Source organism: Anomaloglossus baeobatrachus, chromosome 2 (assembly GCF_048569485.1).
Source record: "Anomaloglossus baeobatrachus isolate aAnoBae1 chromosome 2, aAnoBae1.hap1, whole genome shotgun sequence".
In the NCBI taxonomy this organism is placed as follows: domain Eukaryota; kingdom Metazoa; phylum Chordata; class Amphibia; order Anura; family Aromobatidae; genus Anomaloglossus; species Anomaloglossus baeobatrachus.
In genome coordinates this window covers 735,130,962-735,203,050 of record NC_134354.1, presented here as the reverse complement: position 1 = coordinate 735,203,050, position 72,089 = coordinate 735,130,962, and positions in this window count along the sequence as shown.

Sequence of the window (72,089 nt, the reverse complement as noted above, 5' to 3'; positions counted from 1 at the left end):
TGTCCTTTTTTTTCTCCACTTTTTTCTCCACTTTTTCTACATTTTTTTCTCCACTTTTTCTCCACTTTTTCTCCACTTTTTCTCCACTTTTTCTACATTTTTTCTCCACTTTTTCTCCACTTTTTCTCCACTTTTTCTCCACTTTTTCTCCACTTTTTCTCCACTTTTCCTCCACTTTTTCTCCACTTTTCCTCCACTTTTTCTCCAGTTTTTCTCCACTTTTTCTACATTTTTTCTCCACTTTTTCTCCACTTTTTCTCCACTTTTTCTACATTTTTTCTCCACTTTTTCTCACTTTTTTTTGCCATGCATAGTGTAGCTCTACACCTACTGCACATGTTACTTTATGATTGACATCTCTTTCGTACCAGAGCTGTCTAAGCCTACTCTGACCCCATATTTGTCATTACAATATTGTCCTTGTACTGTATTATGACATTTGTATCATGTGTTTCATTTCTTGCTGTGTTGCAATTTTTTTGCTGCATCCCAATTGTACCTCTACATTGTTCGAGTTTATGTTATTGTTCTCTCAGTCTTATGTGATACTGATTATTGTCATTTTTCATGATTACATGCAGATAAGTCCAATCTGACGAAGGCTCAGGCCGAAGTGTCATTTGTAACTTGTTTTGGACAAAAACATATATGCTTATGGAAAAAATTTTTTCTTAATACGGACCAATAAAGAGTGATTTTGCATTACTATCCGTTGTGACTTACTGACTTAGTCTGGGAGATTTAGAGTGCCGAGGTTACTCACTAATTTTATCTATTATTACCTCTAAGCACCTATATACCAGTGAGCAGAGCTTCCTCTACAGTAGTTCTCCTGATTAGGCATGCCCTTACCTCATGAGCAGGGCATTGCAGCTTTGGTAGCAACCATTACAACATGGACTCTGCTGCTGTGGACCCGGGGAGAGTGAGTGCAGATTCATTGCACCCACACTCCTCACATGAAGGGTCCGCACTCCTAGAAAATGGGGGATACGTTCCCTGAGTGTCTCCCCCCCATATTCTAGACGGTTCAGAGTCGTCGTGGGACCCCTTTATTTTTTTTCTTACAATAAATTGGTGAAAGAGGAAATGTTTTGGGGACTGTTTTTTCAAATAAATTTCTTTTGTCGATTTTTTGTTTTTGTTAGTACTGACAGTTTATGATGTTGGGTATCTAATAGACGCCATGACATCACAAACTGCTGGGCTTGATCTCAGGTGACTTTACAGCTAGTATCAACCCGATTTATTACCCCGTTTGCCACTGCACCAGGGCACGGGATGAGCTGGGGTGAAGCGCCAGGATTGGCGCATCTAGTGGATGTGCCACGTCTGGGGTGCCTGCGGCCTGCTATTTTTAGGCTGTGAAGGCCCAATAACTATGGACCTTCCTGCCCTGAGAATACCAGACCACAGCTGTCCGCTTTACCTTGGCTGGTGATCCAATTTGGGGGGACCCTACTTTTATTGTGTAATTATTAATATTTATAAAATAATTATAAAAAAGAGCCTGAGGGGACCTCCACATTGGATCCCCAACCACGGTAAAGCTGCCAGCTGTGGTTTTCAGGCTACAGCCGTCTGCTTTACCCTAGCTGGCTATCAAAAATGGGGGGACCCAACGTCATTTTTTTTTTTAACTATTTTTTAAATAGAAAAAATTAATGGGCTTCCCTGTATTTTGATTGCCAACCAAGGTAACGACAGGCAGATGGGGGTGGCAACCCATAGCTGTCTGCTTTATCTGCGCTGAAAATCAAAAATACCGCGGAGCGCTACGTCATTTTTTTTAAAGATTTATTTTTACAGCACTGTGATGTCCAGCAATCAAAATACAGGGAAGTCCATTTTGTTTTTAGTTATTTAAATAAATAATTAAAAAAAATATATATGGGCTCCCGCTGCATTTTTTGTATTGCTAGCTAAGGGTAATCCAAGCAGCTACTGGCTGCTAACCCCCACTGCTTGGTGTTACCTTCACTGGCAATGGAAAATCCAGGGAAGCATTTTTTAATTTTTTGGCCAAAAAACTACAAAAAAAGGACGTGAGCTTCGCCATATTTTTGTATGCTAGCCAGGTATAGCAGGCAGGTGCTGGAAGAGTTGGATACAGCGCCAGAAGATGGCGCTTCTATGAAAGTGCCATTTTCTGAGGCGGCTGCAGACTGCAATTCGCAGCAGTGGGGCCCAGAAAGCTCAGGCCAACCTGTGCTGCGTATTCCAATTCCCAGCTGCCTAGATGTACCTGGCTGGACACAAAAATGGAGCGAAGCCTACGTCATTTGTTTTCTAATTATTTCATGAAATTCATGAAATAATAAAAAAAGGGCTTCCCTTTATTTTTGGTTCCCAGCCGGGTACAAATAGGCAACTGGGGGTTGGGGGCAGCCGTACATGCCTGCTGTACCTGGCTAGCATACAAAAATATGGCAAAGCCCACGTCATTTTTTTGGTGATGGGCTGGGGCACCTCATCCTCACTACAATCCTCACTAGTGTAGTAGTAGTAGTGACGATTGTAGTGAGGATGAGGTGCACCAGCCCATCACTTGATGAGCTGGGGCACCTCATGCTCTCTACAATCCTCACTAGTGTAGTAGTAGTGACGATTGTAGTGATGATGAGGTGCACCAGCCCATCACTTGATGGGCTGGGGCACCTCATCCTCACTACAATCCTCACTACAATCGGGAAGCAACGTGCAGCCTTCACTCCGTGAGTGATCAGTGCTGCTAGCGGTAACAGCGGTAACGCTGACAGACGCGTTACCATAGCAACGGTGCTCCCGGAGCCGCGGTTAGCGGTGATGTCACCGCTAACTGCGTTGCTATGGCAACGGTGATCTCCGTTAATGACCGGCTGTGTCAGCCGGTCCCTAACGGAACGGGGAGTCGACCGTGTGCTAGAGCGATACACAAATGTGCACCGTGTACCGGAGAGATGCACTCGCAGGTCCTACATGACGTGTCATAGTCATGTGACCAGTCTGTAGCCAATGAGATTATAGCCACGTGACTGGTCACATGGCTATTTTGACGTCACGATAGGTCCTGCTTCTCTGCTGGCAGTGCCGGTCACCGGGAGGATTCAGCGATCATCGGATGGAATAGCGGCAGGAGACAGAGTGCAGGAGGGATCGCGGGGACCGGTAAGTGTTATGGCAATGTTTATTAACTGTTTGTGTACATTTATCATGCATTTTTATGTGTTTGTGATTGCCTCCCATTATAGCCTATTGATTCGAGTTCGGTTCGTCGAACGTTCGACGAACCGAACTCGAACGGGACCCCCGTTCGGCGAACCGACCTCGAGCCGAACCGCGACCGGTTCGCTCATCTCTACTTAGGACCTGGGAGGGGAGGCTGCAGCCAGCAGGGGGAGTCAGGAGCCAACACAACAGTTAGAGAGTTCTCCACCAAGAGAGGAATGGAGAAGTCGCATCTTACAGGTGCTCGGGTGGGAAGGAGCAGAAGTTCACAACGATTGCTGTGGGGAGAGTGATCTCTGCTCTCCACAGAATCAACGCCACGCAGGGCGGCAGGACCCTAGGGAAGATCATATTCCACATTGGTTTTCTAGAATCTGCCTGAACGGGGAAAGTTTCAAGCTTCCCTGACCACAAAGCGTCCTGGAGCACAGCGCCACATAGGATCTGGGGCCTTGGATCACTTCAGACCTCACAGCTGACCCACGGCACCTGCATATAGGGACAAGAGCTCGACTCGTGAAACCCAGGGTCCCCTCGTAGCTTCAAGCCAGGGGATCCACAGCACATGCGTAACAAAAAGGGAACCCACCGAACACCACACCGGACTGATCTCTAAACGGGTTCGGGTTCGACGGAGCCCATCACAGCAAGTGACCGGTATTACCCAGGTGAGTGGCACAGCACTAAAAAAGATTAAATAATGTGATGCCCTGGCAAAACCAGGTAGTCACCAAAGTGCTCCATTCTCCTTGTCACCACCATAAACCCACACTCAGGTACAACACACAGCCATAAAAGCCTAGCCACCCCCTCGTGATAATAGGAGCCCCTGGAATACCTGGGGTCCTGAGGTGTCAGAGGCGGGAACACAACAGTTTTTAGAGAGTTTGGGTTAGAGAGTGGAACAGTGTTGACGGTGGAGTGGAGGAGGTGAAGGAGGACAGAGTTGACAGTTGAAGCTGACAGCAGTGGAGTCAGGGGTAGGGGCCCCTGGACTACCTAGCTAGGTGGCAGACAGTGAGCGGGGCCACAGGTGACGGAGATCCGGTCGCTGGAGACATAAAGTGGACCAGGGCAGGGTTGTAGCCCGCCGGTGCCGACAGCGGGAATCCGGTCCGGAGGCCGTGCACCGGCGAGGTGCCTGGACCCTAGGACGAGGAAGGTTGCATGCCTCTTGTTAATTCACCAGCAGAGGATGAGGTTTCAGGCCTTGCTCTCCCGAAACCCAGAGAGCGAAACGGAAGCCCAACATGGGGGATAGGGTGTCCGTCAGAACCCACAGAAATCCCAAGGGTCAGATGTCGCTGGCCATAGCTCCCAAATACATACAGAACCGGGAGTGGACTTCTCCGTTTCATGCAAAGTCGTCCAACAGGAGACCCAAACATAATGTGCAGGAGGAAGGGACACCTGTTCACTAACCGGGGTGTGGGACTCGAATACACCCTCCAACTGCAGCCGGTCACTGGCAACTTGGTTTACCACTGGACTTGAATGAAATTACTGAAATGTGAGTATTCCATTGACCCCCGGCCCAACCCGGTGCGCGCCCTCCAGTAGCCATGACTCCCGTGTACTGACACAGGGCCCCAGGACTACACCTCCCCTACCCGTGGAGGGGATTCCTGTGATACCAATGTGATATGACTGAAGAATGAGTGTGATTAGATAGGGATCCTAATCAAAAGATAGTGATCACCGGTATTATTCCAAAACTCAGTATCAGAGAGGTGTCCTCTGGTTGACCCAATTTCACCATGATGAGCAGGTCTTGATTATGAGGAAGGAACGCTTACAGTTGAACATATGCAGGAAACTCGTGGTTAATTAGAAACATGTGTAGGAAGCTAGCGATGTAAAATTCACAGCTCATTGCAACACATGCAGGAAATCAGTGGTAAGCCAGTGGTCAATTAGCAACAGGTGTAGGAAGCTACTGGTGCCCACAATAGCGTGTGGTCAGGTTACATGACCATGACTCAGCAATCACATGCTGGTCACCAATTGCAATACTCGGTGCACACGACATGCAACGTTTGATATAAAAATACAGGGCTCACTTAGTGAGATAGGGACATTTCCAGGACGCTCAAACTGGATGCACTGCGCCTGTTATTCAGAGGCCGGGTTGTCTTCCTTCTCACTAATCGAGTCCGTCCAATGAGAAAGGAAGTGCTACAACATACGGAAATGCATATTTCTGTTATTGTATAAGATTTTATGACTATAAAGTAGTGCTAATGCCTATGTACCATTGATTATTCATGTGCTATTAAAATAAATAATATCTTGCTATAAAGAATCTTAGTATTCGTGCCTGATTAGGATATCAGTGAGCGCTTCGTAAGTATGGGCTTTCAGCCCCTTTTTAGGAGAATTTAGCAAGACAATTCCATCTAGCTGCCCAATTCCACCAGCCCCGGGCGCCCCATAACCAGGCAGCGGCGGTGTCACCATCCCTCACCGCGACCCACGGGTGGCGTCACAGACAAAATCCCCTGTAAATACCCCTTTTACGACGGTTGTGAGGACAGACGGTCGTGCGAGCCCGGGTCCGGTCACCACTCGAGCCGCAGCAGTAACTCGGATCTGAGCAGCCCCGGAAGCGGCAGCGGCCTCCTGCTCCCACTCTGTGTCAGTGTCTGTGCTTCGCTGCAGACAGCTGTACACTCCCCCCACTCTGTGTTCGGCTGTGATTGGTAGTCTTCACTTACCTGTACAGTAGTGTAAAAAAGAAAGCGATCATTTAAAAAAAAATATGTAGACCTTACCTTTGACCTTTACCGTGGCTGGATATCAAAATAGAAAGGAAAAAAGACATTTTTGATATCCAGCCACGGTAAAGAAGACGGGGGGGGGCTGATATTATCTGGATGAGAAGCGCCATAATTATTATATTCATTTGGAGGATTTATACAGGCTTGCTCCTGAAATGGTGAGCATTTTTTTTTCCCTTTTGTGTGAACAATATCCTTGAATATAGTCCCCTCATCCTGGCATATAGTCACCTCATGCTGTTATATAGCTACCTCAACCTGGTATGTAGTCACCTCATCCTGGTATATAGTGCCCCATCCTTGATTATAGCCCCCTCATCCAGGTATATAATCGCCTCATCCTGGTATATAGTCACCTCATCCTAGTATATAGCCACTTCATCCTGGTATATAGCCACCTCATCCAGGTGTATTGCCACTTGATTCTGGTATATAGCCCCCATCATGCAATGTAGCCCCCCATCATGGTATACAGCCCCCCACCGCACTGCACACAGTAAAATAATAAATGTTTGTACTCAACTACACTGCACTCTCCTGGCTTCCTCCTGCGACGCTGGCATGCCAGCAATTGACCAGCTTGAGTAGCGCAATGCATGACGTCAGTGTCATGCGCAGCCACTTACAGCAGCGGCAGCTGTCAGCATATTCTCTGCTTCCCGTGCCCAGGATTGTGTGTGTGGGGAGCAGTGAATCTTCATGTCCTTAATCGGTGGCCAGCACATTGAACTACAAGGACCCGATGGGTCTCTGCATTGCGATGTATTTCAGCTGGATGCGTGCCCTTGAACACACATCTAGCTGAAGCAGGGGCATGGGTCGGTGGGCTCCCTGCACCCCTGGGCCCCGGTTGCAGTGGCAACCTCTGCAACCGTGGTTGTTACACCCATGCCTCTCTCTCCTGTAGCATACAAGCTCTTATGGTCCGCAGGGTCCTCTCTCTCTCTTGTAAAGTGTAAGCTCTGATCTTTCAGCAGGGTTCTTTCTGTCTCTCTCTTATAGTGTGTACGCTCTTATGGTCATTGGAGTTCCCTCTTTCTCTTTTTCATCAGTAAAGTATAAGCTGGCATGTTTAAGAAATGTACTGTCTAGCTCTCCTCTCCATGTTTACAGTGGGTATGGAAAGTATTCAGAACCCTTTACATTTTTCACTCTGTTTCATTGCAGCCATTTGGTAAATTCCAAAAAGCTCTTTTTTTCTCATTAATGTACACTCTGCACCCCATTCTGATAGAAAAAAAAGAAATGTAGACATTTTTGCAAAATTATTAAACAAGAAAAACTGAAATATCACATGGCCACAAGTATTCAGACCCTTTGCTCAGACACTCATATTTAAGTAACATGCTGTCCATTTCCTTGTGATCCTCCTTCAGATGGTTTATACTTCTTCATTGGAGTCCAGCTGTGTTTAATTAAACTGATTAAACTTTTGGATTTGGAAAGGCGCACATCTGTCTACATAAGACCTCACAGCTCACAGTGCATGTCAGACCAAATGAGAATCATGAGGTCAAAGGAACTGCCCAAGGAGCTCAGAGACAGAATTGTGGCAAGGCACAGATCTGGCCAAGGTTACAAAAGAATTTCTGCAGTACTCAAGGTTCCTAAGAGCATAGTGGCCTCCATATTCCTTAAATGGAAGATGTTTGGGACCACCAGAACTCTTTCAAGACCTGGCCGTCAAGCCAAGCTGAGCAATCGTGGGAGAAGAGTCTTGGTGAGAGAGTTAAAGAAAAACCCCAAGATCACTGTGGCTGAGCTCCACAAATGTAGTAGGGAGATGGGAGAAAGTTCCACAAGGTCAACTATCACTGCAGCCCTCCACCAGTTGGGCCTTGTCATGATTGACTCCTGGCTCAGCTGGAGCTGAGCCTTTTTTCTAGTTTCACTTCTGATGCAGGTCACGTTAGGGGTTAATCCTTTCTGCCTCGTTCTGGGGGTCAGGCTGCTTTATTGGGGCGCTGTTTCTCTTGGACTTCGCCAGTGATACTTCTGGCTCTGCTGTGTTCTGCTCTTGATTGACCTGTTGTCTGCCCTGCCCCCTCCTGACCTCTGTGTTCACCTGACCTGTTGGCCTCCTCTGTTGTCTGTTTCCATCGGTGTCTCTCCCGCTGTCTCCCTGTTCGTTCCTTGTCTGTTTGCCTTTGTTCTGTCTTGTCCTCCCACTCCCCCTCGCTTCTGGGCTCTGATTTCCCGGCTACTAACTATTTGCTTCCCTCTGGCTGTGCTTGGACTTTGCCCTTGTGTGCTTGCAGGACCTCATGTTGTGACGCGGCTTTCTGACGATTCTACTGCCATCTGGTGAGCTTGACTGGTATTGCCTCTGCTAGGGAATTCCCTACTCATACGTTTCCTCCACTTTTACGCCCCCTACTGGTTTACCAGCTAACTACCTTCTCAGATAGTTTCCTCTCAGTCCCACATTACTGCGCTGTACTGCTATTGTACATCTTAGAGTACAGCGTGACAGGCCTTTATGGGAAAGTGGCCCGTCAGAAGCCTCTCCTCAATGCAAGACATATGAAAGCCTGCATGGAGTTTGCAAGAAAACACATGAAGAACTCCCAGAATATGAGACCTAAGGCGGGCTTTGCACGTTGCGACATCGCAAGCCGATGCTGCGATGTTGCACGCAATAGTCTCCGCCCCCATCGCAGCAGCGATATCTTGTGATTCCTGGCGTAGCGAACATTATCGCTACGCCAGCTTCACATGCACTCACCTGTCCTGCGACGCCGCTCTGGCCGGCGACCCGCCTCCTTCCTAAAAGGGCAGGTCGTACAACGTCAGAGCGACGTCACATGGCAGGCGGCCAATCAAAGCGGAGGGGAGGAGATGAGCAGGATGTAAACATCCCGCCCACCTGTTCCTCGCTCCTGCGGCTTCATACACAGCGATGTGTGTGCTGCCGCAGGAACGAGGAACAACATCGTACCTGTCGCAGAAGCGTAATTTTGAAAAAGTCGGAGCTTACACCGATGATACAATAACGACGCTTTTGCGCTCGTTAATCGTATCATCTAGGATTTACACACTACGATGTCGAAAGTGACGCCGGATGTGCGTCACTTTCGATTTGACCCCACCGACATCGCACGTGCGATGTTGCAACGTGCAAAGCCGCCCTCAGATTCTCTGGTCTGATGAGACGAAGATAGAACTTTTTAGTGATAATTCTAAGCGGTATGTGTGGAGAAAAACAGACACTTCTCATCACCTACCCAATACAATCCCAACAGTGAAACGTGGTGGCAGCATCATGCTATGGGGGTGCTTTTCAGCTGCTGGGACAGATCGACTGGTTGCCATTGAAGGAAAAATGAATGCGGCCAAGTACAGAGATATTTGGAAAAAAAACTCTTCCAGAGTGCTCTGTACCTCAGACTTGGCCGAAGGTTCACCTTCCAACAAGACAATGACCCTAAGCACACAGCTAAAATAACAAAGGAGTTGCTTCAGAACAAATGTGACTATTCTTGACCATCTCAGCCACAGCCCTGACCTAAACCCAATTGAGCATCTCTGGAGAGATCTGAAAATGGCTGTCCACCAACATTCACCATCCAACCTGACGGAACTGGAGAGGATCTGCAAGGAAGAATGGCAGAGAACTCCCAATCCAGGTGTGAAAAACTTGTTGCATCATTCCCAAGAAGACTCATGGCTGTACTAGCTCAAAGGTAGGGTGCTTCTACTCAATACTGAGCAAAGGGTCTGAATACTTATGCCCATTCATGTGATATTTTAGTTTTTTATCAGGTTCCATTGTGGTTTATGTCATTTGGTAAGAAGAATAGTGCTTCATAGAGGACTATTATTATAGGCAAATTGACTGAAACTGCCGATCGGAACATATGATGGCAAAGTGAACAGAGCCTAAAGTGGGCTTTACACACTGCGACATTGCTAGCGATGTCCCTAGCGTTCGCACCCACCCCCGTCGTTTGTGTGGCACGGGCAAATCACTGTCCGTGGCGTACAAAATCACTAGTACCTGTCACACATGCTTACCTTCCTAGCGACATTGCTATGGGCGGTGAACAGCCTCCTTTCTAAGGGGGCGGTTCGTGCGGCGTCATAGCTACGTCACATGGCAGGCATCCAATAGAAGCGGAGGGGCGGAGAGCAGCTGCATGAAAGTCACGCCCAACTCATTGCCGGCAGGACGCAGGTACGCTGCTGTTCGTCATTCCCTAGGTGTCACATGTAGTGATGTGTGCTGCCTCAGGAACGACGGACCACCTGCGTCCTGCAACAGCAACGATTTTTTGGAAATGAATGACGTGTCAACGATCAGCGATAAGGTGAGTATTTTTGATCGTTAGCAGTCGCTCGTACGTGTCACACACAACAACGTCGCTAACTAGACTGGATGTGCGTCACGAATTCCATGACCCCAACAACATCTCGTTAGCGATGTCGTTGCATGTAAAGGGCCCTTAGGTGTGAAGATGCACTATCATAATGTAGTGCCATCTGGGGACGCATTGCTGGATGTTACTGGCGGCTTCTATGTCTGCTGTCATGGCTGAGCCTATGGAACCTTTCTGAATTGCATTAAGCTGAATTAATGCTGTCCAGTGAATTAAACAACGGGAGATAATTAATTATATAATAATCATTGTGGAAAAAATAATGGGAGCTCCCAATCAGTCCAGGTATTACAAAATGGAAGTTGCTTACTCATAAAACAGAAACTGTAAGTCAGAAATGATGTAAATCTCCGACGGAGCATGCAGCTGTATGGCGCTTATAAAATGTTGCCAAAAAACTCAGACAACTAGACCCGACTTTACAATGATGCATTCATATATATCCTACAATTGCAATTATGGTGAATACTTCATTTTGGAACTATTGTCTGTCTGTAGACATTACTGACGCTCATGAATAGTGTCACATTTAAAAGAAAATTAGCCACTGTTCAGTGGAGATGGCAGCAGCGCTGTGCGAATGACTAAGACATCGCGCAACAGGAATATCAGAACTTCAGACAGTGGTGTATGTAAACACTCTAGAACAAGCGTGTGATTAGCGAGTGATTTCAAAGGCTGGAGATGTATGCTTATCCAGGGCTATCGTATGGATGTACTTTACAGACACCAACAGATGTTTATGGCTGATTCACATAGAATATCAAGGAGGGGACACTACACTCACAGCTGTCAGCCCAGGCAAGAAGAAACTGCAAATTCTTCACTGTTATTTGAAAATTGTGTTGCATATTTTCCTTAAATTTAATAATGATTTCAATTTCTCATAATACTATTCTTTAAGTAGCCACACTTACTTTTAATTACCGTATTTTCCGGCAAATGAGACGACTGAGCGTATAAGACGACAACCAACTTTTCCAGTAAAAATATAGATTTTGGAATATATCGTGTATACTCAAGTGTAAGCCGACCAGAGTAACATGCCCATTGTATAGTAATGTCCACTACTGTAATGTCCCCTGCTGTAATGTCGTTTTTGTATAGTAATGTCCCCTGCTGTAATGTCCACATTGTATAGTAATGTCCCCTGCTGTAATGTCCCCATTGTATACTAGTATCCCCTGCTGTAATGTCCCGTGCAGTAATGAGCCCATTGTTTAATAATGTCCTCTTGCTGGTTCCCTTGTTCCCCCTATCATGCAGTTGTTACACACAATAAAAGATATTCTCACCTCTCCTCTATGCCCGCGGTGCCTCCAGCTATTTCTTGCAGTCTGCAGACACACTCCTTGATACTGTGAACGTAGCGGCCACTGCAGGATGTTGTCATGGCTTTACTACAGTTGAATGCTTTATGGCGCCACAAAGCATTCAACTGCAGTAAAGCGCTGACAGCCTCGGCGGCCTTGTGAATGCTTTGTGGCACTGTAAAGCATTCAAGAGTAGTAAAGCCATGATGACACGACATCCTACAGTTCCCACTCCGTGCACTGGACGCTATCACGGAGGGCTCTGTGTGCCTGTGTGCCTGCGGACTGCAAGAAACAGCTGGAGGTACAGCGGGAACAGAGGAGAGGTGAGAATATCTTTTATTTCGTGTAAATGATGGCACCGTGCACCGCCATATAAGACGACACCCGGTGTAAAAGGCGACCCCCGATTTTTGAGAAGATTTTCAGGGGTCAAAAAGACGGAAAATACGGTAATCATTGTATTATGAGTATTACAAATGTGTGTGATAAGATGTACTGCATCGCTGTGCTTTGGTGCACTTGGTGCTCAGCCCAGCGCAAGCCACTTGCAGTGTTAAATGGGTTGCACTGAGGGTAAGGGTATGTGCGCACGTTGCTTTTTACCTGCTTTTTACCTGCTTTTTTGCTGCTTTTTCTTCTGCGCTGTTTAATGCCAAAATGGATGTGTTCTTCTATTCAAGCAAAGTCTATGGGAATTTGGGTTTCTTGTTCACACTATGTTGTTCAAAATGCTGCCTTTTTGTGGCAGAACTTTGGTCAAAAGCTCAGCTTTGCAGTGCAAAACCCAAATGGCAAAAACAATTGACATGTTGCTTCTTTGAAAAGCTGAGTTTTTGACCAAAGTTCTGCCTCAAAAAGGCAGCATTTTGAACAACATAGTGTGAACAAGAAACCCAAATTCCCATAGACTTTGCTTGAATAGAAGAACACATCCATTTTGGCATTAAACAGCGCAGAAGAAAAAGCAGCAAAAAAGCAGGTAAAAAGCAAGTAAAAAGCAACGTGCGCACATACCCTCACAACAGCGTTATCAGATGTAGGGTGAAAATGGTAAAACTCCCTCCACCCTCTCTTGTAATAATTAATAATAATAATCTTATTCATTTATATAGCGCTATTAATTCCACAGGGCTTTACATACATTGGCAACACTGTCCCCATTGGGGCTCACAATCTAGAGTCCCTATTGGTATGTCTTTGGAGTGTGGGAGGATACTGGAGTACCCGGAGGAAACCCACGCAAACACGGGAAGAACATACAAACTCCTTGCAGATGGTGTCCTTGGTGGGATTTGAACCCAGGACCCCAGCGCTGCAAGGCTGCAGCGCTAACCACTGAGCCACTGTGTCACCCTGCAAGTGTTCTATTTATGGCTGGCTGCATGTGAGTGGAGACCAAAACTTCCATTGGGATTCAGGTCAAATCTGGGTCTCAAACTGAACTTTATCTAAAGGCTGACTGAACTTCCATGGCTTTCCTCATCTCTATAGCCCAGCAGAATCTCAAGGGCAACAACTGATCATTGGAAGTTATTGAACTTGAACTCAATCAGACAAGAATATAGGAGTAAAAGGTATGTTAACAAGGGCTAATATGTTGTGGAACTTTAGGTCTGGAAATCTGTGCTGCAAATAATGTGTAGTATAGTACTGGTATTGTGGAAATTATATGTTACATAATATCATTTATATGCTGTGACAAAAATCCACGTAAAAAATTAACCAGCACTATGGATATGAAATTTGCATTATGTAAATGTTTGCCGCATAATTTTAGCCACAGTGAATCAACAGCATTGCTGCTGTGAAACACACACACACAAAAATAGAATTTTGCAGCTTGGACATTATATTGTGGAAGATCCCTGAAGCTGCGTGCCCACGATCAGGGTTCACAGCGTTTTGGAAGCAGAGTGTTTTTGCTTAGTCCAAAATGCTGCATTGAACAGTACAAGTGTGCCGCCCCGGCGCAGACCGGGGTACTCAGATCCGGGGTGGTCGTGGCTCGAGGGGTCCAGACCCGGTCTCGGCAGACACTCAGATCCTTGAAAAGGGGATTATTTACAGGGGAGAAGTTCATGACGCCACCTGCAGGTTGCGGTAATGGGAACACCGCCGCTGCTGGAAGGAGTACCGGGGCAGATGGTGGGGAGCAGCAAGGTGTCAGTCCCTCCGCAGGTAGGGAAGGGCCCCAGCCTCTGGGGTTGTTGGTGGGATGTTTCGGAGCGCAGGGTGCAAGGGAGCCAAGTTACTCACTGTGGGTAGTCGTGGTGCAGGATGAGGATTATAAAGCAGACACTCACAATGGAGATAAACCAAAGTCTCTGTGCATCATAATCTCTATGGGGGGAGCCCGTCCAGGTGTCCTCTCCCACCGGTGTCACTGAGTAATCCGGAGCCACCTCCGTGCACTAGTTAGTTCTCTTTGTGGTCACTCGGCTTGAAGCTGTTGGGGCCCCATTCACTATGTATTTAGTGTACCTGTGTTCTTGATGGCTGGCACTTGGGATTTTAGTGGTCCGCGTTACTGGAAAGCCCTATCCCCCGTGGTGTGCTGTCGCCTTCAATCTCTCAGCTCTTAGGGAAGTTCATCAAAAGACTCTCCCTCCTAGGTTAATTATCAGGACGATGATCTGGTACCGGTCAGTTCCTTTTGGATGTCAGGTGCCGACAGTCCTCCTAGACTATGTCCGTCGCACCCTTCCAATGTCGCTGGCGCTGCCACCAGTCCCTGACTCCTCTGGTCCCGGACTACCATCTGCGACCAAGCCTTAGTCTAGCTCCCCGGGAGCTACTACTCCCCAGCACCTCACTCTTTGAGGGCTCTACTCAACTCCAACTCTAAACTGGAACTCACTTCCTTCTCTCCCACCAGTCTGCCTGACCCCTAGGTGGGTGGCCTTATTCCGCTTATCCAACCCACTGGTGTGTCTGACAGTACAGGATGTGAGGTGTGATTGGGATTTGTGCTGATGTGAGTGACACAGGCTTGTTAAGAACCTGGAACCATGGGAAGATGAGCCCTGTACCCTAGGGATTCAGTACCCTGTGGCACCCTGATTTACTCAGGGGCGCCACACAAGCACAGTGGATATGATTTATAGAAATAGCCTGCCCACTGTGCTTGTTTATTCCACAGTGTAAAGTGACATGTATTGTGGCTTCCGAACCGCAGCATGTCAATTTATTGCTGCAGAGCTGCAAGTGTTCTCTACAGGGAAAACAGAGAGAAAGACAGCAGTGGCCAGAACCCTGATTGTGGGCATGAGCACTTGCGGCCTCGCAGGAGAGGACATGTTGAGTCCAGGACACAGCATGTCCGGATTGTGGGCACGTAGCCTCTAAGTGATCATACACCAAAATGTTAACGGAAACTGCGTTGGCAATTCCACCATCTATTGAGTATAGTTTTGTGCCAACTTTGTCCTGATCTTAGGGAAAATAAGGGTCAAGCATGTTCGATATCAACATGCCTAATCCTTTTCTTCTTATTGATAAAAAGCCTTCATTAGAGGTGTCTGGCAGCAGCCTATTTTCCTCTCGCCATTGAGTAAAGATGCACGTTCGGCTGAACATTCAACCAACAGTTCCCTGAAGTGTATGCAGCAATTACTGCATATCAAGCTGACAGTTTGTTCTACTTGTGTAATCTGCTATTGAACTTTCAAGTGTCTGGTTGACAACTCACCTCACACTCAAGCTCTGTGCGGTTGCTTTCATGGACTTATATGATTAGACATTGACCCTAGCTATCATTATCTAATGTTTGGCATAGTATGAATTGTAGAGAGTTCCTCATCTCTCCTTATTTAAACCAAAGTCTTATCCGGTCATCATCTGCTTTATGTAAGAAAACACTTCATAATGTCAATTTTCTTTAGGTCTAAATATGATATAAATTAAGACATGGATAAAAGAACTGTTTGATTTGGTTCTGTTTATTGGCTTAATGGAAATCTGTGATAGAGACGCACATTCCTAACGTTCAGAAAAGCTTTAAAGCAATAAGAATGAAGATCTTATGTCATTTATAAACCCAGCCTAGGTAATATGTAATGGTTGAAAATCTAATGGTTTCGAGCTAAGAAGAGGTCAAGAGCATTAATTTTGACATTTACAAATATTCACTTTAAGTTATGGGAAGATAGTGGTATCAAGTAAAGGCATGTTCATATAATTTAATTGCCATTGAATGTGTAATATTGTGTAACATGAATAATTGTCAGAGATACAGGATTTATTTACAGTTATAATATTTAGTGCCAACATATTCTGTAGTGCGGAAAATAAATTATCACCATTCGCTACGCTTCCTGTACCCATTGCGGATGCCAGTGTAAGGGGGTAGTCGAGCCTTTTCCCTCTAGATGTTGACCATATTGTTGTTAGGTAATGTTGCATGAAAATATGTCTATATGGCAATAAGGTATGGATAGCAGCAGTGTTAGTCATGTTAGTTAGTGAAATAGTTGGTAGGGTATTGCTATATACCTATCTTGCATAGGTAGCCATGACTGTAAAATTAGTTTAGGGGCATTTAGCATTACTGAGGGAGTGAGTTAGGAGGCCCTGATCAGTGGACAATCCTCAAAGTTGGCCAAATGTGGCAAACGTTTTTTTTGCTTTGATTTCCCCCCTCCATGCACATTGCCCACCCCCTGCTGGTTTGCAGGAAAAGTCCCTGTTGTGTAGACTCTGTCACAGACTGTGGGAGGGGAAAGCAGTGAATATGCATGAGCGATAATGAGCGGACCCAAAAGTAGTGTTACAGCCGTGCGGAGACTGGTAAGCATGTCCTGCTTTACCCATTTTGCTTCCTTTTTAATTTTTTTTTACAGTGATTTTCTTTGCTAATCACTAGAGATGAGCGAACCGGTCGCGGTTCGGCTCGAGGTCGGTTCGCTGAACGGGGGTCCCGTTCGAGTTCGGTTCGTCGAACGTTCGACGAACCGAACTCGAGCCAATAGGCTATAATGGGAGGCAATCACAAACACATAAAAATGCATTATAAATGTACACAAACAGTTAATAAACATTGCCATAACACTTACCGGTCCTCGCGATCCCTTCTGCACTCTGTCTCCTGCCGCTATTCCATCCGATGATCGCTGAATCCTCCCGGTGACGGCACTTCCAGCAGAGATGCAGAACCTATCATGACGTCAAAATAGCCATGTGACCAGTCACGTGGCTATTATCTCATTGGCTACAGACTGGTCACATGACTATGACGCGTCATGTAGGACCTGCGAGTGCATCTCTCCGGTACACGGTGTACATATGTGTATCGCCGTGTACCGGCGACATGCTCTAGCACACGGTCAACTCCCCGTTCCGTTAGGGACCGGCTGACACAGCCGGTCATTAACGGAGATCACCGTTGCCATAGCAACGCAGTTAGCGGTGACGTCACCGCTAACCGCGGCTCCGAGAGCACCGTTGCTATGGTAACGCGTCTGTCAGCGTTACCGCTGTTACCGCTGACAGCCAGCACTGATCACTCACGGAGTGAAGGCTGCACGCTGCTTCCCGATTGTAGTGAGGATTGTAGTGAGGATGAGGTTCCCCAGCCCCAAGTGATGAGCTGGTGAACCTCATCCTCACTACAATCGTCACTACTACTACACTAGTGATGATTGTAGTGAGGATGAGGTTCCCCAGCCCCAAGTGATGAGCTGGTGAACCTCATCCTCACTACAATCGTCACTACTACTACACTAGTGAGGATTGTAGTGAGGATGAAGTTCACCAGCCCCAAGTGATGAGCTGGGGAACCTCATCCTCACTACAATCGTCACTACTACTACACTAGAAAGAAAGAAGACAGAAGAGCAGGATCGTGGAGGGCTGACAGGGGGTAATAAAGATGGAGTCTCTAATGTGTCTGTGTATTTATTTCTATTAAAGTATTTTTTCTCTGTGTGGTGTTTTTTTTTAACCCTTTATTGGAGATTCTTAATGGCCGGGTCAAACGTGCCTGACATTAAGAAACTCTGGCTTAATACTGGCTAGTAAAACAAAGCCAGTATTAACTCATGATTACCCAACAAGCCACCCGGCTCCAGGGCTGTTGGAAGAGTTGTAGTTCTGCAGCTGCTGTCTGCTCTTCTCCATACAGACAGACAGCAGCTGCAGAACTACAAGGCTCAGCATACTCCATCCAGGACTGTATGCAGAAGTTTTTTGCCCCCTGAAAAAATTATGTGGGCTTCGCCATATTTTTGTATGCTAGCCAGGTACAGCAGGCAGGTACGGCTGCCCCCAACCCCCAGTTGCCTATTTGTACCCGGCTGGGAACCAAAAATAAAGGGAAGCCCTTTTTTTATTATTTCATGAATTTCATGAAATAATTAGAAAACAAATGACGTAGGCTTCGCCCCATTTTTGTGTCCAGCCAGGTACAACTAGGCAGCTGGGGATTGGAATCCGCAGCACAGGTTGGCCTGAGCTTTCTGGGCCCCACTGCTGCGAATTGCAGTCTGCAGCCGCCTCAGAAAATGGCATTTTCATAGAAGCGCCATCTTCTGGCGCTGTATCCAACTCTTCCAGCACCTGCCTGCTATACCTGGCTAGCATACAAAAATATGGCGAAGCTCACGTCCTTTTTTTGTAGTTTTTTGGCAAAAAAAATAAAAAATGCTTCCCTGGATTTTCCATTGCCAGTGAAGGTAACACCAAGCAGTGGGGGTTAGCAGACAGTAGCTGCTTGGATTACCCTTAGCTAGCAATACAAAAAATGCAGAGGGAGCCCATATATATTTTTTTTAATTATTTATTTAAATAACTAAAAATAAAATGGGCTTCCCTGTATTTTGATTGCTGGACATCACAGTGCTGTAAAAATAAATCTTTAAAAAAATGACGTAGCGCTCCGCGGTATTTTTGATTCTCAGCGCAGATAAAGCAGACAGCTATGGGTTGCCACCCCCATCTGCCTGCCGTTACCTTGGTTGGCAATCAAAATACAGGGAAGCCCATTAATTTTTTCTATTAAAAAATAAAGGGGTCCCACGACGACTCTGGACCGTCTAGAATATGGGGGGGAGACACTCAGGGAACGTATCCCCCATTTTCTAGGAGTGCGGACCCTTCATGTGAGGAGTGTGGGTGCAATGAATCTGCACTCACTCTTCTCGGGTCCACAGCAGCAGAGTCCATGTCGTAATGGTTGCTACCAAAGCTGCATTGCCCTGCTCATGAGGTAAGGGCATGCCTAATCAGGAGAACTACTGTAGAGGAAGCTCTGCTCACTGGTATATAGGTGCTTAGAGGTAATAATAGATAAAATTAGTGAGTAACCTCGGCACTCTAAATCTCCCAGACTAAGTCAGTAAGTCACAACGGATAGTAATGCAAAATCACTCTTTATTGGTCCGTATTAAGAAAAAAAAAATTTTCATAAGCATATATGTTTTTGTCCAAAACAAATTACAAATGACGTTTCGGCCTGAGCCTTCGTCAGATTGGACTTATCTGCATGTAATCATGAAAAATGACAATAGTCAGTATCACATAAGAGTGAGAGAACAATAACATAAACTCGAACAATGTAGAGGTACAATTGGGATGAAGCAAAAAAATTGCAACACAGCAAGAAATGAAACACATGATACAAATGTCATAATACAGTACAAGGACAATATAGTAATGACAAATATGGGGTCAGAGTAAGCTTAGACAGCTCTGGTACGAAAGAGATGTCAATCATAAAGTAACATGTGCAGTAGGTGTAGAGCTACAGTATGCATGGCAGAGCTAATGGGTAGACCAACCATAGAAAAAGAACGGAGAAAAAATGGAGAAAAAATGGAGAAAAAAGTGGAGAAAAAGTGGAGAAAAAGTGGAGAAAAAGTGGAGAAAAAAATGGAGAAAAAGTGGAGAAAAAAATGGAGAAAAAGTGGAGAAAAAAGTGGAGAAAAAAATTGAGAAAAAGTGGAGAAAAAGATGGAGAAAAAGTGGAGAAAAAGTGGAGAAAAAGTGGAGAAAAAAAAATGGAGAAAAAGTGGAGAAAAAGTGGAGAAAAAGTGGAGAAAAAGTGGAGAAAAAGTGGAGAAAAAGTGGAGAAAAAAAATGGAGAAAAAGTGGAGAAAAAGTGGAGAAAAAATGGAGAAAAAGTGGAGAAAAAGTGGAGAAAAAATGGAGGAAAAAGTGGAGAAAAAAGTGGAGAAAAAGTGGAGAAAAAATTGAGAAAAAGTGGAGAAAAAGTGGAGAAAAAGTGGAGAAAAAAATGGAGAAAAAGTGGAGAAAAAATTGAGAAAAAGTGGAGAAAAAGTGGAGAAAAAAATGGAGAAAAAGTGGAGAAAAAGTGGAGAAAAAGTGGAGAAAAAATGGAGAAAAAAATGGAGAAAAAGTGGAGAAAAAGTGGAGAAAAAGTGGAGAAAAAATGGAGAAAAAGTGGAGAAAAAGTGGAGAAAAAATGGAGAAAAAGATGGAGAAAAAGTGGAGAAAAAGTGGAGAAAAAGTGGAGAAAAGTGGAGAAAAAGTGGAGAAAAAGTGGAGAAAAAGTGGAGAAAAAGTGGAGAAAAAAATGGAGAAAAAGTGGAGAAAAAGTGGAGAAAAAGTAGAGAAAAAATGTAGAAAAAAATGTAGAAAAAGTGGAGAAAAAGTGGAGAAAAAATGGAGAATAAGTGGAGAAAAAATGGAGAAAAAGTGGAGAAAAAGTGGAGAAAAAGTGGAGAAAAAGTGGAGAAAAAAGTGGAGAAAAAGTGGAGAAAAAAGTGGAGAAAAAAGTGGAGAAAAAGTGGAGAAAAAGTGGAGAAAAAGTGGAGAAAAAAATGGAGAAAAAGTGGAGAAAAAGTGGAGAAAAAGTGGAGAAAAAGTGGAGAAAAAATGGAGAAAAAGATGGAGAAAAAGTGGAGAAAAAGTGGAGAAAAAAATGGAGAAAAAGTGGAGAAAAAATGGAGAATAAGTGGAGAAAAAAATGGAGAAAAAGTGGAGAAAAAGTGGAAAAAAAGTGGAGAAAAAATGGAGAAAAAAATGGAGAAAAAGTGGAGAAAAAGTGGAGAAAAAGTGGAGAAAAAGTGGAGAAAAAATGGAGAAAAAGTGGAGAAAAAGTGGAGAAAAAATGGAGAAAAAATGGAGAAAAAAATGTAGAAAAAGTGGAGAAAAAGTGGAGAAAAAATGGAGAATAAGTGGAGAAAAAATGGAGAAAAAGTGGAGAAAAAGTGGAGAAAAAGTGGAGAAAAAAGTGGAGAAAAAGTGGAGAAAAAGTGGAGAAAAAAATGGAGAAAAAGTGGAGAAAAAGTGGAGAAAAAGTGGAGAAAAAGTGGAGAAAAAATGGAGAAAAAGATGGAGAAAAAGTGGAGAAAAAGTGGAGAAAAAAATGGAGAAAAAGTGGAGAAAAAATGGAGAATAAGTGGAGAAAAAATGGAGAATAAGTGGAGAAAAAATGGAGAAAAAGTGGAGAAAAAGTGGAGAAAAAGTGGAGAAAAAATGGAGAAAAAGATGGAGAAAAAGTGGAGAAAAAAATGGAGAAAAAGTGGAGAAAAAGTGGAGAAAAAGTGGAGAAAAAGTGGAGAAAAAATGGAGAAAAAAATGTAGAAAAAGTGGAGAAAAAGTGGAGCACCCTTTGGTGCCTTTCATGTGGCACTAAGGGGTGCTTAGCTTTGTATTTAGCCAAAAAAATGAAAAAAAAAATGACGTAGGGTTCCCCTAGTTTTGTAGCCAGCTAGGGTAAAGCAGACGGCTGCAGCCTGCAGACCACAGCTGGCAACCTCACCTTGGCTGGTAATCCAAAACTAAGGGCACCCCACGCTGTTATTTTAAATTAAATAAATAATTAAAAAAAAAACACGTAGGGGTCCCCCAAAATTGGATCACCAGCCAAGGTAAAGCAGACAGCTGGGGCCTGATATTCTCAGACTAGGGAGGTCCATGGTTATTGGACTCTCCCCAGCCTAAAAATAGCAGGCCGCAGCCGCCCCAGAAGTGGCGCATCTATTAGATGCGCCAATCCTGGTGCTTCGCCCCAGCTCATCCCGCGCCCTGGTGCGGTGGCAAACGGGGTAATATATGGGGTTAATACCAGATGTGTAATGTCACCTGGCATCAAGCCCTGGGGTTGGTGAGGTCAGGCATCTATCAGATACCCGACATCACCAACCCAGTCAGTAATAAAAAAAAATAGACGACAAACACATTTTTATTTGAAAAAACACTCCCCAAAACATTCCCTCTTTAACCAATTTATTAGAATGAAAAACAAATCCAGGTCTGGTGTAATCCAAGGGGTTGCCATGACGATCCACACTGTCCCAGTCAATGAAGAGCAGAATGTTCCCCATTGGCTGGGAGAGCAATGCAGTGACCTGAGCTAACATCAATGGGTCAGCCCAGGTCACTGCAGGGCATGACAAGTGCTGCTGTCAGCGAGGTACATTACCTGCGCTGATCTCCTGCACACTGACAGCCCCTGTCACTGAGTTCAATGACCGGCGCCTTCACACCAAGTATAGCGAGAGGCCTGTGACGTCACCGCTAGTCAGTCTCGGGTTGGAAGCGATAGAAGGTGATGTGACAAGCGGCGGCCATGGAGGACAGTGACAGCGCTGAGGTCGGGACTTCATCACCGCAGGTAAGCCGAGCGGGACCATGTGTGTGTGTGTGTGTGTGTGTGTGTGTGTGTGTGTGTGTGTGTATGTATGTGTACATGCCGCGGGCAGGAGGGGGCGGAGCGAGCTGAGCGGGGAAGTGTGGGCTTCCTGCACGTAACTAGGATAAACATCGGGTTACTAACCAAAGCGCTTTGGTTGGATACCCGATGTTTATCTTGGTTACCAGCTTCTGGCAGGCTGCCAGCGATGGCTCCTGCACACTGTAGCTGTAAAAAGCCCTGCTTTTTGCTGCTAGAACTGTTCTCGAAGGTATCTAGAACTATCGAGCTTTTGCAAAAAGCTCGAGTTCTAGTTCGATCTCGAACAGCCCCCAAAATCACTCGAGCCTAGAACTGGAGAACCTCGAACTGCGAACCGCGCTCAACTCTACTAATCACAGCCATGCCAATACTTGACATGGCTGTGATGGAGCCGGAAGTGGATAGTTTCTGCAATAGTGTAAACACAAAGAGTTACCGAACAAAGTTGAACTTTGCCGATTTTTTAAAAAAGTGTCCCGAACTGAACGAGCCAAGGCTCATGACAATTTTAGATTGGCAAACCTTTTTCAAACAAGTTCGCTCATCTCTATCTAGGAGGAATTGAAGGATTACCTTAAGAGTAACATACTGTGTAAAAATACATGTTAACAAGTTGATGTCAAGTAAAGAATTGCTGTTATTTAGTACAATGGAGTGCCATCTGATTCGTATGCAACAGATCCACAACCTTAAGTTATGTAGGAATGCCAGTGCACGCTACTGGGACTACACTTGGCAATGACTACTGCGCCCTCAGGTACCCCTCTTACATCAGTCTAATTTCCAAATATCATACATACAGTTTTGAGATTGGCACAAATTTAGGAGTTTTGCAAAGTTTGCTGCTTAACTTTATATAAGACAATGTTAACTCTAGATTGTAATGAAAAATGATCAGACGAATTCCAACGTTCGAATTTCTCTGTTCACCGGATATTTAATTTGCTGACAACTGATTCTCCAGGAACTTAATGTACGTTCCTATTTTTCCCAATCGCAAAGATCAAAAAATATAAGATAAGATGTAAAAAAAATCCTTACTCTCACCTTATCGTTCAGGCTCCTCAGCTTGTCATGGGCGGTCACCTGTCTGTTCCTCGTCACATCTTCTGATTACTGGTCCCCAGACCTCTCACTCTAGGTAGTGACTTCGGATAAGGCCCAGAAGAGTTCTGCGCATGACATTGTGTGGGCATTCCCAAAACTGTCTTGGCTCTATCGCCCAAGTGTGAGAGACCCAAGGATTTCTGCACTCACAGCGGGGCTCAGATCATGCAACGAAGAACTGAAGTGTGATGGTGAGAAGTAGATAAGCCGGAGAGATGAGCAGGAAGGTGAGTATAAGCATTTTTATTTTTTTAACCTCATGATGGCCTTTTATGATTCAGATAAATTGTGGCCAACTGGTGCCATTTTGCTAAATCCACATAGAATTACATTACCCCCCCCCCCCCAAAAATTCACATTTTAATAAATGTTGATTTTTGTAGAATTCAATATCACTCGAATATATTTATTCATCTCTATTGCCAAGTCATTCCATGCTATGAACCTTAACCTAATCTCTAAAGCCCCATTTTCAATTGATTTTTAGCTCTGCCACAAAATTACTTGATTACATCATTTCAGGTATTTTCTCATTAGTTTAGGAAAGTGAAAGTGTTAATGAGGACAAAGCAGCTTAATATCATTCTGTCTTACTGATTTAAGGGTCCCACCCATGATGGCACACCCCTTCTTTTCCTGCACGGAATAGTCAATGGCGACTGTCCTTTTTAAGTAATACGTTTAGCACAGTTCTTTAAGGCGCACAGTACCCGTTTGTTGTGGGCACGTAATCCTGTTCATGACGCCAAGTTGTAGCACCCATGGGACAAGGGGTTAAACTATTACTCATCGCCGGGCCAGTGATGTCGGGTCTGGGATGTCACGGGTGGCCTTGCCCGGCTTTGTGGCCCCGAGGTGTACAATAAAAGGGGAATTGGAGATGATGGGGACGGAGAGGAAGAGGTAGTAGTAGTAGTAGGTACACCACCAGGGAATTAGCCGCTGCTGCTGTCACTGTCCTCTGGGGTGGATGGTAGTAGCAGCAAAGATGGTTCTGCTCCCCACAGGTGGAGCGGGCCCCGGGGAGGATGATGGAGGGGAGTAATGGCTGTGGAAACATCGGTGATTAACCCCCTTCTTACCCGAGATGAATACTGCAGCTTAAAGGAAAAGGATTTTTTTACCCTATTTTGGAATTGGTGCTGGATCCAACCTCTCTTCTTTTTTGCTGAACCCCGGGCAAAGTGTCCACCTTGTCACAGCGCCGGCAGATCGGCTGCCCATTGGCATCGTACTGCTCAGAGACTTGTGGTGACAGATTTCTCCCACGTCGCCACCAGGGGAAGTCATCAGCACTGGAAGGCAGTTCTATGGTTGCAGGTTGCTGAGTCCCTTGCTTGGATTGCACCGCTTTGGTCAAAGTAGCCATACCTTTGATCACTTCCAGAGCCTGAAGCCGCAGTTCATTGATGAAGTCCTTTTCCAAGGTTTGTTCCATGGCTTCCCCCATTACCGATGTAGCTGGCACCAACTCCTCCAGCGGACATATCCTTTTGCAGGCACAGGGTTTCCTGCTGGTTTCCGGCAGCGGGGCTCTCCTTCATGCCCTTTCTGGGCTCCACCCACGCTTTTGGGCTCTTTTCGGGTCCCACCCATGATGGCACACCCCTTCTTTTCCTGCACGGAATAGTCAATGGCGACTGTCCTTTTTAAGTAATACGTTTAGCACAGTTCTGTAAGGCGCACAGTACCCATTTGTTGTGGGCACTAGAGATGAGCGAACCGGCCGTGGTTCGGCTCGAGTTCGGTTCGTCGAACGGGGGTCCCGTTCGAGTTCGGTTCGGCGAACGTTCGACGAACCGAACTCGAACCGCATAGGAAACAATGGCAGGCAATCACAAACACATAAAAACACCTAGAAAACACCCTCAAAGGTGTCCAAAAGGTGACAAACAACTCACAACACAACACAAACACATAGGAAAGTGACAAGGACATATACTCATGCGAAAACAAAAGAGCTGGACAAGGAAAAAGAGGAGGAGACACAGATATAGGCATGACACGCCCTTCTAAAATCATGTAAAACACCGCAAAGTGACTCCAAGCGGAGTTCTCCCTTTTTTCCAAAAATTGGGCCACACACACACCCACCCCTTCAGTGGCAGCACTTGTGCCCCAGTTGTACACTTCACAGCTAGATTTGCATCAAGCACATTCAAAAATACGCCATCCTTTTCCGTCCTCAGGATTGCACCGGGGTAGGTAGCAAAGTCTTTGCTGAACCATGACTTGTTCATCTTGGCTCCTTTTAAAAAACACAGCAAGCAAGGGTTACTCCAAGCGGAGTCTCCTTTTTTTCCAAAAATTGGGCCACACAGACACTCACCCCTTCAGTGGCAGCACTTGTGCCCCAGTTGTACACTTCACAGCTAGATTTGCATCAAGCACATTCAAAAATACGCCATACTTAACCGTCCCCAGGATGACACCGGGGTAGGTAGCAAAGTCTTTCCTGATCCCAGATCTGTTCATCTTGGATCATTTTTAAAAACAATGTAAGCAAGGGTTACTCCAAGCGGAGTGTCCCTTTTTTCCAAAAATTGGGCCACACAGACACTCACCCCTTCAGTGGCAGCACTTGTGCCCCAGTTGTACACTTCACAGGTAGATTTGCATCAAGCACATTCAAAAATACGCCATACTTAACCGTTTCCAGGATGACCCCGGGGTAGGTAGCAAAGTCTTTCCTGATCCCAGATCTGTTCATCTTGGATCATTTTTAAAAAATTTTAAAATGAGAGTCTAAGTCTGGTGTTTTACCTACTGAGCATGCTCAGCCTGATTGTGTCATTGCTGAGACTAAGTCCTCAGTTCAGGCTACTGAGCATGCTCCCACAATTAATCCTAACAGCCTCTTTGCACAGGCACTTGGACTACGTGCTGTGTCTAAGTTCTGGGATGTGCCTACTGAGCATGCTCAGGCAGATAGTCTGATTTCTGAGTCTGTTGTTCAGGCTACTGAGCATGCTCAGGCACTTAGTCCATCAGAGGCTAGATCCGGTAAGGTCCTCACTGAGCATGTCCGTGAGGTGGCAGGCCCTGATAGGGCAGAGGATGTCATGTGTCCTGATGATGTGGCCACTCCGGACTGGCTCGCAGAGGCCCGTCCCTATAATCTGGCACCTCACCATTGGTCGTCAGACGATGACTGGGGAAGTGTTTGGGGCGTGGCTGCCATGAGGTCATCAATGACGTGGCGGTTCCAGATAGGCCACTGGTGACATCGCTGATGATATGGAACTCTGCTATTGGACCTTGGTGGTTCCACCCTGGGTTTGGGGTGGATCTAGGTTATAAAAGGGGCTGGAGACAACATGGAGGTGCGCAGTCTTCACTCAGATTCACTTAGAATTCATGGTGGCATAAGCCTTGTTGGAAGCGGTAGGTAGGGCTAGGCGTACGGTACCTGTCACGCCAAGATTCGTGGCTCAGCACATGAGGGTCAGGCGCCGTGCTTCCTTGCTACCATTCCTGTTGTGCTAGAGCAGTCCAGTGGCGTTAACTGGACTGCGGCTGCTGCGTCACCTGTTCAGTTGTGCGTCCTACGCACATGGACAGCATACCTGTTGCGCCACCTGTCCGGTTGTGCCTCCTACGCGCATGGACAGCATACCCCAGGACCCCTGTGGAGTTAACAGGGTGTTCCAGGATTGAATGTGTGAACCTATTATCCTCCTTGGCTTCCCAGTCAATGCTACTGGTGTGATCCCTTGGCCTGACGTGTCCTCTACACGCGTGGCCATTCTCTTTGTGACCAGAAACGCTAATCGAAGGACTGCTCGGCCTGTTGTCTCTGACACACGTGGCCGACAGGGCGCTGTCGGAGCGGTCTTTTTGGTCAACGCTACCTGGTCACCATCCGGCCTGACGTGTTCCCTGCACACGTGGTCGATGTTGCGCCAATTCCACCGAAACGCTAACTGGGTTGTCGTCCGGTCTGACGTGTCACTACACACGTGACCAGTTCCCTGGATTATCTCAGAGCCATCCAGCTCTATAGTCTCCGCCTAACCCACAGGGTGCTAGCCGCTCCATTACCATCTGGAGCACGGTGGGCCCCGACTGGCAATTGGGATATATATCCCCTGGTCCTAATCTGCCGGTTCCCCCGTAACGTTAATATTCTTCCCTTTATGGGAGGCCTCATCAATCAACAGTTTTAAACACTTAAACAGTTACCATTTTTCAGTATCATCAAGCAATAACACATCAACATTTGCATATAACAACATCTATTCTTTCTTGGCTGCTGGTGGTGCCAGAGGGCTAGTCCAAGCCCCCTGGCTCTGAGCACTCAAGGGACATCCCCGGGCAAAGTGTCCACCTTGTCGCAGCACCGGCAGATCAGCTGCCCGTCGGCATCGGACCGGTCGGGGACTTGTGGTGGCGGGCTTCTCCCGCGCCGCCGCCAGGGAAGGTCATCAGCACTGGAAGGCAGTTCCATGGTTGCAAGTTTCTGAGTCCCTTGCTTGGATTGCACCGCTTTGGTCAAAATAACCATACCTTTAATCACTTCCAGAGCCTGAAGCCGCAGTTCATTGATGAAGTCCTTTTCCAAGGTTTGTTCCATGGCTTCCCCCATTACCAATGTAGCTGGCTCCAGCGGACATATCCTTGCAGGAACAGGGTTTCCGGCAGCGGGGCTCTCCTTCGTGCTCTTTCTGGGCTCCACCCACATTTTCGGGCTCTTTTCGGGTCCCACCCATGATGGCACACCCCTTCTTTTCCTGCACGGAATAGTCAATGGCGACTGTCCTTTTTAAGTAATACGTTTAGCACAGTTCTTTAAGGCGCACAGTACCCGTTTGTTGTGGGCACGTAATCCTGTTCATGACGCCAAGTTGTAGCACCCATGGGACAAGGGGTTAAACTACTACTCATCGCCGGGCCAGTGATGTCGGGTCTGGGATGTCACGGGTGGCCTTGCCCGGCTTTGTGGCCCCGAGGTGTACAATAAAAGGGGAATTGGAGATGATGGGGACGGAGAGGAAGAGGTAGTAGTAGTAGTAGTAGGTACACCACCAGGGAATTAGCCGCTGCTGCTGTCACTGTCCTCTGGGGCGGATGGTAGTAGCAGCAAAGATGGTTCTGCTCCCTACAGGTAGAGCGAGGCCCGGGGAGGATGATGGAGGGGAGTAATGGCCGTTGACGCAAAAGGCAATCCAAGGCTGAAAGTCTCTGCGGTTCCAGGTGGTTTACTCACAGTTCTTTAGATTGTCCGGAAGATACTGGTCACCGCCATGATGGGCTCCAGCCAATCCCAGTTAAGTCAGAGGTAGCCACCGGTATTTTGAAAGTGTCTAAGAGTTGCCCCTCCAGGAGTGAGGAACCCAGGCTGAGCGTCCCGCTCCAAGCCTCAGGCCCCGCGAAAAAAGTGAAGAAGAGACTGTTGTCGTGTCGCCAGAACTGTAGTCCCGGCTTGACTTGACTGACTATTGTGTAAAGGTTGCTTCGTGATGGCCACCCCCCCTATCTTCCTTAGTCCAGTCCCCTGTGGCAAAGCACCTAATTGTATGTAAAGTGTAAAAACCGGTGATTAACCCCCTCCTTACCAGAGATGAATACTGCAACTTAAAGGAGCTGCAGTACCCTGAGGCGACTGAAACCTCAGGGGTGCCACAGTTGCATGGTTGGTTCCTCAGTCTGCTGGGTTAGTACCTTTTTTCTCTGTCCAAAATGCTCATGGTTTCTATTGTGTTTCACCTGCCTTCTTGGTTAGCTTCTCTCAAGGTGTTTCTTATTTCCCCGTTGTGGTTTGCCCTATCACCTTTTTAGTTGGGTTAAAAATATGTTTACTGTACTTCCTTGCTTGCTATATCTCTAGGAGGACTTGTTTCAAGAAGTTCCAGCCCTTTAGCCTAAGGATTTCCCTTGTGGTAAACACCGCTTAAATGCTTGCCGCAAGTCGATTTGTCTTCCTTCCAAGCACATATTCCTTTCACCTTATATGAAAATTTTAAGTTTTCTGACTCTTGATTTTTGTTTTCTTCTTTTAACTTTCCTTTCCTCTTGTAAGTGTGACTCCCTCCCCTCTGATCCTTCAGGAGACACGAGAAACCCTTCGACAGCCTTTTAGGGAGTCATCTTCAAGGTGCTGTTAGTTGTACAGCTAGCGTCTTACTAGTTGTTACAGAGACCAGTTGGGTGCAGGTGCATCTTTTCCCTGTAGAAGTTCTTTTACCATGTGTGAGAGTTTGTATGTTCATAAGAAGCTCAGCTACCTATCAGATAATCAAGAACTTTAAAAAGAGAGGCACCAAAGAAAGTCAAGGACATCAAGGAAGTTGATATTAAAACTGGGAGATACGGGCACTAATGTGAGTGAATCGCATGAAACTCGGCTCCCTCTCTGCTGAAGTAAGCCGAGTGTCATGCGACTGTCATGTCACTGTGCTGCGATCGTGTGATCACAACACAGCCTTGGAGGAGGGGGGTAGGTGCTCTGGAGGAGAGGGAGGGAGTAATCTCTCCATATCCTCCACTGTCAGCTGATGCATAAATCGCATTGCACTTTCTCTCTTATCCATAGACTGTATGGGTGCAAGAGAAAACAAATCATATTCCACTGATGCTGCAAATTGTTTTCTCGGTCCAATTAGGGCTGAGAAAAAAATTGCTCATGGGAGCTGTCCCATGGGAATGTGATTTTTTATCGCATTCCACTCGCTCCGTTTTACTCCCCGTGTGTGCTGAGCCTTATAAAAGAAGCGGACTCACTCGTAATTTTTCCTAAGTACACTGCCATGAATAAAGAATGGGATCTAAACCTTCTCCAAGAGCAACTTCTCTCAGCATTCCAGGACCAATTTGGTGATAATGATAAACTATTTTTTTCCAGCATGATGGATCATCAGCTCAGAAGGCAAAAATTATAACTAAGAAGCTTGATGTACAGTTTGTATGAACTGTTTATAATTGGACTTCAAACATCATAGAAGCATCTAATTAAAAAAATCTAAAAACACAAAAGTAGCAAACATTGTGAAACCCAAAATTTGTATCACTCTCAAGACTTTCGATCATGATTGTATGCACACTAAAGGGCACTTTACACGCAGCGATATCGCTATCGACATCGCTAGCAAGCATACCCGCCCCCGTCAGTTGTGCGTCACGGGCAAATCACTGCCTGTGGTGCACAACATCGCTTACACCCGTTACACGGACTTACCTTCCCTGCGACGTCGCTCTGGCCAGCGATCCGCCTCCTTTCTAAGGGGGCGGTTTGTGCGGCATCACTGCGGCGTCACTAAGCGGGCGCCCAATAGAAGCGGAGGGGCGGAGATGAGCGGGACGAACATCCCACCCACCTCCTTCCTTCCTCATTGCGGGCGGCTGCAGGTAAGGTGATGTTCCTCATTCCTGCGGTGTCACACGTAGCGATGTGTGCTGCCGCAGGAACGACGAACAACATCGTACCTACAGCAGCAACGATAATCGGGAATGGAATGACGCGTCAACGATCAACGATTAGGTAAGTATTTTTGATCGTTAACAGTCGTTCGTGCGTTTCACACGCAATGACGTCACTAATGAGGCCGGATGTGCGTCACGAATTCCGTGACCCCAATGACATCTCGTTAGCGATGTCGTTGCATGTAAAGCGGCCTTAAGGTCAGCTTTGTTTTCTGCACATTTTTGGAATGAGTCAAAAATTGTGAAAACCAAATATATATTAGTCTCAAGACTTTTAGCCATTCTTACATGCACACTAAAGCCATTTTTGTCTTCCGTACATTTTTGGAATGAGTAAGCAAACTGAAGGAAACTGATGCTGATATGGGAGAAAGTACCAATTTTGTGCCAATATTGTGTTTTTGTTGGATTTTAACACAGGATCCCAATGCTCAAAACTGATGTTTACAATAAAAAGTCAGTTGAGGGAATCTTCTGAAATTTACTATGGGCAGATTGACTCAATTTGGGTGGGTTATGGCCTCGTTACACGCAACGACATATCTAAGATATGTCGTCGGGGTCAAGGAATTCGCGACGTCGTTGCGTGTAAAGGCCCCGTCACACGCGACGATATATCGTGCAATCGCACCCGCCCCCGTCGTTTGTGCGTCATGGGCAATTCGTTGCCCGTGGCGCACAATGTCGTTAACCCCCGTCACACGTACTTACCTCAGTAACGACGTCGCTGTGGACAGCGAACATCCTCTTCCTGAAGGGGGTTGGACGTTCGGCGTCACAGCGAAGTCACACAGTGACTGCCCAATAGAAGCGGAGGGGCGGAGATGAGCGGGACGTAACATCCTGCCCACCTCCTTCCTTCCGCATTGCCGGCGGGATGCAGGTAAGCTGTGTTCATCGTTCCCGGGGTGTCACACATAGCGATGTATGCTGCCTCAGGAACAATGAACAACTGGCGCGCAGAAGGAGGAACGACATTATGAAAATGAACGACATGTCAACGAGCAATGATAAGGTGAGTATTTTTGCTCGTTAACAGTCTTTCGGTGGTGTCACACACTACGACATTTCTAACAATGCCGGACGTCCCTCACAAATTCCGTGACCCCGACGACATATCGTTAGATATATCGTAGCGTGTGACGGGGCCTTTACAGCTACGAGCGAGTGTTAATGATCAAAAATACTCACCTTATCGTTGATCGTTGACACGTCGTTCATTTTCAAATTCTCGTTGGTCGTTGTGGACGTAGGTTGTTCGTTGTTCCTGAGGCAGCCCACAACGCTACGTGTGACACCCCAGGAAAGATGAACAACAGCTTACCTGCGTCCTCCAGCAACGAGGTGGGCGTAAGTTTCCTACGGCTGCTCTCCGCCCCTCTGCTTCTATTAGCCGCCTGCCATGTGACGTCGCTGTGACGCTGCACAAACTTCCCCCTTAGAAAGGAGGCTGTTCGCCAGCCACAGCGACGTCGCTAGTTAGGTAAGTCCGTGTGATGGGTCCTAACGATGTTGTGCGCCACAGGCAGCGATTTGCCCGTGACGCACAACCAACGGGGACTGGTGCTTTCACCAGCGACATCGCTAGCGATGTCGGTGCGTGTAAAGCCCCTTAAGGTAAAGGAATTTAATTCATATCAAATAAAGTAGTTGTGAATAGTGATGGGCGGACCCGGACTGTAAATATCCGGATCCGCATGGTTTCAAAGGTACACAGGTGTTTGAACAACATCCAGCACTTGAGAAATTAAACAAAATAAATGAAAAATAAAGAGATAAGAATGAAGCAAGCACTTAATACTTACCGAGGCTCTGTCATGGCTGCATTTGCTCCCGCAGCTTCTGCTTCACTTCCTGGGCCACTCATTAAGCTCATCCATATGCACTGCTTTCACCACCTATTGGCCGGCCTGGCGTCTGTGATTGGTTGCTTTGCTGGCCTTAACTGCAGCTGACTTCAGTTGGTGCTTGTTTGAGGGTCTTTCTGCTTTAAGTTTTGTTTTTTATCGGATTGACATCTGGTAGTTGTCTTTGTCATTACAGAATATGCCCCTTCTTTGCCTTAAAAAAAATTCCTGTGTTGCTTTCACAGTATGTTTTGGGTCATTGTCTATCTGTACAGTGAAGCGCCATCCAATCATCCTTACTGAATTTGGTTTATTCTAAGCAGAAAGTATATCCCTGTGCACTTCAGAATTTCAGTAATAAATGAAGTAATAGCTTAGGTCCCTGTCTCTGCCTAATTATTTACTGCTTCGCCATCCTTGCTCCAACTTTCCGGGAGTCAGCCCTAGTGGTGGGGGAGAGGGAATAACCCTCTGGCACTGTTCATCATCACCTAACTCCTGGAGACCTTTTGCAGTGCTCGGCCATACCCAGGCCTAAGCCAATTTTTCTTTCCCTTTCATTTTATTATTATGCCCCACAAAAAGCCTGGCACACATGCTTGGTCAGGCCTGATCAGCACTCGGACCGCTGTGCGCCAGCCCTGTCACATCAGAGACCAACCAGGGAGGCACAGTACTGACTTACAGAATAAAGTTAAAGGGACATCAGAGACCAGCCAGGGAGGACAGTACTGACCTACAGAATAAAGTTAAAGGGGTTGTCCCAGTACTGGAGATCACCTGCTTAATTTATATTAATTTAAAATATAAACAATAGATATTCACCTCCTGCAGTGGTGCCATTCCAGCGATTTTGGCGGTACTATATATGACGGGTAACATGAGGTGTGACTTCTACCGCCAATGAGTGGTCTCTGGTCGGTTTGCAGCCTTTGCTAATTTAGAATATTGATGATCTACAGCTCCTTAATATTCCATCAGATTGGACGTCAGCTCTGCAAGAAGTACAAGGATTTTGCCTAAGAGCAGTGCCATGAATAAAGAATGAGATCTATTGTGCAAGAGCAAATTCTCCCAGACCTCAAAGGAACAATTTAGTGGTGAACAATTCCTTTTGTAGTGTGATGGAGGAAAACGTCATGAGCAGGGCCGGATTAAGGTCGGTGGGGGCCCCTGGGCAGAAAATCTGGTGGGGGCCCCATAACGTTAACATTTTTAGCCATAACAGTAGAGTGCGAACTGTAGCATTTAGATAGAAATCCAATGAACATTTATTCTGTTCTGCCACATTCAGATTTACAGTACTACAATACAGACACAGTCCAGGATCACTCACAGCCGTCACTTATACACGGAAAGTAGAGTTAAGCCTGCTTTACACATTTCGATCTCGTATGCGATCACACACGCCCCCATCGTATGTGCGGAACAGGCAATTTGTTGCCTGTGTCGCACAAATGATTACCCCCATCACACGTACCTTCCAAACAACCTCGCTGTGGGCAGCGAACATCCACTTCCTGGAGTGGGAGGCACATTCGGCGTCACAGCAACGTCACACAGCGGCCGGCCAATAGAAGCGGAGGGGCGGAGATGAGCGGGCGTAAACATCCCGCCCACCTCCTTCCTTCCGCATTGCCGGCAGTATGCAGGTAAGCTGCAGTTCATCGTTCCCGGGGTATCACACGGAGCGATGTGTGCTGCCTCAAGAACGATGAACAACCAGACGTTCAATTTTTAGAAAATTAACGACGTGTCAGCGATCAACGTTTTAACGCACAATCAGGGTCGCACGTAGCTGTCACACACTACAATATCACTAACGATGCCGGATGTGCGTCACTTACGACGTGACACATCGTTAGATATATTATAGCGTGTAAAGCTTTACTCACATTTTTTACTGATCCCAATGTTAAGGCAGCCCGGGCCGGCTCCAGGTTTTTGTGGCCTCCGGGTGAAAGAGTCTCAGTGGACCCCATCCACACACAGACACGCACATACACATACAGGCAAACATATACATATTTGAAGACAAATTCAGAAAAATACATATAAACAGACAAATATATGCACAGTCACATACACTGACATACATGCAGACACAGACGCATTAGGGCTCGTGCGCACGTTGCGTAATTCCATGCATTTACACTGCGTATAGCACTGCAGTGTAAATGCATGCGTCCTGCGTCCCCTATACAAGCTATGTAGATTGTGCATGATACGTGCGCACGTAGCTTTTATGAACGCAGTGATTTGGGTGCTAAAATGTTGACCCAAATCCGTGCGTTCATAAAATGAGCATGTCAATTATTCCGTGCGCTATGGATGCAGCTCCCACTCTGTCTATGGTGGGGGAAGCAGCCATAGCGCATGAAATCGGATTTTCTGTACAGAAAAACTGCATCCATTATGCAGTGTTTCTGCAGCGATTTGACGTGCACATGTGCTGTCAAATCGCTGCAGAATATTCAGCAGTTACGTGCGCATGAGCCTTTACAGGTATTAATATGGGGAAATCGCCAGCAGCCTCACTCACCTCTCCCGCTTGTTTCCGTCCAGCTCCTTCAGGACATGTGGCTGTGTTTCACGATGGCTGTCACTAACAGACATGACTGCACACTGGCAGCACTGCTGTATATACATCACAGGAGGGGCTGGGGGCTACAATATATACATTACAGGAGGGGCAGGGGCATAGACGTTACTGGAGTGGCAAACAGCTCTGGTGGTGTACTCATTACTGCGATGGGTGACATAGCGCTCTGGGGGACCCATATAGTTCTGGGGGGGGCCGCACAGACTGCTCTAATTCATATATACACACACACAGTACTGCTTCTTTCACACACAGCTCTGACACACACACACTCACACTACAATGCACCCTCTACACACACACACACTACAATGCACCCTCTACACACACACAATGCACCCCACATCACCACACACTACAATGCACCCCCCCCCACACACACACTGCACCCCACATCACCTCCTACACACACACACACACACACACACACAATGCACCCCACATCACCTCACACACACACACAATGCACCCCACATCACCTCACACACACACACATCACCACACACACACACACAGAATACAATGCACTCCCCCATTACCCCTCCCCCCACATACAATACAATGCACCCCCCCCATTAACCCTCCCCCACACACAATACAATGCACCCCTCATTACCCTTCCCCACACAGAATACAATGCACCCTCCATTACCCTTCCCCACACACACGATACAATGCACCCTCCATTACCCCTCCCCCCACACACAATACAACCCTCATCACCCCCTACACACACAAATTACACTGCCCCATCACTACACACTCCTCCCTCCCTCGGAATACAGTACTCCTCCTCTGCCTGTCACAGAGCTGTGTTCCTTCACAAATGTTCACCGTTGTGTCCTCATCCCCTCCTCACTCATCCCCATTAATTACACCTGTCTCTTCAGCTCCTTCATGGAGCGCTCGCTTCCTCTTGTCCCCTGTGTGGCGCCTGCAGCACTGTGATGACGTCAGCAAGGTGCTGATCTCATCACGTTGCTGCACGTCGGGGGCGGGGCCGGGTCCCGGCGCGCTGTTCAAATGTATTTACATCTGAAAGATGCAAATACATTTGAATAGGAACAGAAAGAGGAAGCTGCGGTCATCGGCTCTGCTGCGCTCCTCTACACTGGGTGCATGCCGAGCACAGCACACAGCAGAGCCGACAGAGCACAGCGCGCTGCCTCCTTCTAGTGTGCCTGGCATGCACACAGTGTAGAGGAGCGCAGCGGGGACAGCAGATACAGCGGCGCACTACACCGTGCCCCTGCTTCTGGGGAGGGGGAGGGGGAGGGGGGGCAGCTGCCCGCCCCTCGCTGGGTACGGCCGCAGCACATAGCAGGGAGCATTAGCACACCTGACCCCGGAAGTACAAGCGGCCACTGGTACTTCCGGTGTCAATCAGCGTCCTGTGCCCGCAGTATGTTTTTGCGTCTTAAAGACGCAGATACAAATAAATAGCGGTGCTTCAACACCCCGTGCCTCCCCCCCCACCCCCCCGAAAACACAGCTGATTTATTAGACTGTCTTTACGGAGGGGGAGAGGGTGGGAAGAAAAAAAAAATGCTGACAGGTGCCAAGTATGGTGGGGGCCCCCTTAGAAGCTCTTTTGGTGGGGGCCCCTGGGCTGGAGCCCCGTCTGCCCCGCCTATAATCCGGCCCTGGTCATGAGTCAAAAGTGATCAAGAGGCTAGCTGAACAAAAAAATGGAAAAATGTAGAGTCTATGACCAGGAAACTCCTCAGAACTCAGAAAAGTGGTGGGACAAACAAAAAGCTCAGAAATGATGATAGACTCCAAACACTAGACCAGAATGAGTTGTCATCTGTCAAAATTTGACCCAAAAACAGATATCTAGCTGCCAGGGTGAAGGGGAGAAGTTTTGAAAAAATAAGGCTCAAGACTAAATATTGAGTCTTTGCATAAACCTAATGTGTTTGTGAATAAAAGTTTAAAAAGTTATGAAAAGTTTATTTAGAACTGTACTTCAGTAACCATGGAAATATTTCATATCTTAAAACTCTAAAATAGAAAATTACTCATTTATGTTGCATATGTAGCACCTACATTCTACATCAGTTCCTGTATCTAATTCTTAGTATGTTTTTTTGAGCGTGGGAAGAAACCCAAACAATACGGGAACACACAATCTCAAATCTAATTTAGTTTTAGAACAGATTTGAAACCAGGAACCAAGTGGTGCATCTGTTTTTTTTAACTTAACCCGTTACAACCTAGGACATATCTATACATCCCAGGTCAACTGCCTTTCTTTAATGCAGGCTCGCATTATTCCTTGCACATGTCTGTTGATCTGATCAACAGACATGTGCAGCTAACGGAAGAGGTTTTGCGCCGTTCCTCACCACCAACCGCGGCCCTGTAATGCCATCACGGGGCGCCAATGGGTTGCCATGACAGCATGGGGTCAGCTGATGTCCCCTATCATTACCATGACTCACTTCCTATGAATGCTTGCAGAGCGCCGGCACTCACAGGAGATCAGCATTTCTGCTGATCAGAGGGATACTGATGCTGAAGCTTGCTCTGTGCAGCATAAGCAATCAGACTGTGCAGACATAATGTCCCATAAGGATACTAGTAAAACTATTAAAAAAAGTTTTAAAAAATATGAAAAAATAAAAACTAAAAGTTTAAATCACCCCCTTTTGCCCCATTGAGAATAAAACAATAATAAAAAATACACAGTTTTTGTATTGCTGAGTTCAGACATGCTCGATCTACCAAAACATAAAATCAATTAATCTGATTGGTAGAGGGTGTAGTGAGAAAAAAAATGCCAGAATTAGATTTTTTTGATTGCCGCAACATTACATTAAATGCAATAACAGGCAATCAAAACATCACATCTACCTAAAAATGGTATAATTAAAAACATCAACTCAAGATGCAAAAAATAAGCCATTACTGAGCCCCAGATCCTAAAAAATCAGAACACTATGGGTCTTGGAAAATGGCGACAAAAGAGCATTTTTTTTTAACAAACCTCTGATTTTGTTTCACCACTTAGATAAAAGTAAAACTATACATGTTTGGTACCTACAAACTTGTACTGACCTGGAAAACAATAATGCCAGGTCAGTTTTACCATACAGTGAACATGGTAAATAAAAAAATGAAATAACAATTGTGCAATTGTTCTTTTTTTGCAATTTCACCGCACTTCAAACTTTTTTTTATTGTTTTCCAGTACAATATGGGGCAGAATGAATGGTGTTGTTCAAAAGTATAACTCGTCCCACAATAAACAATCCCTCATATGGCAATATTGACGAAAAAATAAAAACGTTATGGTTCTTGGAAGAAAGAGAGGAAAAAACAAAAAAGAAAAACGGGTGGTAAAGATGTTAATTTACATAAATCAAGTTCCAATTTTTTATACTACAAAAACAAAATGAAATGGTAAAAATAAAAAAGATAATTCAACTGAAATAATTCATGTATAGTTTATTTGAATTACTACTTTCCACAGCTAAGATCTAAAGGTTAAAAAAATCAGGAAGCGAGGCTGTGAAGTAAAGGTTTCAAAAAGAAACATTTAGATTCCTTAATACCACCATCAAGGGTCTTACGCTGAGAACGCCTTTGAAGTATGATGTTGTTGAAACTAAATTACTGTTAAGGGAAAAAATGCTATAAATCAAGCTGTCCACTTAGGAAGCGATCATCTCGTACAGCCATGCTTCCTGGCACTGCGAGGTGAGTGATTGGATGATGTCAACACCATCTATAATGAACTCTAATTTTCATGGTCTTTCATTTTCGACTGACAACAGTTGCACATAAAATCTCAAAAACACATTTATAAAAGTATTTGATGTTGCATACTTACCCTGAACCGGACCTTTAATTGAGAAAAGATATATTGGCTACTAGAAGGATTAAAAACTACTTATTAACATGTACAACTCTACACAAAGAATTATCCACCTATCGATTTTGATTTTTATCAGTTTTAATGTGACCATCAGGGTATTGTTATATCTTGATTTGAAAGTCGGTTCTCTGTTACAGCAGTTCTAATGCAATTTGACTGAGCACCATGGTAAGCATACAACATAGAAACAATAAGGAGACAGTTGTAGTGCTAAGACATGAGGAACAATGAATATGGCAATATAGACATGCATTACTGCTATGCAAAACATGTAAAAATTGAGATAGCTCACAAAAATGGCCAGTTTTATATGAGCCCAACAACCCACGTCAAGGCGACCTCTTTTTGTTGGGTCCCAGTCAAACTAATGTCTTTGAATTAAAAAACCTTCAATTTATGGGCGGATCTGAATCTGCAGATGGTGAATTAATATAGCCTAAGGCAGGTTCCTGTTGACCCATAAATTGTACTATTTTAAACCTAAGAGAGGAATTAGGTTGACAAGAACCCAACAAAAAGAGGTGGCCTTGACATTTGCTGTTGGGCTCACATAAAACTGGCCATTTTTGTGTGCTAAGTATATCAATTTTTACATGTTTTTCATAGCAGTAATGCATTTCAATACTCCTATATTCATTGTTCCTCATATCTAAGCATACAACATAGGTGCTCCACAATAATGCCACAACCATTCAATTTAGGAATTGCCTCATCTGTATATGTGATAACACCATGTTTAAAGGGGATTTTCTCAATACAAACTGTATCCTTTATTTCACTGATCTCTTAGACTTGGTGATGCTGTTGTACTTACCTTGAAAATCGATATCAGATTGGCTGTAAAATCCATTTTGAGTGTTTTCCTGCCTAACATTAAACTGGGTCACTAGGAATATGAAGGAGAACATTTTTTGATGCAAGTAAATTTATTGAAAGACTGCAAAAAGTGGACCTTGACTAGAACAACACCAACGTTTTGGCTTTTACGCCTTTTTCAAGGTTGTTGCGTCAAACAGGCAACCCTGTTCCACTTTCACACGCCCACTCTGACTTTATTCTGCAAAATGTGAAGAACCTTCTCAAAACTTTCTGAGACGGTCATCCCTTGTGACCCGCTCTATCTTGTATATTTTCATGATGCAACAACCTTGAAAAAGGCGTAAAAGCCGAAACGTTAGTGTTGCTTTGGTCAAGGTCCACTTTTTGCAGTCTGTCAATAAATTCCATTGCATTTTTCACTTACAAAGTTTTTCTCCCTTATTTACTCTGAGTCCTTGGGTTACATTTATATATCTAGTACTTAATTTGCCTACAGCATCAAGTATTAGCAGTTGAGCCTGATCTCACCCATACGCTAGGATTATGAAGGACATGTATATTGATCATTTATTATTTCATTGTATGTTGATAAATTATTATGTCCCATAAACCTTTCTCAAATAAAGGGTACAGTATAATAAATAGTAATAAAACTCCCAGGTGCACTGGAAGTGTCAGGGCACAGAATCAAATATACATTACATCTCAGACGCCACAGATTGTTTGATGTCTCATATTTCAAGTAGGCCATCCCTTAAGGAAGACCAATCAGCTGTTTTGCATCTTTTCTTACAATTGTGTTATTCCTCAGTTAGTTCTCCTGGGAATGTAAGAATGAAGTGACAACATTATGTTATTATCCAACCTGTCAATACGTTGTGTGTCCCAGCACTGACTGAATAATGTGTGAAGGGAAACACGCAGTTGACAAACGAAATTATATTACTAGTTGCTAATTTATTTATACTTTTAAGATTGAAGCAAATCACTTACATATGGAATCTTTAGGCCAAAGTGAACGCTGTTCTCTTGAAAGAATAATTCACTCCCCATTAGACAGCACCTCTTCTGCACTTAACATTCTGCAGCACCTGTTTTTCACTTGATGTTCTGCAGCACTTCTGCAGTCTATATTCTGCAGCACCTCTTCTGAACTTCACATTCTGCAGCACCTCTTCTGCAAACTACATTCTGCAGCACCTCTTCTGAACTCCACATTCTGCAGCACCTCTTCTGCAAACTACATTCTGCAGCACCTCTTCTGAACTCCACATTCTGCAGCACCTCTTCTGCAAACTACATTCTGCAGCTCCTCTTCTGAACTCCACATTCTGCAGCACCTCTTTTGCAACCCACATTCTGCAGCACCTCTTCTGAACTCCAAATTCTGCAGCACCTTTTGTAATCACATCATAAAAAGTAGATTCCCAGATTCTTTTAATGCTAACAGCGAGTCTGTAAGCATAAAAGTAACTGATCAAACTTAGCACAGCAGCTCGGTGAACTTTTGGAGAGGTCGGTTAGTTCACTGCACCTTCCTACATAATTTTTTTCCATTCATATCTGCCTTCCTATTCTTTTAATGACAACTCTGGCTTCATAGGAGCCAGACATGGTGTAAGATAGGTGGAAAACAAGTACCGTAGTTGGCAAGGTGCACCAAATTATTTGGACTTGCCAAGGTTACACCAAGTATTTGTGCTTAGTTTCAACTGTCATTTTGTGCTGACAAACTCCATTGAAGACTAATACATTCTGGGACGGTAAAGTGTTCTATGTTAGTTTTTGCGCCATGTATAAATATACAAGTTTATGTTGTTCAGCAAAGATCATATGTTCTACTTATGATTTATGGGAGATCATCCTTTTCAGTTACCCAGTTCGATACTCTTGCTCAGACTTTTGGCATTTGTCTTGATTTTCCACCCAAAATTTTTTCCTGGAACCAACTATCATCAGGGAAAACAAGCCTGTGACTTAGAGCCTGCTGATGTTTTTTTGGATAGTACTCGGACCAGTGTTATACTATGGGGCAGTGCAGATCTGCAATTGTTTTCTCATGTCAAAGCAATCACAGCATGATGCGAGTGGCTCTGCTAATCGGATCCCGCGCACTCATAAAAGTCTATGATAGAAATTGAAACATCAGACTGCACTCAGATGACATCCAAGTGCAGGCCAATATACACCTAGACAAACAAAGGATAAGATGGCAAAATTAAGATCCCCATCTTCTCCTCATCTGTGCTCATGCTCACAGCATAGTTTAAGCTGAGTGTCATTAGCATATCGCATCCAATTCTCTCACATGAAAAAATCATCACATGATTAACGACAGTGTGACCCCGGCCTTAGGCTGGGTTCAGAAGAGTGTATGACAAATTGTTTTTTGCATAGAAATGGACGATATTCATCCTTAGGCCGGACTCACACTTGCGAGTGCCTCGCGTGTAACTCGTGCGAGTCTCTCATTGAATTACCCGGCACGGCGCACACTCTGCTGCCAGGAGCGGGTCGGTTGCATGTATCTCTATGCAGCTGAGATGCTCCTGTTACACACGAGGCACTCGCAAGTGTGACTCCGACCTAATTGTAATCTGTGTTCCATTCAAAAGCCACCCATGTGTCATCCATGTGTATGTACGACATCTATAGACATTCATTTTTGTACATCGTCAGTTAAAAAATTACAAGAACAAACACAATTTCCTATGTTAAGATTTGCAAGGTAACAATAAAAACTATCCATGATCTATATGGGGTCCACTTTTTTTGTGCACCCATAGACTTGAGTAGATGAGTCTTATCTGAAAAATGCTGTAAAAATTTTCACATGACCACTTGGGCCTCAATTCATTAAAGTGTTTTTGCCAGAAATCTGATGTAAGATCCTTTGATAATTCCCAAAGTTTTTGCACAACTCGAGCGATTTTTGATGTTTTCACAAAAATGGACAGAAGTGCGATAGAAAGATGGCAAAATGGGAGTATTACATCACTGCTTGCCTAATTCATGAGAAGCTGTGATGTGCCTTATGCCACAAATCGTACTCCAGTCTCTTAATGAATCAGGCACTTCTGACTCCAGCACGCCTCTAATTTAGACCGGCGTGAACGATGCTGGAATTCATGAATTGGGGCCTTGGTAGAAAACATTGTCAGCTGAACAGCATATTTAATAACATTATCTGTGTGCTTATTAATTTTAACACGGACAGTACACATAGGTGTGCCGCCCCGAAGGCCTCATGTCATGGCGGTGGCTCCGAGTGGGGATGTGGCCGTTCCGGGCACGAGCAACAGGCTTTTTGTAATGCGGAATAAAAATATTTAAAAAGGGGAGAAAGAAAGAAAAATAGAAAAAAATAAAAAGTTTGTGACGCCAGTTGGGATCTTCGGCTGTGATATGGCCGGGCACTGCTGGTGGGCCCCAGGAGTTACCGTAGGTGGTGATGTGCAGTGCCAGAGGTTTGTCCTTTTTCCCCCCAACTAGGGCTGGCTCCTGGGGGATGTGTTGAGGTAGGGATAGCACAGCAGGGAGTAAATCAGCGAGAGACAGGACAGGGAGCTTTCACCTTTTACTGAAGCTCTGCATAACAGTCCCGGACACTCTTTATAGCCTTTACAATGATGGTGGTTTTCTCTTCCCCAATGGGAGTTTGGCTTCTTTGCTGTGTAGTATACTCTTCCTGCCATTATTTCCCTACCTGGGAATAGGTATCTTGGTATCCTTGAATTTCCAAGACAAGAACAATCTGGACTTTTGATCCCTTCTGGTGAGCAGGTGATTGGAATCCTGTAGGAAAACTCTCTACTCCTTCTAGAAGTTTCCAGACTCACATCTGACGCCCTGGCACCGCCAGGTGGTCACACAGACTAGGCCCCCGCACAACACCTTCCCGCACAGGGTTAAACCTTGCTAACCAAATCCTAGTCACCCCCCCCACAGGGTAGGAAAGGCACACCAGTAGGCGGGACCAGGCGGATGGAGAATGCCCACCTAGGGGTCTAGAGAACCTGGGGCAGAAAAACAGTGAGTGAAGTTCAGTTAAGTGCAGTTGACAGTTGAGAGAGAAGTTGGAGTGGAGTGGAGCAGAAGGAGAAAGCGCAGTCTAAGAGCAGAGGCGCCGGGGTTGGAGCCCGGTGTATTGGCTAGGTAGCAGATGGTGGTCTGTGTCTGTCAGAAGATGGGAAGATGGCAGCCGGAGATCCGAGGTGGACCGTGGCAGGGTTGGAGCACGCCGGTACCGACACCGGAGACCCGACCCAAAAACCATGCACAGAGGTGGTACTTGGACCCTGAAGTCAGGGCCGGAACCAACGGCCTAGCTAATTAACTAATTGAGGGCAGGATTACAGGTCCTGTCCCAACCAAAGTCCCAAAAGCAGACAACCACCCACAGAGAGGGATCGGGCATCCGCCAGGGCCCGGTAGAGCCCACGGGTCAGCGTCAGCGAGCACGGCTCCCAACAGAAGTACCAAGAGTGGACTCCCGTGTTCCACACCAGGAAGTCCACCATATCACAACACAGTGCAGAGGAAACTGACACAGACAATCACCCCGGGTGAGGGGCCAGAGTACACCCGGCCGCGGGGGCCGGCCACCAGCACCTTGGTTAACCATTTGACTTGTCTGATTTATTTAATTGTGAGTAAGCTGAGACTCCCTGGTCTGACCAGGCGCTCCGACTCCTTCCATAACCGTCCCCTGCACCAAGTCACTGGTCCCGGGGCAACCATCCCTACACATGGAGGGGTTAAAACCAGCTGCCATCCCATCGCCTCCGGGTGCCCCACAACAACAGCGGTGGTGCCACACTTCACCACACACCGTGGGTGGCGTCACAGACTGACTACGCCAAATCCCGTACAAATACGTTCCCTTTCATTTAGAGTGTCCGCATGACCCCCGGGTCCGGAGAATCCCTGGAGCCACACTGTGGATCCGAGCAGCCCGGCTGCTACTGACGTGGGGGTGGCACACACACATGCCACTGAGCCCTTATAAAAAAGGCTGTAGTCTCTCAGTTTTGACACTGACCTTGAAGGCACCAATGACCTAGAGACTGATACCCTGACAAGTGCAGCTAGCCCCTCCAGAGGTTTATAGAAATCACCTCAGGACAGGACCTCTCCTCAGTGCACTCCTCACTTCACCTCACACATAGACTAACTGCTGACTGAAATTTTACCTCACAACTCAGCTCTTCCCCTTTTTCCTTATAGGGTGCATCACTCAAGAGTTAGTTTTCTCTCTAGTGACAGCCTCACTAAGGGAGTGTATGAAAATGTGTGTTTTGTTGTGAGCAGCAGAGATAACCAAACTCTCACTAAGGCTTACAATACATGTTAGGCTGCTTTCACACCTCCGGTTTTAGCAGAGCCGGCCAATCCGGCTCTAAAACCTATGCAATGGATGCGGCGACAAAACCGCATCCTTTGCATAAGTTTTTTACATGCGGCCGGTTGTTGCCGCTTGCGGCACGCTACTGAGCATGCGCAGTGTAAAAAAACGCATGCGGTGGCCGGATGCAGTGTTTGCCGCAGGACGGCGCATGCGGCGTCCATAGGCATGCATTGCAAATCGCGCCGCATCCGGATGCGTTTATTTTTGCCGGACAAAAGAACGTGCCAGGCAACGTTCCATTCGGCCGCCGCATCTGCTAAATCTGCCGCATGTGGCAAAAACTGGACCGAACGCAAGCCCATGCGGCACAATCTGGCACTAATGAAAGTCTATGCAAAAAAACCCGCAACCGGCGGCAAAAAAAAAAACGGTTGCGGTTTTTCTGCAAAGCGCCGGATTGTGCCGCACAGGGAAATGATGTGTGAAAGCAGCCTTATACAAATGGCAATACACATGTAATTGTGTGATATTATTTGTGGCAACTAGGCACAGGGCGCCACATTTGTATAAGGCCTCATTCACACATCAGTATTTTTTATAAGTATTTCATCAGTATTGGCCAAAACCAGGAGCGTCTCCAAAACATAGAACAGGTGTCAGTCTATCAATTATATTTTTTCTCTGTAAGTTTCACTCCTGTTTTTAGCAAAGATGTGATCTCTGCCATGGTTATAGAGACCAATGGACCGTTAGGAGCTTACATATGAACGCATACACGTTGGCCATATAAATGTCTTTCAACCATCTCCAAACTCAACGACTGAAGCAACCAAAAGAGAAGGCCTCATTTTTTGTGTACCATCATCAAGTAAAATTTTAAGACGTTGTTTAGCTTGGTAATTTAGGAGAAAACACATAAAATAAAGTCAACATTTCCGACCTGTAGTTGTCTCCTTCCTTGTAATCTTGAGTTTTTATAGACTCACAGTGCTATTACTGTGCGGTATACGTCGTGTGTATGCAGTGTGCGAGCTTGTCAACTTCATTAATGCTCTTTGCCCTGGATACATCATTCAAGCATACAATTAAGTTTGGTAAGCTAGCTATTAACTACCTGACTGCGCAGATCTAAAAGGAAACATCTGCCTAATTTATGTGTATTTTCCACTGTGCTGATAGAAATAGACTGTTACATTCCACCAGTCAGCCCCTGAGCTTTACTTGAACGCAGGGTTACTGGTATCAAAGCTCATCAGAGTGAAGGGAGCCTTTGATTAATCTAGTCTTGCAATTAAATAGCAGGAAATTGTGCACAGGTTTACTGAGCGGCTGACTTAAATAAAGTCCAGGGGGTGCAAGCAGCACTGTAAAGAGATAATTGGACTCCTGACAGAACAAGGAAGCAAAAAATACCTGCAATCGCTTGGATAATTTGAATGTACAAAAGCACATATAAATAATATACACACTCTGTAAAAAATGGCAGATTTATGCCATGTAAAAAATAAGAATAATTTCAGAGGTTTTTTTCCACCTTTATTGTCTACTACCTCAAGACCCACCTCTTCCAACAAGCCTACAACCTACAATAGCCCTCAATCCAGTAGACCACTGCGCAACCAGCTCTGTCCTCACCTATTGTACCATCACCCATTCCCTGTAGACTGTGAGCCCTCGCGGGCAGGGTCCTCTCTCCTCCTGTACCAGTCTGTCTTGTACTGTTAATGATTGTTGTACGTATACCCTCTTTCACTTGTAAAGCGCCATGGAATAAATGGCGCTATAATAATAAATAATAATAATAATAATAATACTAAAATCTATAATGTATAATTCAATTAAAAAGTAAGCTGACATCTTTTCAGGTGGAAAAAGAACAATAAAGAACTAAAATAATGTACTTACATATAGTGGGTACAGAAAGTATTCAGACCCCTTTAAATTTTTCACTCTTTGCTTCATTGCAGCCATTTGGTAAATTAAAAAAAGTTCATTTTTTTCTCATTACTGTACACTCTGCACCCCATCTTGTCAGAAAAGAAACAGAAATGTAGAAAATGTAGCAAATTTATTAAACAAGGAAAACTGAAATATCACATGGTCATAAGTATTCAGACCCTTTGCTCAGTATTGAGTATAAGCACCCTCCCTTTTGAGCTAGTACAGCCAGTGCTTTTTTTGCAGCGGTACGCGCCGATACTGCGTTCCTGAAAATCTGAAGAGCGTCTCTGGCTCTGTCCACATGGCTAATTTGTAAACTATACAAATTAGTAATGTGGAGCAGAGGCACAAACCAGAGGCGTCTCTAGGCGGGAGCTGGTGAGGCGCTGGCGGGCTGCCTGATGCGGCGGTGTGGAAGTCTGCCGGGGTGGGAGCCGCAATTCTCTTATTGCAGCTCTCACGCTGACAGCAGCACTCATAGAATTTGCAGCGCGCGGCTCCTACTGCTCAATTATCCTTGTATCTGTCAGACGCGAGGACAATTGAAGAGGTGATCCCTGGCGCTGACTTCCGGGTCAGAGCGACGGCTGTCATGTGATCAGGTCAGCTGATCAGACTGCTGACCCGAAAGCCAGAGGCGGCAGAGAAACGCTGATAAGTGCGCCACTGTGGAGCTGAAGAAGACACGGAGGAGAAACATTATGGGGGAGAGGTATTTATGAAACAGTATAGGGGAGGGAACTATCTGTGGACACACTATTGGGGGGGACAGAGGGTGGGGAATGGGAAACATCTGTGAACACACTTTGGGGGGGACAGAGGGTGGGGAGGGGGCAATATCTATATTCACAGTAGGGGGGAAACTATCTGGGCAGAGTATGGTGGGAAGGAGGAAGTATCTTTGGACACAGTATGGGGAGAGAGAGGATGAGGTTTCATGCATGGGGAGAGAGAGGATGAGGTTTCATGCATGGGGACAGAGAGGATGAGGGGTGATGCATGGGGACATAGAGGATGAGGGGTGATGCATGGGGACAGAAGATGAGGGGTGATGCATGGGGGCAGAGAGGATGAGGGGTGATGCATAGGGACAGAGAGGATGAGGGGTGATGCATGGGGACAGAGAGGATGAGGGGTGATGAATGGGGACAGAAGAAGAGGGGTGATGCATGGGGACAGAGAGGATGAGGGGTGATGCATGGGGACAGAGAGGATGAGGGATGATGCATGTGGACAGAGAGGATGAGGGGTAATGCATGGCGACAGAGGCTGAGGGGTGATGCATGGGGACAGAGAGGATGAGGGGGTGATGCATGGGGACAGAGAGGATGAGGGGTGATGCATGGTGACAGAGAGGATGTGGAGCGAACTGGAAAGAAATGTTGAGGACACAGAATAAAGAGTGATATGGTATGAGGAGCAAGTGGGCAGGATGGGGAGTGAGGTGGAAAAGTATATGGACACACAGGAGGTAGTGAGGAGACAGTAATGAGAAGAATGTGAGGGACACAGAATAAAGACTGGGTAGTGGAGGGGGGTGGTATGGAGAGGGGGCAGAATGGGAGGACAGTGTGAGGTTATAGCAAGGAGGGGGAGTGTGATGAAGGCACAGTATAAAGACTAGGCAGTATAAGGGGACACTGTAAAGGGACTGTAAACAGTAGGCTCAGTTTGGAAAGAGAGGGAATATGGAGGTCATGTACCATAAGAGGGACAGTGTCGGTCATATTTTGTGCAGACAATACTGTGAGGGGCCACTAATTATTCTGGGGCACAGCGTAGGGCAGATATTTTTAAATAGAAGTATTATAATCATTCTGCTATTTTAGGGGCATCATGTCAGGATGTGCTGCAGAAGACCGTAGAAGATGAATATCTGCAGAGATGAGATGTGAATGTGAAAAGTCATCATTGCATCAGGACAAGGTGAAGAATAGAAAGAAATGACTCAGAGACTACATCATCTATAAGGTACCTGAATGTAAATGTTTATTTGTGATACTGACAATGTCAATCATTAGGCCTTGGTCCCACTTGCGCATTGCTTCTGATGTGAGCGCAATGGGACTCCCACTGATCAGCTGATTATGGTGCAGGTGGCCGGAAATGCTTATTTCTGGATCTGCTCCATCCTCTGATGGTGTCCGCGGCCGGGTACTGCACATCCACCTCATTGATTTTAATAGGAGACTGCTGCCACTATCAGAAGACGGAGCAGATCCAGAACGGAGGACTTCTGGCCACCTGCCACCACCGACACCTAGAGTAGGGAATTGGCGGGGTTGCCAGGTGCCGGACCCCGACTAGTCAGACATTGGTGACCTATACTAAGGAAAGGTCATTAATGTTAAAGTAGTGGACAATCTCTTTAATAAAGTCTTGTGCCGTCTGACAAGTTATGGGTTACTATGTTTTTATTTATGTTGTTAGGAGCATTAAAGGGGTTATCCAAATTTGTGATGAGCCTGCTGTCACTCCATGTGTCACTCTGTGACTGCAGCCTTCTGAATTCTCTCAGTGTGCACACTGCACGCTGTCAGGATTCTCTGGTGCCGGCGGTGAGTGAGAGTGGGAGGTTATGAAGCTGCAAGTATACGATTTACATAGATGTGGTCACGTGCTGAACAGACATGCTCAATGAAAATGAATTGACTGAGGCTGGACACATCAAATTAGAATGAGGCCACAAGTATACAAATCCCACACTTGTGCTCAGATGATCGTCCACTCTCTCCACTGGCACCAGCACCCCCGCTCCTCAATCTCGGCCGGTGGTGCCTGACAGCACCCCCCCTCCTGCTCCTCGCCTCTGAGATGGGTACTGACAAAAAAATTTGACAAAAAAGCACTGAGTACAGCCATGAGTCTTCTTGGGAATAGTGCAACAAGTTTTTCACACATGGATTTGGGGATCCTCTGCCATTCTTCCTTGCGGATCCTCTCCAGTTCCGTCAGGTTGGATGGTGAACGTTGGTGGACAGACATTTTCAGGTCTCTCCAGAGATGCTCAATTGGGTTTAGGTCAGGGCTCTGGCTGGGCCAGTCAAGAATGGTCACAGAGATGTTCTGAAGCCACTCGTTTGTTATTTTAGCTGTGTGCTTAGGGTCATTGTCCTGTTGGAAGGTGAACCTTCGCCCAAGTCTGAGGCCCAGGGAACTGTGGAAGAGGTTTTCTTCCAGGATACACCCCCATAGCATAATGTCACCACCACGTTTCACTGTTGGTATTGTATTGGGCAGATGATGAGCAGTGCCTGATTTTCTCCACGCATATCGCTTAGAATTATGTAGAGAATCAACCTGACAGTGCCAGTACAGCACTGGCTTTAGGTTATATACAAAATTCCTGGTGATTGATTCCCTTTAAGGATTATGGAGGCCACTGGTCTCTTAGGAACCTTGAGCACTGCAGAAATTCTTTAGTAACCTTGGTCAGATTTGTGACTTGCCACAATTCTGTCTCTGAGCTTCTTGGGCAGTTCTTTTGACCTCATGATTCTCATTTGGTCTGACATACACTCTGAGCTGTATGGTCTGAAATAGACAGGTGTGTGCCTTTCCAAATTAAGGTATGCACACCAGTGACTATGTAAGGGGAATACATGAAATAGCAGAAACTGCTGTGTGAAAACTGACTTGAAAAATCCAATAGCTGTATGTAAGAGTGAAAATGTGAAAAATGGAATCTGCATTATTTCCATGAAAATATGAATCAAGAGAAATTTAGCTACTGAATTGATCAATGCAATAGAGCCCCAACACTACGCCAAAGTATTTCTCTACGTTGCGGTCCCTAGCTTGTGTGTGTCCTCTCATGCAGTTAAAAAACTTACCGTGTATGGGAATACATGAAATAGCAGAAACTGCTTTTTTCAAGTCAGTATTCACACAGCAGTTTCTGCTATTTCATGTATTCCCCTTACATAGTCACTGGTGTGCATACCTTATCTCCCCATAGTGATGTTTTTTTAGGTTTTTGCACCCAGTTCAGACTTAGAATGGTTTTCCAAACGTTATTCCTTATTTGTTAGTAGTTTTTCGTTTGTGAACTCTCCCCAACCACACCTATTGCCAATCCATATCATACGCATAAATAGCCTGGGTCTCAGCTTCCCATACACGGTAAGTTTTTTAACTACATGAGAGGACACACACAAGCTAGGGACCCCAACGTAGAGAAATACTTTGGCGTAGTGTTGGGGCTCTGTTGCATTGATCAATTCAGTAGCTAAACTTCTCTTTATTCATATGTTCATGGCAGTAATGCAGATTCCATTTTTCATATTTTCATTCTTACATATAGCTATTGGATTTTTCAAGTCAGTATTCACACAGCAGTTTCTGCTATTTCATGTATTCCCCTTCCATAGTCACTGGTGTGCATACCTTATCTCCCCATAGTGATGTTTTTTAGGTTTTTGCACCCAGTTCAGACTTAGAATGGTGTTCCAAACGTTATTCCTTATTTCCTTTCCAAATGAAGTCCTATTAGTTTAATTAAACACAGCTCTACTCCAATGAAGGAGTAGAACCATCTCAAGGAGGATCACAAGGAAATAGACAGCATGTAACGTAAATATGAGTGTCTGAGCAAAGGGTCTGAATACTTATGACCAAGTGATATTTCAGTATTTCGTGTTTAATAAATTTGAAAAAAAATCTACATTTCTGTTTTTTTTCTGTTAAGATGGGGTGCAGAGTGTACATTGAGAAAAAAATAACTTTTTTGAATTTACCAAATGGCTGCAATGAACAAAGAGTGAAAAATGTAAAGGGGTCTGAATACTTTCCGTACCCACTGTAAATATGCACAGCTCTAAACTAATACTTTGCTGAAGTATCCTTTGATTTTATGACAGTATTCAGTGTTTTTGGGTAGGAGTCTATCAGCATGGCATCTAGACTTTGCCCACTTTTCCTTGCAGTGGCTCCACTTCTTTCAAATTATGAGGACATCTCTTGTGTACAGCACCCTCTTCAGATCACCCACAGATTTTAAACTAGATTCAAGGGTCTAAGCTCTGACTGGGCAATTCCAAAACTTTGGTCTTCTTCAGGCGAGTGTCACACGGAGTTTTGCACAAACACGAATACTGTCATGGCGGTATGGGGCTCTGTTCAGATTGCAGATTCTGACAATGCGCCTGATGGTTTCTCTAGTGTCTGGGATCAACACAGGCAGACTCGGGCATCAACCTGTTGTGTGCTGATTCATAGGCAGGCTAGCAAGAGTTCATCTCTGCTGGTCTGTTTGATCTTTTGATCACATGTTGTGGGAAGTCGAGATGAGCAAACCTTAGGCTCGAGTTTCGAGGTTTAGAGTTTGACTTAAAAAAAACAAGGTTTGGTGTTTGAGTGAGTGACGAGTACGAACCTCTCAACCAAGCACCGCTGTGCTTGGGTATGAGTGATGCCCAGCCCTGTATGAGCCACGTGCAGTGTTTGATCTGCTCACCCTTGGGGCAAAATCAGAGTGATAAGATGTAGTGTGCACACACAAATCCCCCCCAAAAAAATTCACAACCCAGCCCACTTTGCCCCAGAAGAGTTTTAACAGTTTCGAGAAAGGGTGGGGGGCTATTCAAATTTTTGGGAGGTTTGTGTGTGCACACTACATCTTATCACACTGATTTTACCCCAAGAGTGAGCCGATCAAGCACTGCATGTGGTTTGCACAGGGATGTGCATCACTCATACCCAAGCACAGCGATGCTTGCTTGAGAGGTTCGTACTTATCACTCACTCGAGAGTTGAACCTGAACCTTGCTTGTTTGAAGTCGAACTCCGAACCTCGAGCCTAAGGTTCACTCATCTCTGATAGGAAGGCCAATCACATCTGCTCCCCTCTTATTTATGTTGGTTGAATCCTTCCACCCATGCCAGCCATAGTTTGTTTTTTGTTGGTCTGTGAGGTGGTGTGTCCCAGACTTTCTGGAAATAGTTGTGCTTATTACTTTATGTGGTTGTTGAGTTTACCCCTGTTCTTTTGTAGCTTCCCTCTTGCTTTTGTGTTTCCTCCTGTATCTCTTATTGTCTTAACCTTTGTGTGTGTGTGTGTTGAGACAGAGTTTTGCTTTTCCTTTGTCTATCTTTATCTGTTGGTTTCATCACACTCCTGTCCCATCCCTCCCTACGGGGAGGGGTAATCGGATCAGGACTGGTCAGGAGCAGGGTCAGGAAGGAATCTCAGGCATCTCCACCTTCAGGAGTATCCCTGAGATTATGGATAGCATAAGGCCCCCTAGCTTGATGGACAGCTTAGCAGCCATTAATTTGTTCATATTGAGGTATACTTTGGGTCATTACAATGCTGAAGAATGAAATTCCACTTTGCCATCTAGCAGAGGCGTAAATGTTTTGTTTGAAAGTTAACTGATATTTGGAACAGTTAATAATTTCCTCCACCTTGACTAAAGTCCCAATTCCAGTTGCCAGAAAACTGTTCCAAAACAATGCTGCCACCACCATGCTTCACTGTGGGTATGGTATTCTTTTAGGGAAGCACAGTGTTGGTTTCATGTAAAACATACCTGAAACTATGTATAAAAAGTTCAACTTTGGTCTCATCAGATCATAACACGTTTTCTCACACGCTTTTGGCAGACTTAATGTAGCTTCTGGCAAAACATATCAGTACTTAGATGTTTTTCACTGTAAAAAAAGCTTCTGTCTTGCCAGCCTACCCCACAGGCTATATTGTTATAATTTAATTGCCTTCAGTTTAATCTCAAGTCATGGCGACTTGATGGATGAATGCTCTGTAGGACTATCGATCTCATGCAAGCCTAGATACATCGACCAGGGTTTTCACCATTATCTTGATAGTTTCAACCCACAACAAACAAGGGGTATACCCAGGACACTTTAACAATGGTGGACCCTGCCGCTAGAGAGAAGGGCAAGGTGACACCTACAGAACTCATCTCAGCCTATTTCCTGAGCTTCCTGGCATTCCTATATGGGGTGTTTCAACTCGTCGCTGAGCCAGATACCTAATCCCTTACTAGCCCTGCAAACACCCTGGTTACTGAGATGACCAGCAAGAGACATTAGTCCCACCGCTGTACTAATCAACATGGAAGGGAAAAAAAATCAGACGTGGAATCAACAAAAGGATAAGGTCCCACTTCATGGCTGCAGCTTACACCACTTCTAATAACAAAAGCTCCAACAGCTCCTTCCACCTCCAGGCCTAGATTGAGAATGGATTCAGAATAACCGACCTCCTCTTCTGGGAGTTGTGACCGTATATAGAGGATAGGAGTGGTCACAAACCGGATGCGCCTGAGGAGAGGTAATGAAGAGCTGCTGGCAAGGAAAAGTGACATTAACCCTTGCACCAAAAGAAAGGAAACACGTTTATTATAAAGAGTCTCGAAGCACTGTGAGATTCTGGGCCTGAACCTGTTGCAAATCTAATGCAGATGGACCACTGTGACAATATTGTCCATAAAGAAAAGAAAAAATAAACTGGATCCTCCTTTTTAATATAACTTATTTTATTCTTGGTAAACCATAAAATCAGATGTCACACAGAGTGACCGTTGATGTGTTTTGACTTGTATGAGTCTTAGTCATAACTAACATACAAAATATTGAGCACCATTTAAAAATATGTTAAACTCCTCCCTCCTGTGACGTCATGTTACTGATTAAATTACTAACATCTGTTAATGGAAATACTTATTGGAATATTAAAATCATTAAAAGGGACAAAGATAAATACAACCCCTGGCAAAAATTATGGAATCACCTGGCTCTGAGGATGTTCATTCAGATGTTTACTTTTGTTTAAAAAAAAAAGCAGATCACAGACATGGCACAAAACTAAAGTAATTTCAAGTGGCAACTTTATGGCTTTAAAAAACAATAAAAAAAATTATGAAAACATAATGTGCTAGCCAATAACAATTTCTTTACAAGACCAAACAGGAGGAAAAATTATGGAATCACTCAATTCTGAGGTAAAAATTATGAAATCCTGAAAATCAAACAAACAAAAGAACACTCCAGTACATCAATAGTATTATGTTGCACCACCTCTGGCTTTTATGACAGCTTGCAGTCTCTGGGGCATGGACTTAATGAGTGACAAACAGTAGTCTTCATCAATCTGGCTCCACCTTTCTGTGATTGCTGTTGCCAGATCAGCTTTGCAGGTTGGAGCCTTGTCATGGACCATTTTCTTCAACTTCCACCAAATATTTTCAATTGGATTTAGATCCAGAGTATTTGCAGGCCATGTCATTGACCTTAAGTGTCTTCTTTCAAGGAATGTTTTCACATTTTTTGCTCTATGGCTGGATGCATTATCATCTTGATAAATGATTTTATCATCCCCAAACATCCTTTCAATTGATGGAATAAGAAAAGTGTCTAAAATTTCAATGTAAACTTGGGCATTTATTGAAGATGTAATGACAGCCATCTCCCCAGTGCCTTTACCTGACATGCATCCCCATATCATCAATGACTGTGGAAATTTACATGTTCTCTTTAGGTAGTTATCTTTATAAATCTCATTAGAAGGATGCCAAACAAAATTTTCAGCATCATCACCTTGCCCAATGCAGATTCGTGATTCCTCACTGAATATGACTTTCATCCAGTCATCCACAGTCCACGATTGCTTTTCCTTAGCCCATTGTAACCTTGTTTTTTTCTGTTTAGGTGTTAATGATGGCTTTTGTTTAGCTTTTCTGTATGTAAATCCCATTTTCTCTAGGCGGTTTCTTACGGTTCGGTTACAGACATTGACTCCAGTTTCCTCCCATTCGTTCCCCAATTTGTTTTGTTGTGCATTTCCTGTTTTGGACACATATTGCTTTAAGTTTCCTGTCTTGACGCTTTGATGTCTTCCTTGCTCTACCAGTATGTTTGCCCTTAACAACCTTCACATGTTGTTTGTATTTGGTCCAGATTTTAGACACAGCTGACTGTGAACAACCAACATCTTTTGCAACATTGCGTGATGATTTATCCTCTTTTAAGAGTTTGATAATCCTCTTCTTTGTTTCAATTGACATCTCTTGTGCTGGTACAATGATTCATGTCAGTCCACTTGGTGCAACAACTCTCCAAGGTGTGATCACTCCTTTTTAGATGCAAACTAACGAGCAGATCTTATTTGATGCAGGTGTTAGTTTTGGGAATGAAAATTTACAGGGTGATTCCATAATTTTTTCCTCATAATTGAGTGATTACATAATTTTCCCTCCTGTTTGGTCTTGAAAAGTAACCATTACTGGGTAGCACATTATGTTTTCATGATTTTTTTAGTGTTTTAGAAAGTTGACATTTGAAATGACTTTAGTTTTGTGCCATGTCTGTGATGTGCTTTTTTTAAACAAACGTATACAACTGAATGAACATCCTCAGAGCCAGGTGAGTTCATAATTTTTGCCAGGGGTTGTACATTCAAATGACAATTCTCTATGGCACCTGTATAATACAAAAAAAATATACAGTTCTCTGGAAGTGCAGCCCACATATAAAGGGTTGCATTATCATGATACATATTATAATTTTAAATATATATACAGTGCTGGCCAAAAGTATTAGCACCCCTGCAATTCTGTCAGATAATACTCAGTTTATTCTTGAAAATGATTGCAATCACAAATTCTTTGGTATTATTATCTTTATTTAATTTGTCTTCAATGAAAAAAAATAAAAAAAATTGTCATAAAACCAAATTGGATATAATTCCACACCAAACATAAAAAAGGGGGTGGACAAAAATATTGACACTGTTTGAAAAATCATGTGATGCTTCTCTAATTTGTGTAATTAACAGCACCTGTAACTTACCTGTGGCAACTAACAGGTGTTGGCAATAACTAAATCACACTTGCAGTCAGTTGACGTGGATTAAAGTTGACTCAACCTCTGTCCTGTGTCCTTGTGTGTACCACATTGAGCATGGAGAAAAGAAAGAAGACCAAAGAAATGTCTGAGGACTTGAGAATCCAAATTGTGAGGAAGCATGAGCAATCTCAAGGCTACAAGTCCATTTCCAAAGACCTGAAAGTTCCTGTGTCTACGGTGCGCAGTGTCATCAAGAAGTTTAAAGCCCATGGCACTGTGGCTAACCTCCCTAGATGTGGAAGGAAAAGAAAAATTGACGAGAGATTTCAACGCAAGATTGTGCGGATGGTGGATAAAGAACCTCGACTAACATCCAAACAAGTTCAAGCTGCCCTACAGTCCGAGGGTACAACAGTGTCAACAAGTACTATCCGTCGGCTTCTGAATGAAAAGGGACTGTATGGTAGGATACTCAGGAAGACCCCACTTCTTGCCGCGAGACATAAAAAAGCCAGGCTGGAGTTTGCCAAAACTTACCTGAGAAAGCCTAAAACGTTTTGGAAGAATGTTCTCTGGTCAGATGAGACAAAAGTAGAGCTTTTTGGGAAAAGCCATCAACATAGAGTTTACAAGAAAAAAAAAGAGGCATTCAAAGAAAAGAACACGGTCCCTACAGTCAAACATGGCGGAGGTTCCCTGATGTTTTGGGGTTGCTTTGCTGTCTCTGGCACTGGACTGCTTGACCGTGTGCATAGCATTATGAAGTCTGAAAAATACCAACAAATTTTGCAGCATACTGTAGGGCCCAGTGTGAGAAAGCTGGGTCTCCCTCAGAGGTCATGGGTCTTCCAGCAGGACAATGACCCAAAACACACTTCAAAAAGCACTAGAAAATGGTTTGAGAGAAAGCACTGGAGACTAAAGTGTCCAGCAATGAGTCCAGACCTGAATCCCATAGAACACCTGTGGAGAGATCTCAAAATGGCAGTTTGGAGAAGGCACCCTTCAAATCTCAGGGACCTGGAGCAGTTTAACAAAGAAAAATGGTCTAAAATTCCTGCAGAGCATTGTAAGAAACTCATTGATGGTTACTGGAAGCGGTTGTTCGCAGTTATTTTGGCTAAAGGTTGGGCAACCAAGTATTAGGCTAAGGGTGCCAATACTTTTGTCTGGCCCATTTTTGGAGTTTTGTGTGAAATGATCAATTATTTGATTTTTGTTTCATTCTCTTTTGTGTTTTTCCATTGCAAGCAAAATAAATTAAGATAATAACACCAAAGAATTTGTGATTGCAATCATTTTCAAGAAGAAACTGGAGTATTATCTGACAGAATTGCAGGGGTGCCAATACTTTTGGCCAGCACTGTATATATATATATATATATATATATATATATATATATATATATATATATATATATATAATCAGAACTTGCAACTATTTCCTGGAATAATACGTTCCACAATTGAATGAGTTAGAAAATGTTCCTGTGCAGATATAATTTTATATATGTGCTCCTGCTGTGTACTGTGTAATGGCCATGTCTGATCATACAGTATCATGGTCTGATCATACCACAGCTCCAGGACAGGGGGAGGGGATTATAAGAGAGTATACTGACAGGACACCACAGAATCGCAGCTGTTACTTTCTGTGAGGTAAAACATTTCAAAATAGGTAGGTAGGTAGGTTTTACCTCACAAAAAGCAGCAGTTACAATCCCATTCTGTCCTGTCTGTAAAGTCTTTTTTTTTCCCCTGCCTAGAAGGTGTGTTATGTATTGACCATGTTCCTGCACTTTCAGACACGGCCATTACACAGTACATAGCAGGGGCACATTTATCAGTTTATATCAGAACAGGAACATTTTTCTAACACATCCAGTTGTGGAACTTATAATTCCAAGATCTATTGACTAAAATGTACTATGTTCTTGGGGAAACCCCCTTTAATTGTGTAGGTAACCACTCTAAAAGTTGTCATGACATGGCAGAGTGGGCTTATACACTTTGATCTTAACCATGAACTACATGTTCAATTTTGTAAACTTGTGCTTATCCACAGTTGATCAATATATAATATTTGGATGTAAAGACCATGCCTCTTTTGTACATTTACAACTTTATTAGCATTTCTTCTTTGCCACATAAGATGTAATTGTGGCGCTCCCCTGAGGCTTCAGTCGCCACAGGGTACTGCACCTCACCAGAACTGCAATATTCATCTCGGGAAAGGAGGAGGTCAGTGCTAGTAAACCACAATCCACAAACATACATAAGCTAGTTGCCCTCTCTTCGGGACTGCGTTAGGGTAGGGACATTTAGGATGGTCACCATATCGTCTGGGGCCTCCCACCCTCTAGCTCAGGAATCCGGGGGATTCGGGGGAGCAAGGCAACACACACATACTCAGACAAGAAAGTTAGAACCCGGGTAACAAGTGAGACGCAGGACGAACACGGTCATTGAGGGGAGAGCTGATAGCTCCCTCAGGACCGGTGCACACCTCAGGGTGCGGAGCCCAAGGCTGGTGGGTACTTCAGGTCCCACAAGCCGAATCCGCCGGGCAGAGGATTTCAAGTCTTCTGGCCCACACACAGATCCCAGGGCAAAGCAGCATATAGAGCCAGGAGTTGTGACCTATGGGCGGCACCAAGAATGGACTCGCGCTGCCTGCTATACGAAATGGGAAAAGAACCATTCCCAGGAAGTGGTTCCCCACATAGCTTCAAGCCGCAGAGACTCACACAATACAGCACAGGGAGGAAGGACTCACAGAGAAACACCACCAGTTCTGGCCTCCAAACTATCCGGGATCGGCAGGAGCCCATCACAGCGTAGTCTGGCAGCCCAAAGGCAGGAGCAATTCAGTGAGTAAAGAACTTAAACTGCAGCTGCTGTGTCATCTAATTCTTCCCGCGCCCTTCACTCCCATATTAGAGTGGACTACTACCCTCAACATCCTCCCTTGGGCCTGAGCTTTGCCTGTGGAGAGCTGTCCCATCTGAGCTGCGTTGTCATCTGCCCCAGAGAAAAGACTTCCCGCAGCAGCGGCTCCCATCCTAGCCGCACACCACAGGTGGCGTCACGAATAACCACTTTCCACCATCTTTATTGACACCGCTGGGGTCATGGAACCAGGCCAGGCCACTGCGACACCCCTCTCCTACATTGGCCCGGCGACAAGTAACCCCCCAAAGACCCCGTGGGCGCGTCATAATGACACGGAAAACATGTGAATCATTCATATGCTTTATTTGGAGATTAATGCTTTTTGCGACATCTGCCATAAATACACAGCAGATGTTCACACTACAAGGTATGGGCTTATGAGATTAGTCCACTCCTCACACTGTGGCTGACAACTGTGTTATACAGCCAGCAGTCAAGTGAAAATACTTTGATGAGAGCAAGCAGTTTAATCCCCTAGCCTAAAATAAGAGAGAGATTAGCTCACCAATACAGTTTTGCCATCACTATTTATAACATGGAAACATCAGCATGCCCTCTGCGTGAGACAGACAAAATAATTGATAAAAAGAAAAAATGCTAAAAGTTCTAAAAAAAATATTTGCTTTATCAGAGAGCCATTAAAATATATCTTGGCAGAACAGTAAAAACAAAATGCTGAAGTTGTAAGATGGCAGCTGGACACATCATGGAGGGAAGATCTATATCACAGAGGTGGTTATCCTCTGTGATGTAGGCCTGGAAGCTAACTCCAGTATGTGTAGTACTGAGAGGGTTAATAGGGCTGACAAGGGCCAAAGAGATAGGTGAGATTGGCTTTCCACATATCTCCACCCCAGGGTGTGGTATAGTAGACATGAGATAATTCAAACAGTCTCTTACAGAAATATGAATCACACCTGTAATGCCCCTGTAGCTTGGTCGTTACAGGGTATTGTATAATATCCTTCCGGGGCAGGAGAGGTCCCACAGGTAAGTACACACACATCACACCAGTAGAAAGGAGTTAATAATTCTTCAGCACCTAGCTTAGTTTTGCATAACACATTCTGTCTCCTAAATGAGTGGGAAGCAGGTGGCTTCACACAGACAGGTCCCAATGGCAACGTGTTGAATTCCTGAGAGGGAGGGGGCCTGAGCTGGGAGCAAGTGAAGAGAAGACAAGAAGTCTAGTTAGAACCGTCTGGGATGTGAAACAGCACAGAGCTCTGCAGGGACAGCTCCTGCAGAGGAGAACCAGCCAGAGCAGGGCTAGTAACACCCGGAGGAAGGGAACGGGGACAGGTACTGAGGATCGTGGAGAATGTACCAGGTAGCAGCCTGTTAGTGGGCGGGCTGCTACAGAAGAAAGAGAGAGAGAGGCGGCGAGTCCCCAAGAAGCTCCATGCCATGGGGAACGCAACAATACGCACATGAAAGGAAGACCCTCAGATTACCCTAAACAAAAAGGGGGGAGCCAGCACTGCCTGAGAATGGTATGCAAAAAAAACACAATTGTTAGTGTAAATTCACAATTATTCCAACTGTACTATAATACAAATAGAGATTTTTAGCAAATGATTGATCAAGAATTTGAGCCGCCCCTGCCAACTTCAAGGCAAATCTCTATAGAGGGGTCCTACTCTATATTTATATTTCCAATGTGCTAACTAATTAAATTAAAAGCAGAACCATATTAAAGCGCACATATACCTGATATATGTCAGAACAGCTCCCATGCTGCAAAGACAGGCTAAACTGCAAATAAAGGCAGTCCACGTCCCAGCACGTGTAGCTGTGTGCCGCACAGACTGGGACAATGTCAGAACTAGCCCCCACAGTGCCCACCCAGCAGCCATGAATGAAGGCGGAACAGGCCCAAGCATATGGTGCTTAAATAACAATGCCTGTGGAAAGGGCGTGGTAGCTGTGTGTGAACAGACACCAAATTATATATATGTAGATAGAAACAGAAGGAATATGCAAACCAAAGTCAGGCGTGCACAGCATGGTGGAGGTCAGCCACCAAACCAAAGTGCAACAAAGAGGGGGGCGCCAGCACTGCCTGAGAATGAGAGTACGCACATGAAAGAAAGACCCTCAGATTACCCTGCCAGACCCTGCCTCTGACCTATGGGGAGATAAGGTATGCACACCAGTGACTATGGAAGGGGAATACATGTAATAGCAGAAACTGCTGTGTGAATACTGACATGAAAAATTCAATAGCTATTTGTAAGAATGAAATGTGAAAAATGGAACCTGCATTACTGCCATGAATATATGAATAAAGAGAAATTTAGCTACTGAATTGATCAATGCAATAGAGCCCCAACACTACGCCAAAGTATTTCTCTACGTTGGGGTCCCTAGCTTGTGTGTGACCTCTCATGCAGTTAAAAAACTTACCGTGTATGGGAAGCTGAGACCCAGGCTATATATACGATGTGGATTGGCAATAGGTGTGTATGGGGAGGGTTCACAAACGAAAAACTGCTAACATTAAGGAATAACGTTTGGAACTCCATTCTATGTCTGAACTGGGTGCAAAAAACCTAAAAAACATCACTATGGGGAGATAAGGTATGCACACCAGTGACTATGGAAGGGGAATACATGTAATAGCAGAAACTGCTGTGTGAATACTGACATGAAAAATTCAATAGCTATTTGTAAGAATGAAATGTGAAAAATGGAACCTGCATTACTGCCATGAATATATGAATAAAGAGAAATTTAGCTACTGAATTGATCAATGCAATAGAGCCCCAACACTACGCCAAAGTATTTCTCTACGTTGGGGTCCCTAGCTTGTGTGTGACCTCTCATGCAGTTAAAAAACTTACCGTGTATGGGAAGCTGAGACCCAGGCTATATATACGATGTGGATTGGCAATAGGTGTGTATGGGGAGGGTTCACAAACGAAAAACTGCTAACATTAAGGAATAACGTTTGGAACTCCATTCTATGTCTGAACTGGGTGCAAAAAACCTAAAAAACATCACTATGGGGAGATAAGGTATGCACACCAGTGACTATGGAAGGGGAATACATGGAATAGCAGAAACTGCTGTGTGAATACTGACATGAAAAATTCAATAGCTATTTGTAAGAATGAAATGTGAAAAATGGAACCTGCATTACTGCCATGAATATATGAATAAAGAGAAATTTAGCTACTGAATTGATCAATGCAATAGAGCCCCAACACTACGCCAAAGTATTTCTCTACGTTGGGGTCCCTAGCTTGTGTGTGACCTCTCATGCAGTTAAAAAACTTACCGTGTATGGGAAGCTGAGACCCAGGCTATATATACGATGTGGATTGGCAATAGGTGTGTATGGGGAGGGTTCACAAACGAAAAACTGCTAACATTAAGGAATAACGTTTGGAACTCCATTCTATGTCTGAACTGGGTGCAAAAAACCTAAAAAACATCACTATGGGGAGATAAGGTATGCACACCAGTGACTATGGAAGGGGAATACATGTAATAGCAGAAACTGCTGTGTGAATACTGACATGAAAAATTCAATAGCTATTTGTAAGAATGAAATGTGAAAAATGGAACCTGCATTACTGCCATGAATATATGAATAAAGAGAAATTTAGCTACTGAATTGATCAATGCAATAGAGCCCCAACACTACGCCAAAGTATTTCTCTACGTTGGGGTCCCTAGCTTGTGTGTGACCTCTCATGCAGTTAAAAAACTTACCGTGTATGGGAAGCTGAGACCCAGGCTATATATACGATGTGGATTGGCAATAGGTGTGTATGGGGAGGGTTCACAAACGAAAAACTGCTAACATTAAGGAATAACGTTTGGAACTCCATTCTATGTCTGAACTGGGTGCAAAAAACCTAAAAAACATCACTATGGGGAGATAAGGTATGCACACCAGTGACTATGGAAGGGGAATACATGTAATAGCAGAAACTGCTGTGTGAATACTGACATGAAAAATTCAATAGCTATTTGTAAGAATGAAATGTGAAAAATGGAACCTGCATTACTGCCATGAATATATGAATAAAGAGAAATTTAGCTACTGAATTGATCAATGCAATAGAGCCCCAACACTACGCCAAAGTATTTCTCTACGTTGGGGTCCCTAGCTTGTGTGTGACCTCTCATGCAGTTAAAAAACTTACCGTGTATGGGAAGCTGAGACCCAGGCTATATATACGATGTGGATTGGCAATAGGTGTGTATGGGGAGGGTTCACAAACGAAAAACTGCTAACATTAAGGAATAACGTTTGGAACTCCATTCTATGTCTGAACTGGGTGCAAAAAACCTAAAAAACATCACTATGGGGAGATAAAGGATGCACACCAGTGACTATGGAAGGGGAATACATGTAATAGCAGAAACTGCTGTGTGAATACTGACATGAAAAATTCAATAGCTATTTGTAAGAATGAAATGTGAAAAATGGAACCTGCATTACTGCCATGAATATATGAATAAAGAGAAATTTAGCTACTGAATTGATCAATGCAATAGAGCCCCAACACTACGCCAAAGTATTTCTCTACGTTGGGGTCCCTAGCTTGTGTGTGACCTCTCATGCAGTTAAAAAACTTACCGTGTATGGGAAGCTGAGACCCAGGCTATATATACGATGTGGATTGGCAATAGGTGTGTATGGGGAGGGTTCACAAACGAAAAACTGCTAACATTAAGGAATAACGTTTGGAACTCCATTCTATGTCTGAACTGGGTGCAAAAAACCTAAAAAACATCACTATGGGGAGATAAGGTATGCACACCAGTGACTATGGAAGGGGAATACATGTAATAGCAGAAACTGCTGTGTGAATACTGACATGAAAAATTCAATAGCTATTTGTAAGAATGAAATGTGAAAAATGGAACCTGCATTACTGCCATGAATATATGAATAAAGAGAAATTTAGCTACTGAATTGATCAATGCAATAGAGCCCCAACACTACGCCAAAGTATTTCTCTACGTTGGGGTCCCTAGCTTGTGTGTGACCTCTCATGCAGTTAAAAAACTTACCGTGTATGGGAAGCTGAGACCCAGGCTATATATACGATGTGGATTGGCAATAGGTGTGTATGGGGAGGGTTCACAAACGAAAAACTGCTAACATTAAGGAATAACGTTTGGAACTCCATTCTATGTCTGAACTGGGTGCAAAAAACCTAAAAAACATCACTATGGGGAGATAAGGTATGCACACCAGTGACTATGGAAGGGGAATACATGTAATAGCAGAAACTGCTGTGTGAATACTGACATGAAAAATTCAATAGCTATTTGTAAGAATGAAATGTGAAAAATGGAACCTGCATTACTGCCATGAATATATGAATAAAGAGAAATTTAGCTACTGAATTGATCAATGCAATAGAGCCCCAACACTACGCCAAAGTATTTCTCTACGTTGGGGTCCCTAGCTTGTGTGTGACCTCTCATGCAGTTAAAAAACTTACCGTGTATGGGAAGCTGAGACCCAGGCTATATATACGATGTGGATTGGCAATAGGTGTGTATGGGGAGGGTTCACAAACGAAAAACTGCTAACATTAAGGAATAACGTTTGGAACTCCATTCTATGTCTGAACTGGGTGCAAAACCCTAAAAAACATCACTATGGGGAGATAAGGTATGCACACCAGTGACTATGGAAGGGGAATACATGTAATAGCAGAAACTGCTGTGTGAATACTGACATGAAAAATTCAATAGCTATTTGTAAGAATGAAATGTGAAAAATGGAACCTGCATTACTGCCATGAATATATGAATAAAGAGAAATTTAGCTACTGAATTGATCAATGCAATAGAGCCCCAACACTACGCCAAAGTATTTCTCTACGTTGGGGTCCCTAGCTTGTGTGTGACCTCTCATGCAGTTAAAAAACTTACCGTGTATGGGAAGCTGAGACCCAGGCTATATATACGATGTGGATTGGCAATAGGTGTGTATGGGGAGGGTTCACAAACGAAAAACTGCTAACATTAAGGAATAACGTTTGGAACTCCATTCTATGTCTGAACTGGGTGCAAAAAACCTAAAAAACATCACTATGGGGAGATAAGGTATGCACACCAGTGACTATGGAAGGGGAATACATGTAATAGCAGAAACTGCTGTGTGAATACTGACATGAAAAATTCAATAGCTATTTGTAAGAATGAAATGTGAAAAATGGAACCTGCATTACTGCCATGAATATATGAATAAAGAGAAATTTAGCTACTGAATTGATCAATGCAATAGAGCCCCAACACTACGCCAAAGTATTTCTCTACGTTGGGGTCCCTAGCTTGTGTGTGACCTCTCATGCAGTTAAAAAACTTACCGTGTATGGGAAGCTGAGACCCAGGCTATATATACGATGTGGATTGGCAATAGGTGTGTATGGGGAGGGTTCACAAACGAAAAACTGCTAACATTAAGGAATAACGTTTGGAACTCCATTCTATGTCTGAACTGGGTGCAAAAAACCTAAAAAACATCACTATGGGGAGATAAGGTATGCACACCAGTGACTATGGAAGGGGAATACATGTAATAGCAGAAACTGCTGTGTGAATACTGACATGAAAAATTCAATAGCTATTTGTAAGAATGAAATGTGAAAAATGGAACCTGCATTACTGCCATGAATATATGAATAAAGAGAAATTTAGCTACTGAATTGATCAATGCAATAGAGCCCCAACACTACGCCAAAGTATTTCTCTACGTTGGGGTCCCTAGCTTGTGTGTGACCTCTCATGCAGTTAAAAAACTTACCGTGTATGGGAAGCTGAGACCCAGGCTATATATACGATGTGGATTGGCAATAGGTGTGTATGGGGAGGGTTCACAAACGAAAAACTGCTAACATTAAGGAATAACGTTTGGAACTCCATTCTATGTCTGAACTGGGTGCAAAAAACCTAAAAAACATCACTATGGGGAGATAAGGTATGCACACCAGTGACTATGGAAGGGGAATACATGTAATAGCAGAAACTGCTGTGTGAATACTGACATGAAAAATTCAATAGCTATTTGTAAGAATGAAATGTGAAAAATGGAACCTGCATTACTGCCATGAATATATGAATAAAGAGAAATTTAGCTACTGAATTGATCAATGCAATAGAGCCCCAACACTACGCCAAAGTATTTCTCTACGTTGGGGTCCCTAGCTTGTGTGTGACCTCTCATGCAGTTAAAAAACTTACCGTGTATGGGAAGCTGAGACCCAGGCTATATATACGATGTGGATTGGCAATAGGTGTGTATGGGGAGGGTTCACAAACGAAAAACTGCTAACATTAAGGAATAACGTTTGGAACTCCATTCTATGTCTGAACTGGGTGCAAAAAACCTAAAAAACATCACTATGGGGAGATAAGGTATGCACACCAGTGACTATGGAAGGGGAATACATGTAATAGCAGAAACTGCTGTGTGAATACTGACATGAAAAATTCAATAGCTATTTGTAAGAATGAAATGTGAAAAATGGAACCTGCATTACTGCCATGAATATATGAATAAAGAGAAATTTAGCTACTGAATTGATCAATGCAATAGAGCCCCAACACTACGCCAAAGTATTTCTCTACGTTGGGGTCCCTAGCTTGTGTGTGACCTCTCATGCAGTTAAAAAACTTACCGTGTATGGGAAGCTGAGACCCAGGCTATATATACGATGTGGATTGGCAATAGGTGTGTATGGGGAGGGTTCACAAACGAAAAACTGCTAACATTAAGGAATAACGTTTGGAACTCCATTCTATGTCTGAACTGGGTGCAAAAAACCTAAAAAACATCACTATGGGGAGATAAGGTATGCACACCAGTGACTATGGAAGGGGAATACATGTAATAGCAGAAACTGCTGTGTGAATACTGACATGAAAAATTCAATAGCTATTTGTAAGAATGAAATGTGAAAAATGGAACCTGCATTACTGCCATGAATATATGAATAAAGAGAAATTTAGCTACTGAATTGATCAATGCAATAGAGCCCCAACACTACGCCAAAGTATTTCTCTACGTTGGGGTCCCTAGCTTGTGTGTGACCTCTCATGCAGTTAAAAAACTTACCGTGTATGGGAAGCTGAGACCCAGGCTATATATACGATGTGGATTGGCTATAGGTGTGTATGGGGAGGGTTCACAAACGAAAAACTGCTAACATTAAGGAATAACGTTTGGAACTCCATTCTATGTCTGAACTGGGTGCAAAAAACCTAAAAAACATCACTATGGGGAGATAAGGTATGCACACCAGTGACTATGGAAGGGGAATACATGTAATAGCAGAAACTGCTGTGTGAATACTGACATGAAAAATTCAATAGCTATTTGTAAGAATGAAATGTGAAAAATGGAACCTGCATTACTGCCATGAATATATGAATAAAGAGAAATTTAGCTACTGAATTGATCAATGCAATAGAGCCCCAACACTACGCCAAAGTATTTCTCTACGTTGGGGTCCCTAGCTTGTGTGTGACCTCTCATGCAGTTAAAAAAACTTACCGTGTATGGGAAGCTGAGACCCAGGCTATATATACGATGTGGATTGGCAATAGGTGTGTATGGGGAGGGTTGTCAACCCTCCCCATACACACCTATTGCCAATCCACATCGTATATATAGCCTGGGTCTCAGCTTCCCATACACGGTAAGTTTTTTTTAACTGCATGAGAGGTCACACACAAGCTAGGGACGCCAACGTAGAGAAATACTTTGGCGTAGTGTTGGGGCTCTATTGCATTGATCAATTCAGTAGCTAAATTTCTCTTTATTCATATATTCATGGCAGTAATGCAGGTTCCATTTTTCACATTTCATTCTTACAAATAGCTATTGAATTTTTCATGTCAGTATTCACACAGCAGTTTCTGCTATTACATGTATTCCCCTTCCATAGTCACTGGTGTGCATACCTTATCTCCCCATAGTGATGTTTTTTAGGTTTTTTGCACCCAGTTCAGACATAGAATGGAGTTCCAAACGTTATTCCTTAATGTTAGCAGTTTTTCGTTTGTGAACCCTCCCCATACACACCTATTGCCAATCCACATCGTATATATAGCCTGGGTCTCAGCTTCCCTTACACGGTAAGTTTTTTAACTGCATGAGAGGTCACACACAAGCTAGGGACCCCAACGTAGAGAAATACTTTGGCGTAGTGTTGGGGCTCTATTGCATTGATCAATTCAGTAGCTAAATTTCTCTTTATTCATATATTCATGGCAGTAATGCAGGTTCCATTTTTCTCATTTCATTCTTACAAATAGCTATTGAATTTTTCATGTCAGTATTCACACAGCAGTTTCTGCTATTACATGTATTCCCCTTCCATAGTCACTGGTGTGCATACCTTATCTCCCCATAGTGATGTTTTTTAGGTTTTTTGCACCCAGTTCAGACATAGAATGGAGTTCCAAACGTTATTCCTTAATGTTAGCAGTTTTTCGTTTGTGAACCCTCCCCATACACACCTATTGCCAATCCACATCGTATATATAGCCTGGGTCTCAGCTTCCCATACACGGTAAGTTTTTTAACTGCATGAGAGGTCACACACAAGCTAGGGACCCCAACGTAGAGAAATACTTTGGCGTAGTGTTGGGGCTCTATTGCATTGATCAATTCAGTAGCTAAATTTCTCTTTATTCATATATTCATGGCAGTAATGCAGGTTCCATTTTTCACATTTCATTCTTACAAATAGCTATTGAATTTTTCATGTCAGTATTCACACAGCAGTTTCTGCTATTACATGTATTCCCCTTCCATAGTCACTGGTGTGCATACCTTATCTCCCCATAGTGATGTTTTTTAGGTTTTTTGCACCCAGTTCAGACATAGAATGGAGTTCCAAACGTTATTCCTTAATGTTAGCAGTTTTTCGTTTGTGAACCCTCCCCATACACACCTATTGCCAATCCACATCGTATATATAGCCTGGGTCTCAGCTTCCCATACACGGTAAGTTTTTTAACTGCATGAGAGGTCACACACAAGCTAGGGACCCCAACGTAGAGAAATACTTTGGCGTAGTGTTGGGGCTCTATTGCATTGATCAATTCAGTAGCTAAATTTCTCTTTATTCATATATTCATGGCAATCCACCCCGAAACACCGTGTCTGCAAATTGGGATTCTGATCTGGCTTATATATCCTGAGTCATATTGCAAAGGATTGTCAAAAATCCACTTGTGACTTTTAGGATCGCTACTTCCAATAGGTGGCGCTGTGCTAGAGTTTGTCTCCTTTACTGGAGAGACAATTTGAATATTTCCCAGAGGGGCATTGCAGCTATAAGTCCCCTTACCTGGCAGCCAGACTGGCTTGCAAAGTCTCCTTAAGGAGAATAGTGTTCCCCCGTGGAATTTTAGGGGCATTGCAGCTATAAGTCCCCTTACCTGGCAGCCAGACTGGCTTGCAAAGTCTCCTTAAGGAGAATAGTGTTCCCCCGTATATTCATGGCAGTAATGCAGGTTCCATTTTTCACATTTCATTCTTACAAATAGCTATTGAATTTTTCATGTCAGTATTCACACAGCAGTTTCTGCTATTACATGTATTCCCCTTCCATAGTCACTGGTGTGCATACCTTATCTCCCCATAGTGATGTTTTTTAGGTTTTTTGCACCCAGTTCAGACATAGAATGGAGTTCCAAACGTTATTCCTTAATGTTAGCAGTTTTTCGTTTGTGAACCCTCCCCATACACACCTATTGCCAATCCACATCGTATATATAGCCTGGGTCTCAGCTTCCCATACACGGTAAGTTTTTTAACTGCATGAGAGGTCACACACAAGCTAGGGACCCCAACGTAGAGAAATACTTTGGCGTAGTGTTGGGGCTCTATTGCATTGATCAATTCAGTAGCTAAATTTCTCTTTATTCATATATTCATGGCAGTAATGCAGGTTCCATTTTTCACATTTCATTCTTACAAATAGCTATTGAATTTTTCATGTCAGTATTCACACAGCAGTTTCTGCTATTACATGTATTCCCCTTCCATAGTCACTGGTGTGCATACCTTATCTCCCCATAGTGATGTTTTTTAGGTTTTTTGCACCCAGTTCAGACATAGAATGGAGTTCCAAACGTTATTCCTTAATGTTAGCAGTTTTTCGTTTGTGAACCCTCCCCATACACACCTATTGCCAATCCACATCGTATATATAGCCTGGGTCTCAGCTTCCCATACACGGTAAGTTTTTTAACTGCATGAGAGGTCACACACAAGCTAGGGACCCCAACGTAGAGAAATACTTTGGCGTAGTGTTGGGGCTCTATTGCATTGATCAATTCAGTAGCTAAATTTCTCTTTATTCATATATTCATGGCAGTAATGCAGGTTCCATTTTTCACATTTCATTCTTACAAATAGCTATTGAATTTTTCATGTCAGTATTCACACAGCAGTTTCTGCTATTACATGTATTCCCCTTCCATAGTCACTGGTGTGCATACCTTATCTCCCCATAGTGATGTTTTTTAGGTTTTTTGCACCCAGTTCAGACATAGAATGGAGTTCCAAACGTTATTCCTTAATGTTAGCAGTTTTTCGTTTGTGAACCCTCCCCATACACACCTATTGCCAATCCACATCGTATATATAGCCTGGGTCTCAGCTTCCCATACACGGTAAGTTTTTTAACTGCATGAGAGGTCACACACAAGCTAGGGACCCCAACGTAGAGAAATACTTTGGCGTAGTGTTGGGGCTCTATTGCATTGATCAATTCAGTAGCTAAATTTCTCTTTATTCATATATTCATGGCAGTAATGCAGGTTCCATTTTTCACATTTCATTCTTACAAATAGCTATTGAATTTTTCATGTCAGTATTCACACAGCAGTTTCTGCTATTACATGTATTCCCCTTCCATAGTCACTGGTGTGCATACCTTATCTCCCCATAGTGATGTTTTTTAGGTTTTTTGCACCCAGTTCAGACATAGAATGGAGTTCCAAACGTTATTCCTTAATGTTAGCAGTTTTTCGTTTGTGAACCCTCCCCATACACACCTATTGCCAATCCACAT